Here is a 71,280-nt window from a genome sequence, read left to right as displayed (position 1 = left end):
AAGAGGGGAAAACTGTTTAAAAGGCTGGGTTCTGAACTGTGGAATCAAATTAAATCTTTAATTCTTATTCAGCTACTTAGTAACCTTGAATTGATTAGTTTATCTACTCATATGTTATTTTCCTACTATACTTTCCTGTGGTTTTGCTTCTACCTTGGCTTTGTCTTTGGAATTAAATGAGGCAAGCAAAGTAAGTAATTTCTTAGTACATTTTTAGGCTTGTGACAAGCATTTTAGGGTTAAAGTTGCTTTGTATTTAAGGAACAGAGACACCTCTAGCTTCCCCTTCTATCCCAAGGGAAGAGACTCTATCTTACAAGGTATGTATCTCTATATGTGGCTTTTTCTAGGCAATAGAAACTTAAAATTTCTATCATGGGTCTTGGAGTTGGATTATTACATTACTTATTTCCAGTGTACCTGCCACCCTCTGTGGGATCAGTCTGAGTGAAGGATACTTTTTCATAATACATTTTCACAGAAGTAAACATTTCGTGTGGAGATGACAGAGAATAATAGCAGAATCTCCATATTCTTACTCATTGTTCTACTCTTTTGTGAAAATCACTAAATGATAGTGACCATAGATCATTGTAAAATCTACTGAAGGGGTGAAGGGGATATCCCTCTCCCAAGAGGAAGTAAGTTAAATGCATTTTGTATCAGCATAAATACCTGCCCTTACCCTCCCTTGGATAGATTAATTGCTTTTGGTGACTTCCCTTTCTGGTGATCTTCAGTACAATGTCTGTGCTTAAAATATGCTGACAGGATTCAATTGCCAAAACATAACTACCATGTATTTGGCTGAGAACCAATGGTAACAACTTCTCAAATTTTTTTCCTCATTTAATCATACAAAATTATGTGAGATTTTTAAATTTACTTATTTTCCAGAAAAAGAAATTAAAACCCAGACGTTAGCTTACATTAATGCCTCTCAGAAAATATTTTCACTTCAAGTCTGGCTGATCTCAAAGTCAATGGTATTAATCAATACTCAGCTTTTGTTCCTCTCAACTAAATGTGACTGACTTCAATTTATGATAAGATATTCAAACTATAATTTTTATACTTTCAGATTTAGACCACATGAAGACTGCCACACTTTCCCTTCAGCCCAAAGATTGTCTTGCAAATAGTTACAGTTTATCTCTCAAATGTTCTTAGAGCTTATATCCAAAGTTTTGTTTCTCTTAGCACTTACCTTTGATAGCCAATGATTCCTGAGGACCCATCAGTAAAGCCATGATGAAAAATCCTAGCACTGGGACTCTACTTACGGCCATTTTCTTCTTTGGCGATTTTATAGGGGTCAGTAGAGCTTAAGAGTGGGGTAGAACTGACAAGAATAAAGGAAAAGAGAATGTAAGGTATGATAGAGTCTGACTGATTAAAATTCAAATAAATTGAGCTGAAGCCAATCAGAAAAACTTTTGAGATGACACATCTGTTGCTAAGGAAAGAGCTCTTGTAAAGGGTCAGGAAAGGAAACACTTCGTTCATTAGATAAAGAAGTAGAGTTTTAATCAATTAATCAAAACAAATAAACAAAAAGAGCAAAAACTCAAGTTTTTGAGAATGTTGTGCATTCAGCCATAGACTGTTTCATCCCAATATAAGTTCTAGAAACAGATGTACCTGAAGCACTGAGAATAAAATCTATGGAAACACCCTGTGTGACAATTAGTGACAGATTATGCCTCTGTGCTGTGATAGCTGGGGAGTTATTTAAGGGACAACAAATCATCTAAAGAGAAGGTAAATTGTCATGCTATGGAGAATACTTGATTCTTGACAGTACTGGGTGACATAGCTTCACTTAAAAAGCTCCTTATTGCTTCAGGATTCTTCTCCAGTTTCCTAGACTCCCAGATGGACAACTCAGCCCAAAAGCTGGGAATCCCTGGCACTGTACTATATTTACAGAACATCAGTGGGGAACTCTGGTGTCAACACTCCTCTAGCTGGAGAGGGATGGAAGAGATGTCATAGGTAATGGTTACTGGAAGCAGTGGACTGTAAGGGGGGGGTACCTTTTCCTAATCCCCACCATACTAAATATGACCTGAGACTGGAGTGGACCGCTGGGGATACACCTCATTTGAGGAATCAAGGTGATGCATAGGGTGGAGTAAATTGGGCAAAGCTTATTTTACTGGGGGCAATAGAGATAATAACCTGCAGGAGGGCTTTACCATAACTTTCCTCATGTCATAACATTATGAAAGTTCTCCTCATGACATAAATTATTGCAGTTCTGATTCTAAGAATTTATTTTGATGCTCACCATTGAGAAACTTGAAAGTTAACACACTCTGGCCCTCATGTTTCTGGACATACAGTGCCGTAGGAAGGAAAATTAAGCCATACATAGAAAGGGCTAGAATCTGAATACTTTCAATAAAGAGAGAACTGTCAGTGAGACAGACCACCAGATGGTGAGTTCACTGTTATTATCAGTCATGACACATATACTTTGGGCAGATTGTCTATACTGTTGTGCTAATGTCTTATCCGCTGCTGGATAAGATATCCACCCACTGCTGCCTTCACAAATCATGAGAGAAAAAACTCTGCACATTACTGATTACCTGATCATATACAAGGGCTTTGAACATCCTCTACCACTGACTTCTAGATCACTTAGAAGAGACCCACAGCAGTTTTGCCCTAAAATTGTTAAGAAATACACTTCCTGGAGGCAAAAGAATGGTCCAGATGAGAGTTCTACAGTATCAGTCTCTGCTGAGAGTCTGGTCCTATGATTTAGGCTTGTCATCTCCTCCTCAGAGGTCAAAACAAATATAATTTCTCTATGACTGCCCTTTGCTGGCTGTCATACTCTTTGGTTTTTATAAGTTGCTCAATGAATATATGGTAAACTCAAAGACAATTTACAGAAAAATATCTTAAATGTCATAACAGCACTTTCAAACTAAGGTGTTGCTCAGCAACTTATGATATTGCTTAGTTCTAGAATGCTGATTGGTTCTCCTCATGAGATTACCAAATTGGGAGACGTTAGAAAATACTTTCATTTCCCTTTCCCTGTGACAAGAGAGATGTTCCTATCCAGACACTACTCATGGTCTCCTGTTTTCTTCCTATACTCTAGCTTCCTTAGTCTGAGGGGATTTCTGAGGGCACCTGAGTGAGTTCTTTTCGGTGACATCAAATGGTGAGGAGCCACTGTACTAGTCAGAGTTCAGTCTGTAAATAGAAGTCCCTATAGACACTTTAAACAGAATCGTTTGTTACAATTCTCCTGTATTACAAGGACTTATACCTTTAAAGTGTTAGGAAGACTGGAGGAGCAAAAGTCAGTGTGTACCCCTAAATCCAGGAGGTCAGGAAACTGTCTCCTCTAGAGCCCCAAAGAAAGGACTGTCTTGGAAACACAAGGCTGTTGCCAAGACTCCTGTGTGTGAAACTCTTATGTCTACCACATGAGATAGCTTCAACCTACCTGCCACTTCCCAAATCTCATAATACTAACTTTTACTGGCAGCATGTAGACCATGTTCAGATCTTGGACAAAAAGAGCCTGTAATAATCTTACTTCTATTACCTGTGATACAGACAAGACATAGAAGTTAATGGGAATTTTTCCTTAAATTACTAAATGCAATATGTACACCTTATCTTTGGTTCCTTCACAATACCAAACCTATAACCAGAGGAGTATTTGGGGGTAATAGGTAAGTAAGGCCTGGAAATGAGATAAGTTCCATGGAACCCAAGGCCACAAGTGTGTGTATGTGTATGTGTATGTGTATGTGTATGTGTATGTGTATGTGTATGTGTTGGGGCAGGGGAGGTTGGTAATTTAGGACCCACATCTCAGAATATTTCCCTGCCATCCAACCACAGTTTCCATTGTTATGATTTGAACATCTGTAGTCAGGTTGTTTTATAGTACCCAAGTTCTGTTCTAAAAGGCACAAGCCGAACTCGATAACTAAGAAATTCTAAAGGAATAGATTCACCACAGAAGCCTAAGAGTGTTTGCCTTCAACAGCTGTCCCCACATGACCAATTAATGGTTTGACTCCTTACTCAGAACCTCCTCCTAATTTTAGACATTCTGCCACCTTGTTTTCAGAAGTCATTTCCAACTCCACATGCCATCTTTCCCACTCCATATCCAGCACAAATCCCAGAAATGTAGGACATTCCAATGCAAAGTTGTTTCCATCTTCTGAAAATGTGCCTGCCCTCACCCGTGAATCCTCCTTTCACCTCTTCTTCCAGGAATAGAAAGTGATTTTACTCCACAGTCCAGGTAAGAAAGTCAAGAAATGGCATTCTTAAATATTATTCTCTATTGCATGAGATCTAAAGTGTGGAATTTATCTAATTCCAAATGATCTTATAGAATACAGATGTGTTTGCATACATATACCTGTATTGTGTGTGTTTGGGGGAAGGAGAGCTGGAAAAGTCTTCATTTTTAATTGGTCACATTAATATATATTTTTGCTTAACAATTACCTGTTGAAGATGTTTTGTTTAAGGAATTTGGTCAGCAATTAGGGCCAGAAGTTGGCTGTAGGTCAGCCACTGCAAGGTAACAGACCCAGCATCATTTACTTGCAAGGCTCAGAGGTTTCTATGAATATATTTGTCAGGTTGGATGTGGCCCATTTGGTTGTAAGGCAGGGTTGTGTTGGACAATAGGGAGGGGTATATGGGTAAGATGTGGAGAGGAGTGCAGGTGGTAAATTCAAGCCTAGAGGAGGTGTCGGTAGTGGTGGTGGAAACAAAATGAGGAACAGAATATGTTGTGGAGGTGTTAGGTGGAAAGCAAAGCTGTAATCCAGTACATTTAGCAGTGAAAACAGCATGGAGAGGTCCCTGATCACGGAGTTGAGCAGGTCAAACTGGGGGTATTGTGAGGAAGTACTTATGTAACTAGGATGGTTTAGAATACATTGTTTGGCTTCATTGACATAAAGATAAAATGCTGTTTAGTCCTTCCAGGCAGATGGCAGGGGACTTATGGTTTACAAGCATTTTGCTAAAGGTTAGCTTTCTGAGGCAAGTGCTTAGCTCTTTCAGAAAAAAAAAAAAGTACTCTCTTGGGTCCTCATTGTCAATCATTTGGAGGTATGTTTGCAAATAAGCCTCCAGGTTGACAGTTAATATAATCATTTCCCTCCTTGTGTGGGAAAAAATGAGAGGAAAAAATTCCAATGTCCCACAAGTTTGGGGCACATTGTCTTCCTTGTTGCTCTCTTGGGTTGTGGTGTGGCCATCTGAGGTAAAATCATCTCCAACAGTAAGCTCTCAGGAAAGGGTGATGTTGTCTGTGGAGTTGGTGTGCTTGGGAGTGGTGGAGGCCAACCTGGCGGAGGGTGGCCTTTCCATGAAGAGATCAATGAAGGGTATAAGTGTCAGGCTGGTGCTGAATTCTGAGTATATGTGCTAGAGGCCTGGCCCAGGATGGAACCACAGGTATGGGCTCTACTTCTACTGCTACATGAGCAGTCTCAGTGAGCTCCATTGGATCAGGAGGGGTGTACCTTGCAAAGGAGAATGCAGTGTCCATGACCTCATATTGTGGGGACTCCATTAATAATATATATTCTCGAGGGGCACCTGGTTGGCTCAGTCAGTTAAGTGTTCAACTTCAGCTCAGGTCATTATCTCACAGTTTGTGGGTTTGAGCCCTGAATTGGGCTCTGGGATGACAGCTTAGAGCCTGGAGCCTGCTTCAGATTCTGTGTCTCCCTCTCTCTTAGCTCTTCCCCAGCTCGCTCTCTCTCTCTCTCTCTCTCAAAAATAAATAAACATTAAAGAAATTAAAAAATCCTCAACAAAATACTATCCAACTGGATCCAACAATACATTAAAATAATTATTCACCAAGACCAAGTGAGGTTTATACCTGGGATGTAGGGCTGGTTCAATACCCACAAAACAATCAATGTGATATATCATGTCAATAAAAGAAAGAACAATAACCACATGATCCTCTCAATAGATGCAGAGAAAGCATTTGACAAAATACAGCATCCTTTCTTCATAAAAATCCTCAAGAATGTAGGGATAGAAGGATCATACCTCAAGATCATATACGGAAGACCCACCACTAATATCATTCTCAATGGGGAGAAAATGAGAGCTTTCCTCCTAAGGTCAGGAACACGACAGGAATGTCCACTCTCACCACTGTTATTCAACATAGTACTGAAAGTCCTAGCTTCAGCAATCAGACAATACAAAGGAATAAAAGACATCCAAATTGACAAGGAGGAAGTCAAACTTTCACTCTTTGCAGATGCCATGATACTCTATATGGAACATCCAAAAGACTGCACCACAAAACTACTAGAACTGATCCATGAATAAAGCAAATGTGCAGGATATAAAATCAATGCACAGAAATCAGTTGCATTCCTATACAACAATAATGAAACAACAGAAAGAGAAATCAAGGAATCAATCCCATTTACAATTGCACCAAAAGCCATAAAATACCTAGGAATAACCCTAACCAAAAAGGTTAAAAAATATATATACACCAAAAACGATAGAAAGCTTATGAAAAAAAGTTGAAGATGACACATGCACACACACACACACACACACACACACACACACACACACAAATCGAAAATATTCCATGTTCATGGATTGGAAGAACAAACATTGTTAAAATGTTGATACTACCAAAGCAATCTACATATTCAATGCAATCCTTATCAAAATAACACCAACATTCTTCACAGAGCTAGAACAAATAATCCTAAAATTTGTATGGAACCAGAAAAGACCCCTAATAGCCAAAGCTATATTGAAAAAGAAAACTGAACCTGGAGGCATCACACTCCCAGACTTCAAGATGTATTACAAAGCTGTAATCATCAATACAGCATGGTACTGGCACAGAAACAGACATTCAGATCAATGAAACAGAATACAGAACCCAGAAATTGACCTACAAACATATGGCCAACTAATCTTTGAAAAAAGCAGGAAAGAATATCCAATGGAATAAGGACAGTCTCTTCAGTAAATGGTGCTGGAAAAACTGGACAGCAACATGCAGAAAAATGAACCTGGACCATTTTCTTACACCATACACAAAAATATACTCAAAATGGATGAACAACATAAACATAAGATAGGAAGCCATAAAAATCCTAGAGGAGAAAGCAGGCAAAAACCTCTTTGACCTCAGCCACAGCAAATTCTTACTCAATACGTCTCTGGAGGCAAGGGAAACAAAAGCAAAAATGAACTATTGGGACCCAATCAAAATAAAAAGCTTCTGCACAGCGACAGAAATAATCAGCAAAACTAAAAGGCAACCAATGGAATGGCAGAAAATATTTGCAAATGACATATCAGATAAAGCATTAGTATCCAAAATCTATAAAGAGCTTATCAAACCCAACACCCAAAAAACAAATAATCCAGTGAAGAAATGGTCAAAAGACATGAATAGCTACTTTTCCAAATAAGACATCCAGATAGTTAGCAAACATATGAAAAAATGCTCAACATCACTCATCATCAGGGAAATACAAATTAAAACCGCAATGAGATACCACCTAACACCAGCCGGAATGGCTAACATTGACAACTCAGGCAACAACAGATGTGGGCAATGATGCAGAGAAAGAGGCTCTCTTTTGCACTGCTGGTGGGAATGCAAATGGGTGCAGGCACTCCGGAAAACAGTGTGGAGGTTCCAAAAAAAATTAAAAATAGAACTACCCTATGACCCAGCAATTGCGCCATGAAGTATTTATCCAAGGGATCCAGGTGTGCTGTTTCAGAGGAGCACATGCCCCACAATGTTCATAGCAGCGCTGGCAACAATAGCCAAAGTATGGAAAGAGCCCAAATTCCCACCAACAGATGAATGGATAAAGAAGATGTAGTATATATACACAATGGAAAACTACTCAGCAATCAAAAAGAATGAAATCTTGTCATTTGCAACTACGTGGATGGAACTGGAAGATATTATGCTAAGTGAAATTAGCCAGAGAAAAACAAATATCATATGACTTCACTCATATGAGGAATTTAAGATACAAAACAGAAAAACATAAGGGGAGGGAAGCAAAAATAATATAAAAACAAGGAGAGGGACAAAACATAAGAAACAAACAGAGAACAAACAGGGTTCCTGGAGGGGTTGTGGGTGGGGGGGATGGGCTAAATGGGTAAGGGGCATTAAAGAAGACACTTGTTGGGATGAGCACTGGGTGTTATACACAGGAGATGAATCACTGGAATCTACTCTTGAAATAATTATTGCACTATATGCTAACTAACATGGATGTAAATTAAAAATAAATAAATAGGGGCGCCTGGGTGGCGCCGTCGGTTAAGCGTCCAACTTCAGCCAGGTCACGATCTCACAGTCCGTGAGTTCGAGCCCCGCATCGGGCTCTGGGCTGATGGCTCAGAGCCTGGAGCCTGTTTCCGATTCTGTGTCTCCCTCTCTCTCTGCCCCTCCCCCGTTCATGCTCTGTCTCTCTCTGTCCCAAAAATAATAAAAAACGTTGAAAAAAAAATTAAAAAAAAAAATAACCACTAATCCTAAAGAAAGTTTTTTAATAAAAAATAATATAGATTCTGAACACATTGATAAGCTAATTATAGGGACATTTATGGATGCCAGCTTTACAATCCAGGCCTCATCCATTAAACTTATAGTAAAAATATTAGAACACAAATTGACCAGCCAGATGAGTCTGATTTGGTCACGCTGGGAGAGCCTTTATGCTTGGGATATAATTTGAGAGTGGTATGAGGACAAACTGACTCATTTGGGCATCACTTCCATTGGTGCCATTTAATGCAGAAGAAAGTGAACTCTTGGTCAGAATCTATGGCCAGAATCCATGACACACAGGCTGAAATCCTTCCAACCAGGCAGGCAAGTGCTTGATGCTCAGCCATCCTGTAGTACAGTTGTGTCCCTGCTGAATGTGTTTCAGCACACTTCCTGAGAGAGTGTTAGACACACGGGGTCTAGTAGCAATCTTATTATCCTGCACTACATAGTAAGAGTAATAACTGCAACCAAAGAGTGTACTTGCATTTGAGTAGTTTGCGAGGCCTCCTTCAGGGTGTGCAATATGGATACTGAATGAGGGCAATGTATACTTCCTTTGGAGCAAAAGATCCTTTACTTCTTCCTCTAAGGAGCTGCAGGGACCTCGCCCACTTATGCTGAGAGCAGCTGCTAGATCCTGAGGTTCCTATATGAAGTTCATTTTCTAATGTGGCTGTGCACTAGGTGCTTCTTTTCCTATCTCTGAGATCCATACAGTTCCACTAGTGGTTCCTGGAGCTATAATTTCAATTTTCTGCAAAATTTTCAATGAGTTTTATTTAATTAACCAGGCTTTATAACCTGAGTTGTGACGCAAACCCAGTGGCTTTAGAGTCATGGCTGGTACCGGGCCATCATCTGGGCCAATAAATCTGTATAATCATGATCTCCAACAAATTTGGTAGGGGTTTGTACCCTTGGACTATGTATTAGAAGAGGATCATACTGCATAATTCACCCTTGATTGGCTTGCTGGGATGTAGAAGATGGTGAATGATCAGACAGCAAAAGGTGAAGGACACATTCATCTGGTGAGTACATATGAATGGCATTCTCTCTGACATCATAGGAGTAGGGGTTTACAGGGAATTGGTATATTTTTATATTGTGTATGAAAATAGGCACCCTTGTAAGAATTTTTTGGAAATTATTAAAAATTAGAATTGTTTTATTTTATCCCCCATTCCCTTTCTTTCTCCTTTGACCCCTTTTACTTTTCCTCCCTTTCTCTCCCCTTCCTTCCTCCCTTCCAAATCTTGCTTCCTTCCCTCGTTCCTTCCATCTTTTCCTCCTCCCTTCTTCCCTTCTTTCTTTCACTCCATACATTCTTTTTCTATACCTGCTTCATATTTTTTTACTTAAAGGTCTTGTCCAGATGAGCATTTCAGAAGGCAGGGGGAATGTACATGATGGGGGTTGAAACCAGTCAATGAACACAGTACTGAGACAGCTGCAATCACCCAACTCAGTGTGGGAAGGAAAAGAGAAACAGCCTAAGTCCAGAACAACTTGCTACAAAAAGTGATTATTCCCTCTAGAGGTTAGTGACCTCTTTAATCCATACCCTGCTTTTCCTAAAACCTCCATCTCTTTCATTCATTACCTATAAATAAATAGCAGGTAGAAAATATTATGGATGACACAATTCACACAGGATTAATCTTTTAAACTATAACTAAAACTCAACTATACAAATTCATTTGTCATTATGGAATGGAAACTTTGTCTACAGAAAAGTAAAGTTTACAGCTCACTTCCTAGGCAAGGCTCAGATCCAGCAGATGACTCTTGTAGACTTATGCAAAGCAGCCTGGAGATGGCACCAACTATGGGAACAGGCCACTGCCTGGGTCACATCTGGGGATATCCATAGGCTCCTCTTCCCTACCCCATCTTTATCCTGGCCACCAGAAAATTGAAATGGCCCAACAGTGGATAGTGCAGACTGAGAAGTAAAGCTCTTAGACCCATGGAAGACAGAACCATCCTTAAATTGCCTTGGAATCATAAGGAACAAGAAAGAGGGGAGGGAGTAGAGACATGCAATAGGGTATGGAATAAACAGAAAACTTCAGCTAAATGGGGTAAAAAGGCTGATTTTAAACAAGTTGCAAGTGTTTTGATTGAAGGGGAAATGGAGGAGGTCTCAGAAATGACAATGTTACGCTCACATTTCTAGAGTGAAAATACCTGATTTACTTCATGTCTTTTCAAAAATCTACGTGAATAATACACTAGAGTGTATTAATGCTAAGCAAAATAAGCCAATCAGAGAAAGATGACTATCGTATGATTTCACTCATATGTGGAATTTAAGAAAGGAAACAGATGAACGTAGGAGAAAAGAAGGATAAATAAAATAAGGTAAAAAAAGAGAAGGAGGCAAACCATAAGAGACTTAAATACAGAGAACAAACTGACAGTTGCTGGAGGGGTGGGGGTGGGGGATGGGCTAAATGGGTGATGGGCATTAAGGAGGGCACTTGTGATAAGCAGTGGGTGTTATATGTAAGTGATGAATCACTAAATTCTACTCCTGAAACCGATACTACAGTATATGTTAACTAACGTGAATTTAAATTTAAAAAAGAGAAAAGATCACATATTAATAATCTATGTTCCTACCTCAACAAACAGTCCATGTAATTTTCTATGTCACCCTCTATTCCTTTTGTTGTTGTTGTTGCAAATGGCAAGATTTTACTCTTTTTGATCCCTGAGTAACATTCCATTGTGTATGTATTTTCCATTCATTAGTTAATGGACATTTTAGCTCTTTCCATAATTTGGCTATTGTTAATAGCGTTGTTATAAACATTGGGGTGCATCTGCCCCTTATCCCTTTGGGCATGTATTGTCCATCATTCGGAAGATCTAGTCTTGGGTAGGAGCTTTAACAGCCCCTGGTGTGAGTCCTGATGGTGACCCCACATGCATGGTGGTGGCATGTTCCATTCATTTCTGCTTGCACCATGCCACACATGGATCATGCACAAGCATAATTATTAAACAACAGTGCATCATTAAACAATCAGGCACTGATTATACTGTCCTCGTGTGCACCAGGTTGGTTTCAATAGCACTCCTTTCCTATTGCAGCTTGGGAGAATTTCTGTCAAGCTTTTGTGAAATTGATGTCATGTGTGGGGAAAGAAGTCCACATATCCAGCTACAGCACCTGTCTTTGCCATGGACAAGATGGCAAAGCAATGGATGGTCATAGCCAGCAGCTAGAAACTCATACCTGCTTTTTTATGCAGAGCTTGGTATGTGTGTCTGGAGACCAAGAGGGAAAGTCAACGTGACAATCAGGTACTTAATCAAACTGCACAGACTCAGAACATCTGCTGTAAGCTGGCTCCCACCTAGCAAAGGTACAAAGATAAAGTTTCAAGCCAGGATGAATGTGCAACGGCTGGTGGTGAGATTAGAAGGAAGGGAGGTGATAGGGCTGCTGATGGCTCCCGTCCCCACCCAGCCTGCTCAGACCTCAAATCTGAAATTGTAAGAATAGATGTCACCAGGGATCCAGTACCACAAAGCAAGAGACACTGGAGAAGAGATGGGAGACTCAGACATACATTCTCTTTTTCTTTTGTGAAGGGTTTGGTACCTTGTTGTGAGTTTCCCTAGGAGAGAGGCCTGTTCTTTGGATAGTATTCAAGTTCTGGAGGCATCTTTCACCCCTGAAATCTAAGAAGGAAGGTGGCACTACCCACATGCTCAGCAAATGTTAAGGTAAGTGGCTTTGGCAAATTGGAGCAATATTGGTGCAGAAAGTCAGAGTCCATAGTCCATGAAAAAAACTGACTCTAAGATTGGCCCCAATGTGCCAGGGTGCATGCTAGGGTTTGAGGGAGCTCCACTATTCCTGACAAAGTTGTCTGCCATCTCTCTTACTTATTTTGTTTTATTGCTTCTCAGCCTACTACAGTGACAGCTGCCCAAGGTGCATGTGGAGCTTTTCATGCAAAATTATGTGCAACAGGAAAAGACTGAAAACAATCCAGGTACCCATTACAAGTGACTGGTTGAACAAATGGAGGACTGTCACACAATACAGCATAGTGCGGCTGTTAAAAGTAGCCAACGAGGGAAGGGACGTGAAGCAGAAGGTCTTCAGATAGAAGACTTTGGGCCATGCTCTGCAGCTACTGGTAATGGGAGCAGCAGGAGCTGCAACGGAAGTCAGAAGCTAGAACTGGTTCCAGAAAGAAAGTGCGGCAGTACTGGAGCAAAAGATAGAACTTACCATGGAAAGGTGCCTAATTTCTCCAACCACTGCTGAACCCCTCCCCCTCCCGCCCCCCCCCCCCCCCCGCATTGTTAATCTCCGCTTATTTAGATGTTTCTTCATGATCCCCATCTTCAGTCACCAATTCTGCTGAGGCCCTGAGGAGACTGAAGCATATTGGGCAGCAGCAAGTTTCCTACACTTGCCCCGTTCCACACAATTTATGAAAAGAAGAGGTTGGAAGTTAAAATCTGGGATGTTTTAGGACGCAACTCTGTACAGCCTCCCTCACTCCATAGTCGTTGAGCCTGCTGAAATCCCCGTTCTTGACAAACCTGCCATCTACCGGTGACATGAGGAACTACAGTAGCCTGCTTCAGAGTGGCATGGAGGGTGGAATACAAGAACCCGAGAAGTTTGGCAGGGCAAGAGGGTGCAAATGCGGGGGGGGGGGGGGGGGGGGTGAGTTGGTAGGTAGATAGCCATGCCTGGCTATCTCTGTGAGTGCACCCTCTGGGGTCCTGGGAGGAGTGGAAGTGCATTAACACACATTCGTGATTTTCCTGATTCCCCAAGTGCAGCATCGGCTCTGGTTTGCTAGTCAGCTGGTGTGAGTTTCACCCGTGCTTGTAGCTCTTCTTGGCACTTCACTCCTACGAGCTAACCCCCACAGTGGAATCAATTTATTGTAATTTTTATCATTTTCAAAAAATCATGGTTGCTATTAGTGATTGTTTCTACACTTATGTAACTTTTTGGTAAAATTAAATTTAAAAGTGCATTAAACTTTTTTAAATGTGAGAGGAATTGGTTTTTCAGACATGTTTTGGATTCAGAGACAGTTATTGGTCTGACAGTACTAACAGCTTTCAGACTGTAGGTCCGTCAGAGCTAGGAATTCCCCCAGTGCCCCATCCCTAAACGTTTGGGTATTTCAAGTACCACTCTGAAGAAGTTCTACTGCTTTTTAAAAAATTCTACTGACTTCTGGTAGCAAATCTATAATGTGAGGAGATTTTGCTAGGAAAGCTGCATCTGGACAAGAGTCCTTGAGGCAACTGCAGTTACTCTATTCTTGTGGCATGAACTTTAGGAATCACAATCTTCATTCCTCTCTCAATGACTATTCAATCCATAAGATCTCACTTTGCCACTGATTCTTTGCCTTCCTTGTCTAGATGACAATACTCTGCTCCCTATCATTTGATGGAACATTGTCACAGTCCTAAGCCCTAGAGGTCTCAGGAGAGCTTGCCACAATTCCATGTCCATTGTGTCCCCTGATGAGGCCAAAACGACACTGGATAAGGTAGGTAGGATGAGGAGAGTCATACATACCAAGGAGCCCTCCTAGCTGTTTCCTGACAGTTTATTCTCATACCACCTTCATCTTGATGGACCTGAGGTATCACAGAGGGACTCCAGTATAGTCATGAACACAGAAGAGCTTGTTTCTATTCCATCAGGGCTTGAGTTAATCCTCAGGCTATTTATACCTTGGAACACACCACTGTGGGGTGCAAGCTTCCCAGAGGTCAGGGTTGTTGACATGCTTCTATTTAGTCAGCTTCCTTCTGCACACATGGCCCCCTGTAGACCTCCATCCTTACTGATCCTGTAATGGGCAGCCTGAATTCATCATTTAAGCCTCAAATATTACTTTAAAGTGAGGGAACCATTCCTCCTCTCAAAGCCAATTATCTTCTATCTTGTGTCAGAAAAATACATTTTCAAGAGGAACAAATACAAGAAATATTACTGTAAAACATTATTTCAAAGCCTCAGGCTTCTTCTAAACAGCAATAATGACAGTCACACTTTCTTGTCTGTTGTTGTTCCCAAGTTTAAAGGGTGATGGAGGAGGGGGACAGAGAAGGACCACACCCCCCCTTCCCAAAGTGCCCATTGAACTTGTGAAGAGAGGCCACGCTCCGCTTCTGAGCAGCAGCTCCCCATCAGTGCTCTGGGGAAGCCATCTTCTGGGTGGGATCTTAGGGCTCTGCCAGTGCCGTCTCCCCTCCAATCGGAGAGAAGACCAAGAAGACTATGAAATGATATATTGGTATATCACCAGAATATAAGAATTGATTATTTTTCTTTCTTTTCCTGGAAAGAACTCTATATTTATAAGACCCATTGCTATGGGACTCCGTGAAATAAATTATCTTTCTGGTGAGTTGACCTGACAATTCTCAAAAAAGGTTTCCATTAGGAGCCCCAAGAATAGGAGCTGATGGTCATCACCTGAATGTCTCCAAATTCTTAACAAGGCTCCTGACTCCTCTTACATTACTCCTTTCTTGTCATTTCTCATCTCCTCTACTGTTGTAGTCTCCCTTTTTTCCACAACTCCACTCCCAATAATGAAACCTATACCGAAATAGGAATTGTATGTCATGATTATATTCTCACATTACCCTTTTAGGAATATTTTAACATGAGTAGTGCACGTATTATCCTTATCCTTATTTTAAAGCTAAGGAAATTGAAGCCCCCAAAAGAGACTTATCCAAAGTAAAGCTTATCCAAATTTATAGCAAAACCAGAGTTAAAATCTCAGACATCCTAAGCTCAGGGCTCCTTTTATCATACTGGCTGAGGGAGTCGTGAATGACAGCAGCATTTGGAGGAAGAAACAGCTGAGTGAATCATGTGTTGAAGAAAAGCCCTTGAAGGCCTAATAGTGAGTGTGTCTCTGCTGCCCTCTGGTGACCAGGTAGATGCATGACTCTCCTTTCCTTCTGTTCTCCCTCCCGCCCTCTCTGGGATCCTTGCTTGGTCCCAGATGCTTAGTCTCCTCAGTGCTTCCTGTTTCTCCCACATGTCAACATATCCCTACACAAAATGGACATCCATAGTTCACATAATAATTCAGGACACAGTTCTTACTTCCAAACTGGTAGGCCCTTGAGAAAGCATATGTAAGGGTTTTTTGAGAAGAAATGCACAAACATTTAAATAAGCTTCCTCAAGTTGGCAGTTACTACTACTGAGACTGACCATAAACAAAATGTATAAAATGGGTGCTAAAGACTCCTGGGAGAATCCCAACAATCTATATCGAGATGATACAGAATATGTGCAATGGGTAGAATATTTTCACACCGCAAATTTCGGTGTAAAAAATTTTCTGTTTACTTACTGATCCTAACCTTTATGTCAAGCACTATTATGTCTTATAGTAGAGGAATTAAGCTAATAATTGCAAGTGAAACTCAGTGGCATTCACAAGAATTAATCATTTAAAAACAGACATCTTCCCAGGGTTATTTCTAAGTCCTGAGGTAAGGATGATGCAGTGTTGGTATGGAAGGTTGTCCTCAAATTTCCACCATTGACTCCCACTATATGCCTTGATGATGACTATTCTTTTCACATCACTCTCCTCTTGCTATATCATTCCACGCCAGCATTTTAGGTAGCAAGATTCCTTCCAATATTTGAGCCTTACAAGGCCTACCTCTTCTTACCTTGGGTGACTTTCCTTTGCTGCTTCCGTGTTATTTTGGGAGAGGGAAGTCTGTGGCACAGCAGCCATTCTGGGAACCAGAGGTAAAGTGGGGCACTTGCCACATTTACCTAACAGATACATAGAAAGAGTAAAGAGATGCTTGGCAATGTTTAATTATTTTTCTCTCTTCTTCGAAGCTCTCATTCTCCACAGTGGAAAGACTCTTCATCTACACTGAAGGATGAAGGGTAAAAAATCTTATATTAGAGGTAACAACATCAAGTTAGGTGCCCAAATATGGGCTTATGATAACAGGGGAGGAGAAGACACTCCAGGGAAAAAAAAATCAGCTCAAATCTTGTTATATCATAATATCAGAAATGCTTATATTTTATACTGAAATGAACATCTAAAATTAAATTTTAAATTATTCTGGAGAATTCCTGAATCCCTGAGAATGTCTCTGCAGAACCCCAGGAGGACCTGTACTTTGATTAAAAAACTGACTTAGGAGAATTTAAAGGAAAATCTAACCTAAACAAGAATACACACCCCCCCCCCCCCAAATGTGCCTGTAGCCTTTATCGTTATAATTTTTGTGCCCAAGCATTTGGTTGAGAAGCTTATTAAATTTCCTTAGGATCTGAGAGTCAATATCTGACTCAGCAAAAAGGGACAAAGAACAAAGATGAAAAGAGCAGTAAACTTGCACATATGAGACCTTGGCTGGGTGCTGTGAAGCTGGGGAGGGTAATCCCTTTCTGGCCTCTGTTTTCTCCCCAGGAAAACGAAGGATGGGACATTTGCTATTCAGTCTTTCTTCTAACTCTAAGCCCTAGCAAACTGCATTTAGGTGCAAACTTGACACTAAGTGGGGGGGGGGGGGAGGGGGACCCCTGATATATGGGAGGTGGAAGGAAGGGTGAGGACAGACCACCAGTGCCAGGGGCTGTGTGAGGATCTGCCGGAGACAGCGCACACTTAGTGTGTCAAATGGGGCCCAGTAGTAGTGCCATGGCTTTCAGGGGTTGGTGGAGTGCTAATGTCACAGTTTTGGCTGCAACTAAACCCAGTCAAAGTCCACTTGTCTGAGTTTCACTTTTCCGGGGATTACAGCTGGTAGGAGGTGAAAATGCTATTCTGATTGCAATCCATTTTCAGGGTGGGCCTCCAGGACCCGGCTGTCCCTTGAGCTTGGGTGAAGTGGCACAAATCCCCCTTCACCCTAAGCCAGGGGTACCCGAGGCCACCTCCATGCCGTCTGGCTGTCCCTCAGTTCTCCCTCCGGTCAGCACCCCAGGACCCTGACCTGCCTTTGGACACCTGCACGTGGATGAAGGGTACACCTGAGACCAACTGAGAAGACCCAGCAGCCCCCAGTCTCACCCTGAAGGAGAAAAGAGACACGTGAGTGGCTTGCTGCGTCCCTGGCCAGGATGGCCAGGGGAAGTTGGGGAAGTCGACTAAGATGAGGAAATGGGATATGTGGACAGTCAGCGCCCACAGCGAAATTCTGCCGCTTGCCCTAATACCTTTCACTTGCATCTGACACTCATACCCAACTCCGTGCTTTTCAAAGTCCTGCTGTAGTTTATGTGATCCTCATAGTACTGCTGTGCCGCAGGCTGGGTGAGGGCACTAGATTAAACTCAGAACAGCAGGATCACGTTATTAACTTGTGCGTGATGTTGTGCTTGTGTCTCTGGGCCTCACTTGTCTGTCGTGGCGATGATACAGCTGAACAAATGTTAGGAATGAGTATCTCCATCAGAGAGGAGAGAATGGAGAAGTTCAAGACAATAGAGTGAGATTCTCAAGGTCATAGAAGTAAACACAAAGTCACTTTGTCTCCTAGAATTCTTATTTTACCTTGCTTTCCCTCTATAAAAATGTGTAACATATCATCAGTTATATCTATTTTTAAAACTTACATAGATATATAAACTTCAAACTTTGTGGACTGAATAAATTTATTCTCACCAGTTAATTACTGTAATTACTTGGCATTTTGCGAATTTAACATTTGAGGTCTTTTACTGAAAAAAACCAAACCAAAACAAAAAAAAAAACCCCTAATGATCCAAATATGTAGTAATTTGTCATTTTCTTTGGTGTGAATTTTAATAGTGCACACATAGGTCGCAGAATTCGGAATTGTTACTCACCAAATTCCTCAACACAAACCGCCACTTATCACTCATTTATCATTGCAGCTTAATACTTATACTTTATCCAGAAAATTAAATGAAACATAGGCTTTTAAGAATTCGATGATACATACACAAATTAGACCACATCTCTTGGGAATACCAAAGTTAACCATATTTAGTAGCAATGGCAATTTCAAAAGATTCCTGGCCTATGTTGGAATGGTAAAATTGAGATGTAAAAAACCTTGTAATAAAAATGTTTTAATTTAAAGTTTGCAATGTAAGTCCATGTATTTATATACAAAAAATCTGCCAGAGATTTTCCGCACACTGACAGCAGATGGTCCATGACAGTGTTTTCCCTCGGCACTGTTGACATTTTAAGTTGGATAATTCTTTCCTGTGAATTGTATGATGTTTAGCAGCTCATCGGGTGCCCCCTTCCCCAGTTGTGACCACGAAAAATTTCTGCAGACATTGCCAGACTCTCTAAGGGCGAGATTGTTACCTTTCCCATTCAGAACCCTGGTCTAAGGCAGTCATTCTCTCCATTTATACTCGCTCATGAATTTCTCTCTGAGCACCAGTGAAGGTTAAGACACATTTTCACCATTCTCTTCAAAAGTCTCAGGGGCATCAGGGTGTCTCAGTCAGTTAATCATCTGACTTCAGCTCCGGTCAGGATCTCGTGGTTCGTGATTTCCAGACCTGCGTTGGGCTCTGTGCTGACAGCTGGGAGTCTGGAGCCTGCTGGGGATTCTGTGTCTCCCTCTCTCTCTACCCCTCCCCCACTCACGGTCTGTCTCTCCCTCTCTCTCAGAAATAAATAAACGTTAAAAATTTTTTGAAAGCTTCATTAATTTGGGCAGTTTTTTTCAAGTTGCATTTGTAGGTTTCCCCCCTGCTTTAACGTGAAAGGCTAAAGGAACACAAATCTATAAACTGATTCGTAGCAAGTGCGGGTCCTTCTTAGTTCACATGACTGAGCCATGGTGCTTAGCATGAACTTGACAGGTTTTATTTGCTCTTTCTTGGCGGAACAAAATATATCTGCTTTTCACAAGAGGGGGCATAGGCAATCTCCTTCATTCAGAGGGGAAGTGACTGATAATGTTTCAAGCAGCGAGCAACAGATGGTCCATGCTGTCTTCTAACACCTGGCCCCATTTTCATATTGATACTTGAGTGCTCTTTTAGATCTTCATGTTGTGACTGGGCTTGTATCAGTTTCCCTAAAGGTATTTACATTTTTTTAATGTTTATTTATTTTTGAGAGAGATAGAGACAGAGTGTGATCGGGGGAGGGGCAGAGAGAGAGAAAGAGAGAAAGAGAGACACAGAGACACAGAATTTGAAGCAGGCTCCAGGCTCTGAGTTGTCAGCACAGAGCCCACATCGGGGCTTGAAGTCACAAGCCCGAAGAGCATGTTCTGGGCCAGAGTCTGACACTTTACTGACTGAGCCAGCCAGGCACCCCCTCCCTAAAGATGTTTTAGATGAAAGTGTGCATCATTTTAAACAACGAGCAGTCATAATAAAGTATAAATCATCTCCGGAAACACTTGGTTTATAATCTCTATTTGAGTGAATGTTGCTTTCCCTGCCCTGTAGAATCTTAACTGGCATTAAGAGAAAGAGAAGCAATAACTAGTTTATTGTTGCTCCTAAGCAGGTTCTTCCAGTTTGGTGTGAAGCAATAAGATATTTGATGTATCAGATGGAATGAGTCTTATGCTGCTTTCACCCTGAATTTTTCAGTTTTCAGAACTAAAGCTAGCCTTCTATTTTTGTCCTAGTAATTTTAAAGCTTTTTAGTTTGTGGAAGTATTTTTATAATGCTGGTATAATGGGCATGTTGGGTTCGCCAACCTCTGCAGTTGCGCTATTTCTTATACTTATTCCTGTGTATTTCAAGATGACACTGAAAGGCCATTTAGGGTGGTTTCCTTGGCGGTCTCCTTCTGTAGCCCTATTTCCACCACTCTGTCCTTCATTTTCCAAAGCATGTCCTGCCCCTGGGTTCTCCCAAGGCACTAGCAATGGCTTCCTGGCTGCAGAGTGAGGATGCGGAGCCCAAATGTCCATCGATGGATGAATGGATAAAGAAGCTGTGGTATATATATACAGTGGAGTATTACTTGGTAATCAAAAAGAATGAAATCTTGCCATTTGAAACTACTTGTATGGAACTGGAGGGTATTATGCTAAGTGAAATTAGTCAGTCAGAGAAAGACAAAAATCATATAACTTCACTCATATGAGGACTTTAAGAGACAAAATAGGTGAACATAAGGGAAGGGAAACAAAAATAATATAAAAACAGGGAGGGGGACAAAACATAAAAGACTCATAAGTATGGAGAAGAAACTGAGGGTTGCTGGAGGGGTGGTGGGAGGGCGGATGGACTAAATGGGTAAGGGGCATTAAGGAATCTACTCCTGAAATCATTGCTTCACTATATGCTAACTAATTTGAATGTAAATTTTAAAAAATTAAAATTAAAATTAAAAAAAATTTCTACATGCTCAGAATAAATGGACGTTAGGAGATTTTTTAAAACATGGAAATATTATTGTCCCTTTAGCTCAGGAGGGCTTTTCATTTCAATCAGAAATCTTCCCTCAGGCCTAAAAAAATTGATTAAAGTACCCCACCTGACGTAAGGGGTCAGAAATGAACGGTAACTGCAGAGAAATGGTGTCAAGTCCGTTTCCTTGTTTGATTGTGGAGGGGTTGATGTTGATTCCTTGTTGTGACTGTGTAATTATTGGAAACCACAGAGTGAGTTTGCTCCATGACAGTGTACTCATATTTTTCTCTTGTGTTTGCTCCAGGGAGAATGGTGGATTTTCCAGGATACAGTCTGTCTGGTGTGGTTGCCTCTTTCTTCTTCGTACTGTTCACCATGAGGCAGCCAGGTACAATGAATGCCCTTCTTCCTTTTACTGTATGCCCAAATGTCCCAGCGATACAGTCAACATGCAGAGTTCCAAGTCAAAAGGGCTAGGACAATATTAGGACTGGGGATCCAGGAACCAAAGCATCTATGTTCCAGAAAGGGTCCTCCACTTCCAGCTGTGCTATCTTTGGGAAGTTACTTGAGTACCTTCTCCCTTAGTTTCCTTGTCTCTATGATAAGAATAACAGTATATCTGTGTCTTATAGGCTAGGACAGACTTTAGGATTAAATGAGGCTTCACATAAAATACTACCAGGAATGCATTAAGATATTCATCCACCTTCCTACTTCCATGCAAGACAGCACTTTGGAGACAAGACAATCGACTGCTTCTTAGCATAAATTAAACAGCATGAAAATACTTGGAAACAAGAAATAGAAGAGATTTCCAAGAAATGGATTTTGAAATCTCAGTAGCTGAATTGTATCTTTAAAAAAGATTATGGGGGCGCCTGGGTGGCTCCGTCGGTTAAGCATCCGACTTCAGCTCAGGTCATGATCTCGCGGTCCGTGAGTTCGAGCCCCGCATCGGGCTCTGTGCTGACCGCTCAGAGCCTGGAGCCTGCTTTGGATTCTGTGTCTCCCTCTCTCTCTGACCCTCCCCTGTTCATGCTCTGTCTCTCCCTGTCTCAAAAATAAAATAAATATTTAAAAAAATTAAAAAATAAAAAAGATTATGAAAATTAGGTGTCAGAGGGAAATGTCAGAGGCCCAAGGAAAATGCAGCATGCAGAAGTGGAAAACATATTAGACAGGGCACCAGAAGGCACAGGCACCAGACTGATTGCTGCCAGAAACTATGTGATATGACGTGGGGATGCCCTGCCCTCTGTGTAATGCAATTTCTTAACCTGTAAAAGACGTCAGCTAGATGCAATGAGTTCAGATCTAGCTTCATATTTGGATTCCATAAATGAAGAATGCAAGCACATCTCTATTCAGTTCTATAGTGATTTTTGACTTGATATTGATCAGCAAGTGAGAGAGTTGAAGCTCCTTTTTAGGATGATTGGATGTGGCAGAGAAAGTGAAAATGGCCCCAGAGCATTTTAGGATAAGAAAGAATATAATAACATGACTTATGAGATTATTAAACTTAATAACAAATAGAATTATTAAATATCTCTTCAATTTGTAGATAACAACAAAGAGGTCAAACTTGACTCAAAATTTGATTAAAAGGCTCAGACTCTCTAGACAAAACACTGCCCTTACTCCACCACAAAATGTCCTTGAAAAAACTGAATTGTACATACATAGCTCCAGTAACTGGAATCTTGCCTACTCCAGACCAAAAATTGTTTAAAGTTAAAAAATAATCCCAGTTCCTTACCTAGGACCAGAGAAATCCTGAAAAGCTGAAAAATCTAATGAATGAATTTATTACCTAAATTTTAGGAAAAATGATTATGAAAGCAGTCATTAACAGTATAGAGTAAAATCACTAACTATAAAATAAATTACTATAAAATATAAAATAAATCACTGACAATGTTCCCAATGTGAAAAATCAATTTATACATTAACTTATTTGAGAATAAAACAACCCAGAAATTGTAGCTTTAGTATCTTAAAGGAGAAGAACTTGAGATTCCAAATCTCAAATCTCACTGGATATAATGGCTTCGCCCCCAAAATCACACAGCTGGTGACAGATATAGTACTGACACTCAATTTTTTTCAACTGCATGTTCTCCTCAATACACAAAATTGTCTTTTTAACAGCAAAATGTGCAAATATTATGCTAGATTTCTTTAAAACACTGAAAATAAAACCCTTCCTTCTCCAGGTGCCTCCATTTTGATAGGTTGGACATCCCAAAGCAAGCATATTAATCTTCCAACTGACATTTCCCAATTCCTCTTTTTCACTCTGTTTTGTAGATAGCTGGAGAGTGATTGGTCCTGCACATCCTATACTGGCTAGGATTGGGGAAGATGCTCTACTCACCTGTCAAATCCTTCCCAAGAGGGCCATGATGCCCACAAAGATGACATGGTACCGCTCAGATCCCAACGCAGTTGTGTTTGCACAGTGGGATGGAGCTGATGTGACTGAGATGCAAATGGAGGAGTACAGAGAAAGGGTAGAGTGGATAAAGGATGATGTTCCTGAGGGAAGTGTGACTCTGAAGATAAACAACATTCGACCATCTGATAATGGGCAATACTGGTGCTGCTTCCAAGAGAAGAACTATTATGAAGAAACAAGCTTGTTGCTTGAAGTAGCAGGTGAATATCTTGGAAAAGACAGAGTCTTGGAAGGAGAGCTTTATTAACTTGTGGTAAGCTTATTGCCAGTTGAAGAATTACCTTCTAATCATCAAGGCAATTCCTAATGCCCAGCCCTCTTCATTTGAAGAGGAATGCCTTCATTCGAAGGCAGATAGTTCTGAAGTCTTCAAAGCAAGCTCACCTAAAACAGTCTTCTCAAATTTAACTTACACAGTTTTGACTATTCTTGACAATGGAATGGCAATCTGTGACATCCGGTCATTAACAGTTTTTTCTGAGCCACAGATTTGTGGTATATCAGGCCAATGTGTTAGGGTAAGTCAATCACTGAGTGAGTGAGTCTAGCTGATTGCCCAGCAGTCATATCTCAATGGAATGGGTTGTTCTCTATCTGACCTCCAATATGCAGTAAATTAAATGTGAAAATTGTGTTTCATTGTGGAATGCCCCCCAGTTAGAAAACTAGTGCTGAGAACAAAGTGGTTAAGAACTTTGTGCTTTTATGGAGACTACCAAATATTAGTGTTCAATGAATTGAGGACTTCCAGACGCATTTGGACATACCCACTGTGATGCTCTTGTATTAGCAAAGTGAGAAACAGTTGAGAAAAAGGGGATGATTGACCAAACGATTTGTGCTAGGGAAAAAACCACGCATCTGAAAAGTAAATAATCATATGGTTCCCTGACAGGAATAACTCCCTCATATGCTAATGAGAAAATCAGGCAAATCCACTTATCTTCTCAGGGAAATAGTTCTCTGGAGATGTTACCATCTCTGACTCACGCTAAAAATGTTCCCTAACACTGTTTTTTCTTAATACCTACAACTACGATCATTATTTTTATGTTCTAGGTGATTGAAGATGGATGAAAGAGCATATTATTTCTGAGATGTGAAGAGAGGGAGGCAGCTGTTCACTATCAGGAACCTTTGAAAATAAGCCACACATTTCCTAGGGCTCTAGGTGAAGGGAGTGAGTCTCTTTCCCCCAGCAAGTGATAGAGTCAGAATTATCTATGGGGACCCCTTTGTTTGGGTTTGAGAGTGATGTTGGATAAAGAAAGAATTTCATGATTACATATAACTGGGATTTCTCAAAAACATTTTCCCATTTACTGGAAGGAAGATTTAGAAACAAGAGCTCCTCATGGGGCATCCCATTCTACATGTGCAGGTTATCTACTTGCTCCCCAAGGAGCAAGAATAGTCCCCATGTAGATGATTTCTGGCTTTATACTTATTAAACATTCTAATTAATCAGAGTCAAGGTATCATCTAAAATGTCGGACAGAGTTTGTGGCATTGGGAAGCTCAATGAATAAATTATGACACATCTTTCCTGGCAGTACTAGTGACATAAGCAAAATGTCGTTATGTCCCTTTCTCTATTCTCCTCTGTTTGGATCTGAAGAAAAATACGTATGCTAAAGTTTATACATCCAGACTGGAGAACAAAGTGAATATGAACTCCAGTTTGAATGCGAAGAAGATTTTGGACTACTTCTTGCTCCCCAGACCTATGAACTCTTGCCGCCTCCCTATAAGCCATGTCACTGGGATCTCAGTTTCTATGATTTGTGCCTCCCTGGGTTCCAGGCCTCAGGGCTGTGTCTTCCTTCCACAGGTGTGGGATCTTCCCCTTACATCCACATGGAGGGACCTATAGAAAGTGGAGTCCAGCTTGTGTGCACTGCAAAAGGCTGGTTCCCAGAGCCCCAGGTCTATTGGGAAGATGCCACAGGAAAGAAGTTGCTGTCTGTCTCCGAGCATTCCATCCAAGATGAGAACGGCCTGTTCTATGTGGAAGCCACTCTTGTGGTGAGGAATGCCTCTTTGGAGACCGTGTCCTGCTTCATCCACAACCCTATCCTCAATGAGGAGAAGAGCTCAGTCATCTCCATTCCAGGTCAGAGCTCTGCCTCTAGTACTAATGTGCTCAGATTAACAAGAAAGGTTCAAGGGACTGTTCCTTAGCACTGAATATTCTTTTTATCAAGGAAAATATCTAAAATTTAATAATATGTATTAAAAGGTATAAACTATTAATGGTTGGAATTTTGATTGAATATTTTGATTGAATAGCTATTGTGAATGATATTCCAGTTATTTTCAAGTTCTACCTTTTCTTTTTGAATTAATTTTCTTTACTCACAAGTATGCATCACGTGACAAAGAAAATAAAACTATATTCTTTCAATTAAAATGTTTTCCTATGCCACATTGTGCCAATTACTTCTGGAAACCTATCATGTGATGATTATCAGAGATGGAGACAACTATTTACATAATAGCATCTTATCTATAACCTTATTTATAAATAGCAACAAAAACAGCAAAAAAGGCACAATACAACAGTGGAGTGTTGTGTCTTATGTTATTATAAATTATAGTATTGATGCAAAATGATATTTTCAAATGATTTTAATGGTTGAAAAATCCTCATGATGGACTATTAATGATGAAGATTATACCTATCTACCTACTTACGTATCTATCTATCTATAAACATTTACAATCATGTGAAGAATAATGGCTTTTAAATAACTTAAAACAGCACTAAGACTTTGGGACACTTTCTTATATTTAGATATTAAGATATAGTTATTCTTACTCATATAAATGGATATGTGAAAGAATTTAAAGTAAACATTACATGTGAATTTTTTTTGTCTTTTTTAAAATGTTTATTTATTTTTGAGAATGAGAGACAGAGTGTGAGCAGGGGAGGGGCAGAGAGAGGGAGACACAGAATCCAAAGCAGGCTCCAGGCTCTGAGCTGTCAGCACAGAGCCTGACGTAGGCCTCGAACCCACAAACTGTGAGATCATAACCTGAGCTGAAGTCAGCCCCTTAACCGACTGAGCCACCCAGGGGCCCCCACATGTGAATGTTAAAAGGAGCTGAATATATATATTGCATGCTTTATATATATATAAATGCTTTATATATATGTTTAATCTGTCAGTTTGGAATTTGAGGTAATAATTGTGTATGCCCATATATTTTTATACTTTCCATGCACTTATAAGAAGAATATGTATTATTTTTATAAGATATTAAATTTCAATATGTTAAATATCAGGAAAAACAAACAATTTTTTGTGTGTGTGCAAAAAAAAGGAAACACAGCTGGGTCACAAAATGATCTATGGGAAAGAATATTTTTCTGCATTTAATTTCTTTTTTATAAATTCAGCTTTTCAATTCAAAGTATAACTTTTTTGTTTTCTTTTCCTTTTCTTTTCTTTTCTTTTCTTTTTTCTTTTCTTTTAATAGTTTCTCTCCTTTCCTTAGATCAAATTCTTTAATATATTATTTTCATTCTTTTTACAGAGAAACTCCAGAATGAGCTAGGTAAGTAGACATTGGATGCACAAATGTAGAAAAGACTTTGCCTCCCCAAAGGAAAGTGGTAATCCCTGGACAAAGCCAGCAGGAGCTACCATGACAGCTCGTGATCCAGATGAGAAACTGAGGCACGACTTTACCAAGTATCAAGTTCAGTTACTACCAAAGGTGACTAGCCAAATGCAGGCCTCCACAGCCTCCTTCAGGCACCATTGCACAGTGTAACCTTTGACTTTAAGTGTTCACAGGGACCCCAGTGAGCTTCAGATAGACACCCGTAATGGGCACAGACATAATCTCTGCTCTATTTGACTGGAGGAAAGGGTGGTGTCCTTAGACACCATTCCTTTGTGTCTAAGGAATGGTATAGGACAGGCGGTGGGGCTCTGGAGGTCCTTTTAAAATATTTTAGTGTGAAGGGGCAGTGTCATGGTAACTGGAAGTCACTACCCATCACCTTAACCCTCTGGCCTGCTATGGTTTCTGCACCTTCTCCTCACCCCAGTGGATGGGAGCCTCATCACTATTGGATGGGAGCCATTACTTTCCCAGATCAGGCTGGAACAATGTGCTGGGTCAATCAATCATTTCCTGTTTTTCTGTTTCTTTTTTTTACTTAGTAGTTGGACTGCAGTATTATTATTTTACTGTACCTAAGATAAAGATAAATGGTTTAAAAAGTAACCAACTGATATTTGAGTCTCTTTCAGTTTTTCCTTTACTTCCTTACCATCTTCCTCCTTTCTGTGATGTCTTCTCCCAAACCATGATAACCAGCCTGCTCCCTGCCCAGATGCATATGACCTTGTATCACTTATTTTCTCCATCAATATCCTGCTCTCTCTCAAATCACCAGTTACAGGAATGTATGTATGTGTGTGTGTGTGTGTGTGTGTGTGCCTATGTGCACATTAGATGAGCTTAAGCATACTTTTCAGTCTATGTAGGAATTTTTGAGGAAAATCATGGTGGCAAACACACCTCAATCTCTGCCAGAGTCTAGTGTGACACTTTCGACCCTATTGAGCCATAAAGATAAAGAGAAGGGCCTTGGGAAGGTCAAAGGTAATGCCACAATCTGAGGAGAACTTCACCCCTGTGAGTCTTACCTTCTAAGTTAGATCCCTTTCTGCCTGGGTGGTATCTGCTTATGAGCAGTCAGAAACCTTAACCAACAAAACTTGTTAGTTACAGATCAGAAAGTCAAGCCAGTGTTTGGGGCAGGTTGGCATATGTCTCTCTCTGTCCCCCAGGAAGACTTTAGGTAAAGAGTCACTCCTCCAAGTTATCTGAATCTATTTGACATGTCCATTGCAGACCCAGCACACAAAATGCAATCTGATGTTGTGCTGTTCCTAGTTGTGCTGACCTTCTGGGACCACAGTAAAACTTGAAGAAAATATGGAGCTCCCCTGGCTTCCTGTCAGGTGGGGATTACAGGGCTGCACCTCCAGGAGCTTTGAGGGTTGGTGATCATTGGTCTCTATTTTCCTCATCTTCAGAATGAACGTGTTGAATTTAATCTCTAATGTAGTGTCAGGCCCTAAGAGTCTGGATATGATATGATATAATTAACTTAATATTATATAATATCAATATATATATATATATTTCACTTAATTGAATATGCTGATTGAAAGAGGATTACATGACATATGATGGGATTATCAGGTTTTAAGGAATTGGTGTATTATGCAGTAAACTGCACTCTCCAGAGAATATTTAATTTTCAGTGAATATTCAGAGGGCATTTCAGTAACATACATACAATACCACCACATAAAACAAAACAACATATGTCATCACAAATTGTGTGGAAGGGTATGGACAAAACTATATAGAGAAAGGGAATTATGCAGAGCTTCTCACAAGGAACTTGTATTCTAGTAGAATATCAATTATTAACTGATTGCACTACATGATTTTTTTTCCTGCACTTTAAACTTTATTTTTTACTTGGATATTGGAAAAACAGGAGTTTCATATATGTATGATACACCTACTCATATGGGTAATAGAGATAAGGAAATCGTCTGTTTTATTAAGCAATTTACTGTAAAATACATGGATAGAGAAAGAGCAGCAGACTAACCCCTAGTTCATTTTTTCTGACTCCTACTTCTCCCTTAAGATTTTAAAAGATATATATGCAATGGAGATAATATTATTTTAGGTAAAATTGAAGGATAAAGAAAACAAAATGCTGGAAATAATTGGGAGTCAAATTTTAGCTAGAATAGAAAGGAATAATCTGAAAATTAGGATTGTGTTGACAGAAAGTTTCCTTTCTAAAGAAGTACCTGGCAGATTTTGGCTAATTACATAATGAGGACATTTTTGCCATTGACTCCCATCCAGACAATACACGAATTTATGCCTGTATTTCTATTATAAATGATCACAACCTATGTGAAAACATTTTTTACCACTTGATAGAAAAGGTTGACTCTCAATTTAGAACAAAGCAAAACTGGCATGGTCAGAGCCTGATGAACTGAAAGTGTAACATAGCTTGGGTCCGGGAAAGCCACCAGAGAATATCTCCCATTTTCACAATGGGAGGATTAGGACTCTTTTGTGTATTTGTTGTTGTTTTATGTTTTGTATTTTAACAACCTCCCCAATTCTTGATCTTATAATGCTTCGCAAAATAATCTGATGACATTGAACCTGATGTGTGTTTAGAATTCCACATATGTGGGACCTCAGGGAACTAAAATATAACACCTTATAAGGTGTTATAAAAATCAAACCAGGGGAAGGTTTCTTGATATTTCATTACTAAAAATCCACCTGACACTCATTCTTATCCCTTCTCATTATCAAGACAGAAAGAATGGTTACGGTGCCCTTGAGTCTCATGGTCTGCATGCCTCCACTCACATTGTTTGATCATCCAAGAGGTTTATATAGATTTTTGTGTATAACTCCAGAACAATCTTATTATTTTGATAGTGATATACTTATTTTACAGTTTAAGAAACTGAGGCATACACAGATTGAGTAGTTTAAAGAGGTCATATAGATGTGAAGTGATAAAATACTAATTTTATTCTAGAAGTAGTAATTGCAAAATTATTTTATTGGGGTGTAATCTGAATAAAATTATAAGTAAGGGCAGGTGTGGGTTCCATTAGTAGTTCTTTTTTTTTTTTTTCAGACTGACACACATCATGGGATGGTTCTACCTTGGACAGGGACAGCCTCTATCCTGATTCCACCAAACTTCCCCCTCTCTAAAGGATGACCTTGTGCCTCACAGCTTCCCTGGGATGCCCATGGGTTCTAAACACCACTGGAGATGTTCTTACTGATGGCACTATTTGTTTCATTTTGTTTCTTTCATTGTGTTTTGTCTGCTGTATTTCATAGCTTCCTTAAAAGTGATTGGACCTTCCCAGCCCATCCTTGTCAGAGTGGGAGAAGACATACAACTAACCTGTTGTCTGTCCCCCAAGACTAATGCACAAAGCATGGAGGTGAGGTGGCTCCAATCACACCATTATCCTGCTGTTTATGTGTATGCGGATGGGGAACATGTGACTGAAGAGCAGATGACAGAATATAGAGGGAGGACAGCCTTGGTGAGTGATGCCATCAATGAGGGGAGACTGACCCTGCAGATACACAATGCCACAACGTCAGATAATGGGCAGTACCGGTGCCGTTTTGAAAAAGATGGTGTCTACCAGGAGGCCAGTTTGGATCTGAAGATAGTAGGTAAGGATTCCAGATGTTTTGGTTTCAACCTCTGTTCCTACTGCTTTAACATGCTAGTTCCTGGAAATTTCCCTGGTACCTGAAATTTTCTGAATGACCAGTCATTTGTCAAATTTATATTGAACACTCTGATGCACAGGAACTGTAGTACATACTTATAAGTTCACAAACTCAAATGAACCAGATTTAATTCTCTGGGTATAAAATCTGTGCACTTACCAGGATCTCCATAAAATGACCACATGTTTACTAAAATTGGAGAATTTTACTCCATAACTTTACACAAAACTAATTATTTCACAGAGTGTTATTAAAATTCTGGAAAAATGTGTAGTTACTAGGAAGTATAACTATGCGAAGATTAAACTAGATCCACGTATCAGTTAAAATAATAAGTATCAACAGAATTGGCAGGATGGAAGAGGAAAGACAAAATCACTCCCTGAATGATAATTTCCCACTGCTTATATTGTGAGTTAGAATTGATTTTTCAAGGTTAGCAAATGCCATTGAAGACACAGGTCGACATCTTAGATAAGTGATTTGTTTCCCTCATTGATTTTGTGTCCCCGTTCATAAACATATTCATGACATATCCATAGGGGCACACGTTGAGAAGTTAAATGGACTCCATCATTTTCTGCCACTGGACACACATATTTCTAAAATCTTGATCTTTAAGAATATTCTCTTAATCATTTTCTTTTATCCTGTCCATGAGATTTGTGTCATGGTCAAACTTATTTTGTTCACAGATACAGAAAAGATTGGATTTAAAATTTATTGTTCCTCTGACTCTCCCTGAGGATTGAATTTAGGAAGACAAAAAATAAAAAACAAAACAATAAACCACTCCAGCCAATGTCATCTCTCAGTGGAATATAATTCCACTATAAGCTTTGTTCTCTTCCCAAACCTTTGACTTGCCAAGCTCTTTCTTCTCAGTGAAGTTACTGGCCATATAACCACTTGGCAGATACTTGAGGTTTTGTTCCTTGATCTTTATTCCCCAGGTCTAGGTTCTTCCCCGCTGATTACCATAATAGGACAGAAGGATGGAGAAATAGAGTTGATGTGCAGTTCAGAAGGGTGGTTCCCAAAGCCCCATGTGCAGTGGAAGGACATGGAAGCAAAGATAATACCATCATTTTCAGAGGTTCTGACTCAGGGAAGTCATGGGCTTTTCCATGTGAAGACATCTCTATTGGTCACAAACAGCTTTATTGTGAATGTAACCTGCTCCATTAGCAACCCCCTTCTTGGTGAGGAGAAAATGGCAACTTTTTCTCTCTCAGGTTGGTGACTCCATGTGTTCCTCTCAACTGTGGAAAATAAATATGAAGACAAATGCAGACTTACTTATTTTATTGCTCTACCATATTTTAATTTTTATTTTATTCTCTCTGATAAAATCTCCACTATCTCTTGCAAAACTGGTCTTCAGGACACCTGGAGATCCTATAGATATCCCTTGACTAAAGTCCTAAGGTTATATTGTTGTGTATACACTAACTTTTAAGAATTGACTCTACTGTTACTCTAAGGACAAAGTCTTTTCTTCTGATGTAAAAACAATATCACTCTTGGTGTTCTTTTTTCTTTATTGTGGATTGTCTTCAGAATTAGAAACTAGTTTTCCTTAACATCATCTTCATGCCTGTGGATTAAATAATTTTATCCTTTTGTTACCCTCATTACTCCAGCGATGGTGATATAATTGGAAAAGAGAAGGGAAAGAAATGTGTGCGTGTGTGTGTGTGTGTGTGTGTGTGTGTATTTCTGACAGGAGCAAACAATAAAGCTAGCATAAACTTTGGGTCTCTCCTCAGCTTCTGCAGAGCAGGGAGGAACTGACCAGCTATCTCCTTGAGAGACCCACTTCTCATCCTCCTTTCTAGCCCAGGAGTTGTTCAGATAAAAAGAACAATCTTTGAATTTTCCCGGGTTCATGACTTAATGAGCTTATGGGTTTTCCATTTTAGAGTCTATGATGACTTATTCATGGAAGACAGTGCTTATTTGTGGATTGCTTCTTGCTGCAGCTGTAGGCCTGGTCATGAGGAAGAGCTATAAAAAAGGTAAGTCAGGTAAATAGAAATGGTATGGAGCATACTTTGTAATGGGAACCTTGCTGTGCACTTTCCCTAGCCTCTCTTTTCAGCAACCGCATAGGGGAGGCTTTCAGTGAACATTCAGTAATTAATGAAACATAAGGTCCATGGTTTTACGTTCATGTAATGGAGGATTGGTATTGACTGATATCAGAGTTTACAAGTAGCAAAAGAATTAAAAGACAATAATTGGATCCCACTATGAACATTCCCAAGTGATCTAGTTAAGGAGAGGATGAAAAAAGTAGCATAGTCATCTATGCTTTCAAGACTGATAGCTGAGACTTGACTGAGGTTCTGTTGGCATGAACATTTCACTAAGATCTTTAAAAATATGGTGACTCACTTATTGGTGGTTCTTGTTCTGTGGATAAAGGGCCCTTATGTGTTGACATAGAGATTGTTTTTTGTGCCCTATAAAGTTTCTTCACTTCAAATTTCTTATGTCACTGTAACTTTGGTTTGCCTGTTTGGATGTTAATGTAATGAAATTTATATTTTAAAATACTCCACATTGATTATTATCATAATGGATTTTCTTTCTCTATAATGAACATGACATTGGATCCAAATAGAGCTCACCCAGAATGATACTTTCTGAGGAGAACAAGCATGTGACCCCTGAACACTCATGCAGCCATACATCCTATGGAGATTTGACAACTTGCTCAATGTGCCAAGCCAGGAGGGGCTCATGTGAGGGAAGTGGTACTGTGAGGTGGAGGTTGGGGACAAGACAGTATGGGTCTCAGGTGTTGCCAAGGATAATGTAGCAAAGGAGTCATCCCTGTGTTACCTGAGAATGTGTTCAGGCAATGAGTCACTATAGAAACCAGTACGGGGCCCTTACCTTTCTTCCAAGCGTCCTCTCCATGGCTCAAGGATGGGTCAGAATCTCCCTTGAAGAGCCTCTGGATACCTTTCCTTTTATAATATGACCAACAAGTGCTCTATCTACACTTTTTCCCAAGTTTTCTTCTCTGAAACTACACTCCTTCATTTTCATTCTTTGATCCTTTAATGTGGGTTCTCCTGACATCTTTCCTGCACCCATGAAATTTTGCAACATCTCCAAGGGAAATAACAACCTTGGATTCTGGAAACAAGGATTATATTCTAAGTCCCAGCTCTTCTCCTTTTACCAGCTGCTTGAAAGGTTTCACACCATCGTCAAGCTACCAAATCAAGATGCTTTAATGTCAGTCTGGCTTCAAATCTGATCTGGAGACTGATCCTTCAGAGAACTATCCTCTCCCAAGCTGTCTGATATCCTGCCACTCATCACAACCTGATATGTGATGACCAAAGATTCTTAGAAAATCCAATGGGAAATGCAATTAGGGCAAAGGAGGAAATGCAAGGAATTGTTATTTGATATGTTTCTTTACGAAGGTGACAATTTTCCAAGTGGGGCTAAGTAAATGAAAAATACTGTTGAAAAGAGTAAGAGAAAATACAGCTAAATGGAAAGAGAACAATATGATAACTGAGATATAATCTTGAATATCATATGAAATGTGGAATTCCTGTTCCAGACTTTTTCAAAAAGTTAATAGAGAACTTGGAGTGAAAAAATTTTTCAGAAATTCTAGTCCAAGACAAATGCCATATGATTTAATTTATGTGTGGAATCCAAAAGCAAAACAAATGAATAAATAAACAAAAAGCAGAATCAGATCTATGAATACAGAGAACAAACTGATGGTTACCATAGAGAAGGGGTAGGGGTATGAGCAAAATGGGTGAAGGGGAGTGGGAGACATAGGCTTCCAGCTATGGAATGAATAAGTACAAAAATTAAAGGTACAGCATAGGTAATACAGTCAATAATATTACAATAGTATTGTATGGTGACATATGGTGAGCATAGCATAATATACAGACTTGTTGAATCACTATGTTGTAAACCTGAAATTAATGTAACATTGTGTGTCAACTTTCCTCCAATAAAAAAAATTTTAAGTAAAAGAAATTCTAGTCCAAGAAAAAAATTAATTTCTTTTCATTGTATCTATATGAGATGATAGATGTTAACTAAACCTAGTGTGGTAAACATTTCCACAATATATACAAAATGAATCATCATGCCGTGGACCTTACTCTTATATAGTGATATATGTCAATTATTTAACAATAAAAGGAAAAAAAAAAAGAAAAATTCATTGTGCCATGTATATGAAGATATAAGTTTTATTTTTAGAGTAAAAAAAGTGCACAATTAAAATTTATAATTCCAAGATAAATATACATAAGCGATAAATGCAACACATAGCAAAAATTTTTTTTCAACGTTTATTTATTTTTGGGACAGAGAGAGACAGAGCATGAACGGGGGAGGGGCAGAGAGAGAGGGACACACAGAATCGGAAACAGGCTCCAGGCTCTGAGCCATCAGCCCAGAGCCTGACGCGGGGCTCGAACTCCCGGACCGCGAGATCGTGACCTGGCTGAAGTCGGACGCTTAACCGACTGCGCCACCCAGGCGCCCCGCAAAATTTTTTTTAAAGTCATAATGAACTAAAGAAGAGAAGCTACATGTGGAAGAGGAAAGACTCTGGAAAAGGGAAGACTTGGAAAAAGTCTTAAAGTCTTCTGAAGTGACAATGAGGAATACCTACTAATGACACTCTGCTGTTTTTTAGGATGACAGCCATCACAGTAATCACTGTTCTTTGAAAATCATTCATTTGTTGCATCCTGGAGAGTCTCTTTTGGCTCATAGTATTTTTTTCTCTGTTTTTTTTTTAAGTCATACATTTATGTTTGAAACTATGTATTATTCTCCCACTGGTATTTACACATTTATATTACTTAGTTTTAAATTTTTCAGTTGTGAAATACACATAACACAAAACTTATTCTTTTAGCCATTTTAAAGTATACAATTCAGTGGTATTTATGCCTTCATAATTTTGTGCAGTCATCTTCAGCATCCAGTTCCAGAATATTGTTCCAGAAGAAAACTCTATAACGATTAAGCAGTCACTATCCATATTCTCCTCTCCCCAGCCTTTGGAAACCACTAATCTCATGAATCTACTTTCTGTCCCTATGAATTTGCCTATACTAGATATTTCATATAAATGGAATTGTAAAATATATGGATTTTGTTTTTAGTGTCTGGCTTTTTTTTCTTTCTTTCTTTTTTTTTTTTTTTTTACTTAGCATAGTGTTTTTAAGGTTCATCCATGTTGTATCATGTACCAGTACTTCATTCCTTTTTACTGTTAAAAAATTTTATTTTTTTAAGAGCTGTTTTAGTTTTACTACAAAATTGAATGGAAAATTCAGAGCATTCTCATATCCCTCCTCTCTTTCCTCACAATTTCCTCTACTATTAATACCTTGCACTGGTGTAGTACATTTGTTACAACAGATGAATTGATATTGATGCATTATTTCCAACTACAGTTCATAGGTAGGGTTCACATCAGGGTTCACTTTTTGTGTTGTACATTCTGTAGGGTTTGGCCAATGACTTACCATTTTTGGTACATTAATATACCCTGATATACTCTATATTTTGAAGACAAACTTATTAGTAGATATGTTAGTTTTGCCTTAAAATATTTTTAATGTTACTCTATTGTGATCTAATATAATTTAAAATGTTTTGTCTAATAAAGTCTGAAAGTTAACTATCCCTTTATTTATTTATTTTTTGTCTTCCTTCCTGATCAGTCTTTTTGCTTGTTAGTTTTATGTACTTGTGCCAGCCCTATATATAAACATATAGGTTTTCCCTAGGAAGGTCTCAAGAAAATGTGTTTTTTATCAGTCACATTCTTTCACTATGTATTAAGAAACCTGTTTTTCTTTAGCTCACCAAATTGGGGATTAATTTATTTTCTCAGTTCCAATGCCACTTGGGAAAATCATGGGGAAGGAGAATGATTGGTGGCTTGACTAAAACACCCCAATCATTGAGCCATCACTGTGGCTGATGGATGGGTTGGCCATCAAGGATCATGTTCCCTGACACTCCTGATGCATAGGTAGCTGGTCGTAGTCATGAAAAGCATGGGGACTCTCAGAAGAGATGTACAGATTGGATGGATCTCAATTTAAAGGAGAGGACTGGAGGAAACTAGAGACTTTCAGTTCCATTAGGGCAGTGATTGTGTGTGTGTGTGTGTGTGTGTGTGTGTCCTCACAAAAAGTGACATATATTAGTTGATCAATAAACATTTATGAAATAGAGGAATAGATTCATAAACAGGATATTTATAAGATATTTTATCTGTATAATGCACTGCGGTCAGCTGTAGAGATAAAGTGATTAGTAAGGCTAATTCCTGCCCTAAGGTATTTTTTTATTCTAGTAAGGTGTCTCTTTGTTTTTTGAATGTTTTATCATTCCTTTCTAGGCTCTATTCAGAATGGGATTGCCAGAGTGGTCCAGCAATAAATAATTAATTGATGGAGTCAGATGGTGAATTCAAGGTCACTACTTTGTCAGGAACTATGGGCTACTTGGAGATCCTTCATTGCTCGTTGATTTACTCATAGCAGAAATGAGGATATGATGGAGGATGCTACCCCTCACATTTCTACAACTGTGATCCCAGCAGAAAATTAGCCTTCATATTTTCTTTCATTGCCACCTCTAGCCTATGTTCTTTAAGATCTAAGCTTAGAAGGACAAAACCCATTAAAATGAGTGGAGGAATAGGGGCGCCTGGCTGGCTCAGTGGTGAAGCATATGACTCTTAATCTCAGAGTCCTGACTTCATTAGAGCTTACTTAACAACACCACCACAACAATGAAAACAACATTTCAGAGCCAGGTCCACAGTGGGTCTGCCTGTCTGCCCAGCCTCTGCTGCAGCCATGGGAGTGCAGGAGGAGACCATCTCCCCTGGAGGTGGGTGAACCTTGTCCAAGCATGGTCAGACGTATGTGGTGTACTACCCAGTGATACTTGAAGATGGAAAAAAATTGTATTCTTCCCAGGATAGAAACAATCCCTTTACATTTATGCTAGGCATGTAGGAGGTGATCCAAGGTTGGGAAGAAAGGATTGCCCAGGTGAGTGTGGGTCAGAGAGTAAAATTGTCTCCCTAGACTACATCTACAGTGTGGTGCCACTGGGAACCCAGGCATCATCCCACCAAATGCTACTGTCCTCTTTGGCATGGAGCTTCTGAAACTGGAATGACAGGAATGACAGGGCCTCCTCCCCATTCTTAGATGTGTCTTGGAGGGATCCAGTGCCTCCAGAAGCACATGTGAATCATATGGAGCTTTTCCTGACATTCCACAACACTCTGTATAAACATGACCCTGACTGAATATGTTCTGGCACCCAGCTCTTTGCTCTTTCCCTTTCTTCCCCGAAGTGTGTTGAACTAAACTATATGCCATAAATGTCGTTACTCATTTTATTTAGTTTTTGCTTTTGGGGTGAAGGTTCAGTTTCAGTCTTTTGGATCTAAGTTTCCATATAAGTATTAGTCAAGTATTAACAGCACAGGTAATGGGTTAACTTTAGAATAGGAATTGGTGTGGGTTGGGTGGGGGAGAATGCAAGAATCTTTATTATTTTGGATGAAATTTTTATCTGTCATATATTAAACATTCTTGCTGCTGCACTGCTAAGTCATAGCAGATTTGAGGTGTTATTGAGGGCCTGCTCTCCAAGTTGAGACATGTCCTTGGGTCAAATTAAAAGTCCTACCTAGGGGCGCCTGGGTGGCGCAGTCGGTTAAGCGTCCGACTTCAGCCAGGTCACGATCTCGCGGTCCGTGAGTTCGAGCCCCGCGTCAGGCTCTTGGCTGATGGCTCGGAGCCTGGAGCCTGTTTCCGATTCTGTGTCTCCCTCTCTCTCTGCCCCTTGCCCGTTCGTGCTCTGTCTCTCTCTGTCCCCAAAATAAATAAACGTTGAAAAAAAAAATTAAAAAAAAAAAAAAAAGTCCTACCTAAAACTAAAGTGGGGAGTGGGAGATCCTTGCCTCCAATATACCATGCCAGTCTCCCGTTAAACCCTCTGCCTTTTTGTTTGTTTGTTTGGTTTTGGTTTCTTTTAATATAATTTATTGTCAAGTTGGCTTACATATAACACCCAGTGCTCATCCCAACAAGTGCTCTCCTCAATGCCCATCACCCATTGTCCCCTCTCTCCCATCCCCCATCCACTCTCAGTTTGTTATCTGTATTCAAGAGTCTCTTGTGGTTTGCCTCCCTCCCTCTCAGTTTGTAATTAATTTTTTCCCCTTCCCTTCCCCCATGGTCTTCTGTTAAGTTTCTCAAGATCCACATATGAGTGAAAACATATGATATCTGTCCTTCTCTGACTGACTTATCTCACTCAGCATAATACCTTCCAGTTCCATCCATGTTGCTGCAAATGGCATGATTTCATTCTTTCTCATTGCCAAGTAGTATTCCATTGTATATATAAACCACATCTTCTTCATTCATTCATCATTCATCCATTCATCAGTTGATGGACATTTAGGCTCTTTCCATAACTTGGCTATTGTTGAATGCGCTGCTATAAACATTCGGGTACATGTGGCCCTATGCATCAGCACTCCTGTATCCCTTGGGTAAATTCCTAGCAGCGCTATTGCTGGACCATAGGCAGATCATTCTCACTGAGTTGCTGGACACTACAGGTATCTGTGCCCAGGCTAGGAGGGACCTCTGAAACCTTCTTTGTGGCCTGGCTTATTATTACTATTTTTTTTCCATCCTGTGGTTTTTTTAATGGATATTCAGGACTTTTGTAATTTCATAGCTATCCAAGCTCTACTTCCCCAATTGTAAGAACTTTAATCAAAAGTTTAAAATGAAAGGACACCTGGGTGGCCCAGTTGGCTGAGTGTCTGACTCTTGATTTTGGCTCAGGTCACCATGCTTCATGAGATTGAGCCCTGTGTCAGGCTCTGTGTTGATAACATGGAACCTGTTTGGGATGTTCTCTCTCCATCTCTCCTTGGCCCTCCCCCACTCTCTGTCTCTCAAAATAAACATTTTACTAAAATTTTTTTAACATTTTTATTTATTTTTGAGAGATAGAGAGAGACAGAGTGCAAGCGGAGGAGGAGCAGAGAGAGAGGGAGACACACAATCCGAAGCAGGTTCCAGGCTCCAAGCTGTCAGCACAGAACCCCACATAGAGATCAAACCCACAACCATGAGATCATGACCTGAGCCAAAGTCAGATGCTTAACCGATGGAGCCACTCAGGCATCCCAATAAACATTTTTTTTTTTAAGTTTAAAGTGATGGGGCATCTGGGTGGCTCAGTCAGTTAATTAGGTATCTGACTTCGACTCAGGTCATGATCTCATGGTCCGTCCATGGATTTTAGCCCCGTGTCGGGCTCTGTGCTAACAGTTGAGAGCCTGGAGATTGCTTTGGATTCTGTGTCTCCCTCTCTCTCTGCCCCTACCCTGTTTGCCCCTCCCCCCCTCAAAAACAAATAAATGTTAAAAATTTTTTTTAGAGTTTAAATTGAAGGTGCTGGTTATAGTCATCCAATGAAAGTCCAGACATCATGACAAACCCTTGAGTGTTATCTTGAGAAAAGCTTCAGTGTCTCCTGGTTTTGGATGTTCAGCTACCCCTGCTCATCTGTTTCCTTGCTTTTCTTCCCCCCTCTCACCCTTTGCTGTCCTGTATAATGATTTGGTGAGAGAAATTATTGCTGTCTACCCACTCCCACCTCCCCACACTACATATGCATGTCAAGTTTTATTGCAATAAAAGTGCTTTTATGCTGGCCTTTCTAAAACAAAAAAATGAGTGGAGGAGTAACAGGTGGAAGCATTCTGTAGTTTCTTCAGTTGAGATACTTAAAAACACATCTGGAAACCTTATGCTGATTGTCCAGGGTATATAACAAATGTAAAATATCCAAAACTCAACCTGTTATCCTTCCTGTTCTATATCACAATTTCAATCCCATTTGTTCCTATTTTGTGGTTATCTCCATGTAAAGGGTTCTTATGTCCAGAAATCCCTTCTCATCCACCATGTCCATTTGATTATGGCTATTAATGCTTGTCCACCATTCATTTGCCTCTCTCCTGCCTCTATTTTTGCTTGCTTATTATATAAGCCCTCCGTTTACTGTCAGTAAATTTAATATTCTGGGCTCTGGTTTCATTCTTCCTGGGTTTCAATACTGGCTATAATGCATCAGCAGAATGTTGCTAAGGAGATACATCTTCCAAGAGAGGTTGATAATGAGACGTATGGTTTAAAGATCTGTTAATAGTGTATACAAATCTAAGTGGATCTCTTCTATCTCCAGGAAGAGGGAGCTTGTTTAACAGGAGAAGCTCATATTTTATATCTTTGAAGACATAGGCTTAGTTGCATTAAAGGGAAAGAAACCCTGAAGAGTGGGAAGAAGATGGTCAGAAAGAAAAAAAAATTATATATACATACATATATATATATATATATATATACATATCAGCATTCTCAATGACTTTTTCTCCATGAAGCCTGTAGATGTTTCTTCATTCTTATTTGACTATTTTTCTCTAAAAACATAAACTGCAACATCAATTCCTTTTTCATTCACATACTCACATAGGGCACAATTCAGGACCTGCTAACCAGTGAGAATTTGGTAAAAAACAACAACAAAAAGGGTGTGTGTGTGTGGGGGGGGGGGTGGGTAGGTTTCTCTCACAGAAGTCTTGGGCTCCTGCTCAAATGGTTTATAGTTTTATATTAGTCCTCCCTACCCCATGGCAGACTCCAAGTTTAGAGGTCAATGGCTGAAGAAAGGACAAGCTGAGCTATTAACTTTCACAAAACTTGGACAGTTTTGTGTATCTCTAACACTAGTAACAAGTATCAAGAATTTACTCAACTGTGATTCTTCCCTTCAAACACCACCCCCTCCTTCATATTTGATAACAAAACTAGTAAGAAGAGAGATTTTTCTCTTTAAATGCAGTTTCTTTAAATGTTTATTTATTTTTTAGACAAAGAGAGTGTGACCAGGAAGGGACAGAGAAAGGGGGGACAGAGGATTGAAATCAGGCTCTGCGCTGACAGTAGAGAGCCCAGTGCAGGCCTCGAAGTTATGAACCAAACTGTGAGATCATGACCTGAGCTGAAGTCAGATGCTTAACTGACTGAGCCACCCAGGCACCCCTCTTTAAATGTAGTTTTAAAAATACTACTTCAACACACACAACAGAAGAGAGGCCATGCACTTGTTTGGGATTTTCTTGCTGCTGCTCAAAAAAGACACTGAATTTCCCCAAAACCAATGCGAGAGGAAACTCCCCCATTTTGTAGTTGTCCCATTTCTCTTTCTGCCTCTCTTTTTGAAAGGGGCTGAAAATGTACCTAGTGAAGCTGACCTACTCTCCACGCAGGGACAGCTTTCTTTTTTTTTTCTTTTAATGTTTATTTATTTTTGAGAGAGAGAACAGTGTGCAAGTGGGGGAAGGGCAGAGAGAGAGGGAGACACAGAATCTGAAACAGGCTCCAGGCTCTGAGCTGTCTGCATAGAGCCCAGCGTGGGGCTTGAACTCAAGAACTGTGAGATCATGACCTGAGCCAAAGTCAGACACTTAACTGGCTGAGCCACCCAGGCGCCCGGGGCAGTTTTCTTTGAGAATATACTTATAAGAAGCCTGGGCAGAGACAGCAGAAGTGCTGACATTTCACCTCTTATGAAGGTAATAGAGGATTAGCTTCTTGGGCAACACCCATATCACGACTCTTTAAATGAGTCTTTGGAGAAGACTCAGGGTAATTTTCAGTGTCATCTGAAGCTGAGCAGATGGTCACATATGTGCCAGCACTCTGAAGGCTTAAATAAGGACGGAGGGTCCCATAGAAGGTGATTCCAGTAAAGGAATAGATGTGGGATCCATCAACCATGTTGTAAAAGGACACATCCTTATCCTCCAAGTCCAGGAAAACTCCTATCCTTTGAGGATGCTGTCTCAGTGACAGAGACTCTGGGCGGGAGATGAGAACTCCTTTGTTATATGCTATCACCCAGAAATTCTTCTCTGGACTTTCTACAAACCACCCATCTCTCTCCGCTGTATCTGAGCAAACACCCACAGCCCATCTAGGTTCAAGTCCAACTTCTGTGCCTATATTGACTTCTATCTCCCAGTAATGTCTCCCTGTGGTGAAGCAATTCTGACCCAGAACACTGAAGATGGTTTCAGATTCCCCTTGTCCTTGGCGTACTGAAGCATCACAATTCTGAGGAGCATTTCCCATTAGAGAAACTTGTTTTCTATTCTCAGATAGGATGAGGTTGTGATGAGCTGTGTCTGGATCCAGAGTAACAGCAACTGCAAAGGGGGGGGGGGGGGGGGGGGAATAGGTCATTCCACAGTGGAAAGTGGTTGTCCTTAGGAAAGATGCTGTCACTTTATGCTTGCTCTGAGTAATTAGGCCCTGTCATATTCCAGTCACAGTGTATCTACTTTCATTTAAGCTTCTTTGGTATAATTTTAATTTGGAATCATTTATTATGTAATAATTAAGTCACCCACTTCTCATGCACTCTTATTAGATTTCTAATGGCTGAAATCTTAGGCTCTGTAGTCAGAAAGATCTGAATTTTGATAATCACTCTGTCTTTAGTAAGTGTGATCTTGAAATTACTTTGTTTCTCTCAGCTTCACTTTACCCTCATAATCATGGACACAATTATGATACCCCAGCATAGGACTGTTGTGAGAAATAAACAAGATAATGTGTAGAGAACTCAGAACTAGGTCTTGCCCATGATGAACACTTGGTAAATTTTTTAGCTTCCAATATTTATAGTAACACTAATACCAGTAGTAACAGCAGACTCCAGTACTGATACCAGCAATAATTAATCTGTTCTTCTGAAATCAAACATCGTCAATAGTCAGAATTTTTCTCATAAGAATTTGTATGTGGGAATACTAGAATGTGCTTTAATTTGGGGAGGATTGAATTAACTAGGAAACATTTGTGGATGCAGGGATATTCAGAGTAAAGCAACATGTACTAGAAACTGATAATCAACTCCTAATTCTGGAAAGACTCTAAGATAGTTTTCCACTTACACTGAGATACAATGAGCTAGTCCCTGTCTCAGGCTGATGTAATAGACTTCCTTCTTACTGAACTGCTCTTGCAGTGTTATTCACGCGAATAAATCCACCGTATCACTAAGTCCCAGATTGAGAAGTCAATTCCTCAGGGAAACTCTTTTAATCCACCATATTTTTCTCATGGAAATCTCTTGTTCTTTCATAACCTTCATTACAACTTGTACATGTATTTTTCCATGAAATCAGAGATCAGATATCCTTTATTTATTTGACCCTGAATAAACAGTTCTATAAATTAATTGTAAATGAATGAATGATATCAGAAAAGTAAGAAATCTGTTCACATTTCAGCATGAGATTGAGACTGAACTGAAAGCCATGAAATGAAAAACCAACCAGGTTTTATTGAGAGTTTATATAAATATAAGAGTTTCTAATTTGTGATAGAAGAGATTGTGCGGGTCAAAATAATAAGGTCACTCACCTGCTTCAAACTGTTCTTTTCTCCAGTCTAAAACGAAAAAAAAATTCATATAAGAAAATACATCAAGAACATGTCTTCTCACCTGGGTGACTCAGTTGGCAAAGCGTGGGACTTTGGCTCAGTTCATGATCTCACAGCTCGTGAGTTCGAGCCCCGCGTCAGGCTCCGTGCTGACAGCTCAGAGCTTGGAGCCTGCTTCCAATTCTGTATTTCTCTCTTGCTCTGCCTCTCCCCTGCTTATGCTCTGTCTCTCTCTCTCTCTCTCTCTCTCTCTCTCAAGAACAAATAAAACATTAAAAAGTTTTTGAAGGGGCGCCTGGGTGGCGCAGTCGGTTAAGCGTCCGACTTCAGCCAGGTCACGATCTCACGGTCCATGAGTTCAAGCCCCGCGTCAGGCTCTGGGCGGATGGCTCGGAGCCTGGAGCCTGTTTCTGATTCTGTGTCTCCCTCTCTCTCTGCCCCTCCCCCATTCATGCTCTGTCTCTCTCTGTCCCAAAAATAAATAAACGTTGAAAAAAAAATTTTTTTTTAAATAAAAAAATAAAAAATAAATAAAAAAAAAAGTTTTTGAAAAAAAAGAACATGTCTTCTCAACTAGGAGAGAGAATCCCCTGTATTTTTTTGAAGTCCCACATTCAAAATCAATTTTCCAGAATATAGCATGTCTTTGAAAAATGCCCTAGAATTGCCTCATGAAATCCTGGGGTGCCTGAAGTCCCAAGACATCTGTTACTCACCAGCATATAACTTTGCTTTTCTCCAGTCTGAAATAAAACAAAGGAATTAGATTCTCTCATCCTTAGGACCTTCACTCCAGACTATTAAATTGTTACAACCACATGAGATATGAAGATTTATAATAGTACTATATTTCTGTATTCATCACCTCAATGACAGCTCTGGGGTATTTGTCTCCTTCAGTCTCCTGTTCTATTTCTCACATTTTCCACATTCCGCCAACATATCTGTGATAGAATAGGAGGTTCTGATTCTTTTGGGAGAAGGATAAGATAAACTTGAATTGTGAGAGTGTATTGTAAAGCCTAAAACTTCATGTGCTGCCTTGACATCTTTGGATCTCACAGGGCTCTAAACGCCATAAGCTCCCCTTCTCTCACCAGACATGCCTCCACTCAGCAGGAAAATCTCCACATTCAACTAATTTCCCTACCAGTCAAGCCAGCTGAACCCCACCTGGTCCTCAACCTAATGGCTTTCACATTCCTATCAGCCTGAAAAGTTACTCAGACAAGCCAATCATATACTTCCAAGGAGACTAGTAGAATTTCATCTTATCATTACTAAAAAGCCTGCTTCCCTCAGGCCCTGCTGGTTCAATCTGTTCCCAAGTGAAAACCCATGTGGTCTGCATGACTTGTGGTGTCCTCCTCCCCCAGGATAGGAGTATGGGTGATTAATAAACTGCTGTCAAGCTCATATGTCCAGTGTTGGATGTCATGTGTCTAACCATCTTATCCTAATTAGGGTGGGGGATCCCTTCCTCACTAGCAAGGTGAATAGGGTATGATAAGAACAGAGGGACAGATGAGATGACTGGTCCAACCACAACACTGATATAACTTACCTTGTTGATATAATTGCTTTCTTCTCCCTGAAAAGGAATAACAACCTGTGAGATGCAAAGTACCAGCATGGAGTAAGGACTCTATTTCTTGTACTAGAGCAAAGAAAAATGGAAAACTTACCAAGCTCTTTCTCAAGTGATTCTAAAAAGGAAAGAAAATAACAAAACATTTTATGGAAAAAAAGTCCAGACTACATTTCCTAAGCTCAGGTCCTGAACACTACTTTTCCATATACCTAGATCAAGAAATTCACCTTAATTGAGAATTACTGTGACCATTTTTTTTTCTAACTCCATGTTTATAGCAGTGAGTTTTCTCTCTCCATTGGAGAGAAGATACTAGGCTCTATGTCTTACTGGAGGTCTTGGGACTCTAAGTACACTCCTATCTCTATGTTCCTATAGATGCCATCTATATATACAGCCAACAGGGGAAGATGGCAGTGTAGGAGGACGCTCGGCTCACCGCGTCCTGCTGATCACTTAGATTCCACCTACACCTGCCTAAATAACCCAGAAAACCACCAGAAGACTTGCAGAACGGAGTCTCTGGAGCCAAGCACAGGTGAGAGGCCCACGGAAGAGGGTAGGAAGGGCGGCGAGGTGGTGCACACTCCACAGATTGGTGGGAGAGAGCCAGGGTGGAGGGGCGGCCCGCCGGCCAAGCAGAGTCTGGCTTGCAAAAGCGGAGGGGCCAGACGGAGTGTGTTCTGACAGCAAGCGGGACTTAACATCTGGAAGGTTATAAGCTAACAGCTCTGCTTGGAGAATGGGAGGGCTGGAAGACAACGGGAGGGAGAGTTGTTGAGCCCCGGACAACAGAGCTCAGCTTGGCGGGGAACAAAGGCACTCCCCAGCGCCATCTCCCTTGCCCATCTCCCAGCCAAAATCCCAAAGGGAACCAGTTCCTGCCAGGGAACTTGCTTGCACCACCCAACGCTGTGCTTCTGCGGATCCATCCCTCCAGTGGTGGGTCTGACTCCCTCCCGGTGTTGCAGGGCCCCTCCCGAAGTGGATCTCCGAAGGAAAAGCGAGCTGAGCCTGCCCCTCCCACCCCTGTGCACCTTGCCGATCCACCCCAGCTAATATGCCAGATCCCCAGCACCACAAGCCTGGCAGTGTCCAAGTAGCCCAGATGGGCCATGCCACCCCACAGTGAATCCCGTCCCTAGGAGAGGGGAAGAGAAGGTACACACCAGTCTGACTGTGGCCCCAGCAGTGGGCTGGGGGCAGACATCAGGTCTGACTGCAGCCCTGCCCACCAACACAAGGTATTCAAGACAGCACAGGGGAAGTGCCCTGCAGTTCCACACCACTCCAGGGACTATCCAAAATGATGAAATGGAAGAATTCCCCTCAAAAAAACGTCCCAGAAATAACAACAGCTAATGAACTAATCAAAAACGGTTTAAACAATATAACAGAAAGTGAATTTAGAAAAATAGTCATAAAATTAATCGCTGGGCTTGAAAACAGTATAAAGGACAGCAGAGAATCTATTGCTACAGAGATCAAGGGACTAAGGAACAGTCACGAGGAGCTTAAAAATGCTATAAACGAGCTGCAAAATAAAATGGAAACGACCACAGCTCGGATTGAAGAGGCAGAGGAGAGAATAGGTGAACTAGAAGATAAAATTATGGAAAAAGAGGAAGCTGAGAAATAGAGAGATAAAAAAATCCAGGAGTATGGGGGAAAATTAGAGAACTAAGTGATGCACTAAAGAGAAATAATCTACTCATAATTGGTATCCCAGAGGAGGAAGAGAGAGGGAAAGGTGCTGAAGGTATACTTGAAGAAATCATAGCTGAGAACTTCCCTGATCTGGGGAAGGAAAAAGGCATTGAAATCCAAGAGGCACAGAGAACTCCCTTCAGATGTAACTTGAATCGATCTTCTGCACGACATATCATAGTGAAACTGGCAAAATACAAGGATAAAGAGAAAATTCTGAAAGCAGCTAGGGATAAACACGCTCTAACATATAAAGGGAGACCTATAAGACTCATGACTGAACTCTCTACTGAAACTTGGCAGGCCAGAAAGGAATGGCAGGAGATCTTCAATGTGATGAACAGAAAAAATATGCAGCCAAAAATCCTTTTTCCAGCAAGTCTGTCAGTTAGAATAGAAGGAGAGATAAAGGTCTTCCCAAACAAACAAAAACTGAAGGAATTTGTCACCACTAAACCAGCCCTACAAGAGATCCTAAGGGGGACCCTGTGAGACAAAGTACCAGAGACATCGCTACAAGCATGAAACCTACGGACATCACAATGACTCTAAACCCATATCTTTCTATAATAACACTGAATGTAAATGGATTAAATGCACCAACCAAAAGACATAGGGTATCAGAATGGATAAAAAAACAAGACCCATCTATTTGCTGTCTACAAGAGACTCATTTTAGACCTGAGGACACCTTCAGATTGAGAGTGAGGGGATGGAGAACTATTTATCATGCCACTGGAAGTCACAAGAAAGCTGGCATAGTCATACTTCTATCAGACAAACTAGACTTTAAATTAAAGGCTGTCACAAGAGATGAAGAAGGGCATTATATAATAATTACAGGGTCTATCCATCAGGAAGAGCTAACAATTATACATGTCTATGCGCCGAATACGAGAGCCCCCAAATATATAAAACAATTACTCACAAACACAAGCAACCTTATTGATAAGAATGTGGTAATTGCAGGGGACTTTAACACTCCACTTACAGAAATGGATAGATCATCTAGACACATGGTCAATAAAGAAACAAGGGCCCTGAATGATACATTAGATCAGATGGACTTGACAGATATATTTAGAACTCTGCATCCCAAAGCAACAGAATAGACTTTCTTCTCGAGTGCACATGGAACATTCTCCAAGATAGATCACATACTGGGTCACAAAACAGCCCTTCATAAGTATACAAGAATTGAGATCATACCATGCATACTTTTATATATACAGCCAACAAACCCATAAATTCACAGATCCCACCAAGTCTGATTCGCAGTTTTACCTTTGTCTTTACTTTCTTTCTCTTTTTCTGTCTGGGCTTCCTGTGTTCTCTTCTTCTCCTGTCGTTCTTTCCAGGCCAAAAACACAACAGCACCCAGGAATATCCCAAGTATGATAAAAGTCACAGCAAATGCCGTCATCCAAGGAGAGGTCCTAGGGAAGAAGGATTCTGATACAGAGGTCCCAAAGACTTGATTAAAAACATACACCAAGCAATCCTACTCCATCATAGTTCTTAAATGTCCCCTCCTTACCCTTATCCTGTCCCCCAAATGAGCAACACTGACCTGGGATAGAAATGGTTTCCACCTGCTCTTGTCCAAAGAAGGGGTTCTTCATGGAGCAGGACACTTCTCTCTTTGAACTGTCTCTTACAATGAGGGATGCCTCTATTTGAAATAACCCATCGTCATCCTGGGTCTCAACCTCAGAAAGAGATGGTATCTTCTCTCCCATTGCATCTTTCCATTGCACCTCAGGCTGGGGAAACCACCTCTTGCCTGTGCATGTCAGTCTTATTCCTGTACCTTCTGGACCTACCATGAAAACATGAGGACCAGAACCCAGACCTGGAGAGGAGAAAGTCATTCATTTGAGACCTGGACACTTTTGTCCCAGAAGTCCCTAATTTATACAGTAACACCAGAGTGGGGATATGGACAAAGCACCATCATTCTTGGTGGGAGGAGAGGGTTTGTTTTATTCTCTTATGAGATAAACGGGTAATTGTAGTAAAATCTCAAGAGATTTGAAGCTGACACTAGGTCTTCATACTGATGCCTATCACATTTTCTCTACCCAGGCATATCTGCAATTGGCCATAGAAGGAAAAAAGCAGAGCAAATTTTACCAATGTTAATTTCTTTCAGTAACACACCAATATATCTATATCTATCCATTCCACTTACTGAAGTCTCTAGGACCACTACCTTTCTGTGATTAAACTGAGTCTTGTAGTCACTTCCTTAAACAATCTCATTTTGTAATGTTTTCCAAATTTTCTTTCTTCCTCTGAGTACAGAATAACAAAAAGATGAAGATAGCCAGGTGAAATGATTCCATGAAGGAGTCAATATGTTTTTCACTTTTACACTCTCATTTATTTTCCCTCCACAACCTCTCCTTTTCAACTTTTCACAGGTTGGGTCTACTAATGGATCCAGCACCCATATTAAAACATTACACTACTAGAATGTTAGAAGAATCCACTGTCTCTGAGAATAATGGCTATCCTGGCTTCTAAGGCTATATATTATTTTGTACTTTTTAAACTTATCTCTTGACATGGTTCCTCTTAGTTCTGGCTCAGTCCTACTCCAATTCCTCAGATGTAGGAAATATATTATAAACCTCAGAGACATTGTCTTTTTTGGCTAAAAATTATAATGAAACTATTAATTTTTACTGTCAGATACTGACTTGCCTGGGAAGGACACACTTGTAAAAAATAGAAAGCAACTGAAAGAAAATCTTCAGAATTACTTGAGGGAGGTGCCAACTCTCTTGAACAAAGGAAATGAATAGAAGTGAGTAAAACAGTTCATGAGCAAAACAGATTCTTAACTATAGAGAATAAACTAATGGTTATGAGAGAGGAAGTGGGGTGGATGGGTGAAAAAGATGAAGGAGATTAAAGAGTATACTTATCATGATGAGCACTGAGTAATGTATAGAGTTGTTGAATCACTATATTGTACACCTGAAACTAATATTACATTGTATGTTAACTACCTGGAATTTAAATAAAAACTTTAAAAAAATAAATTAAGCAAGTTTATGTGAATGAAAAGAAAAGAAAAAAAGAAATATAATATTCAATGTCATCAAAAGTATAGATAAATACTGTTAAGAATAAAAACTGGAACAATTATTAGACTGTCAGGGTGACATTATGGTTATCTTGAAACCGGAATTATTAAAGTATAGGATAAAAAAGTTATAAGTTATAGGGGAGCCTGGGTGGCTCAATTGGCTAAGCGTATGGCTTCAGGTTGTGTCATGATCTCATGGTTTGTGAATTCAAGCCCCGCATTGGGCTCTGTGCTGACCCCTGAGCCTGGAGCCTGCTTTGGATTCTGTGTCTCCTTCTCTCTCTGCCCCTCCCCCACTCACGCTGTCTCTCAAAAATAAATAAACATTAAAAAATTATGTTATAAAGTTAATTGTTTGAGAAGTTTATATTATATCAATTTATATTGCCGCATATTTTCATGCAAATATATGTATTTTATGATTTTTGCGATAATATAAAATTGAAAATTGTCAATGTTCATTAAAAAGTAAATATTAACATAAATTATGGAATTTCTATATAATGAAAATATGTTTAGACGTTAAAAAGCATAATTTTTTATAATCTGTCTCATATATTATAAAGGAGAAAAAGGCAAGTTATAGAAAAATATATCATGAAATATTATAAATAATATTAGTGTGTGTATTTGGAGCAGAAAATTACTTGACACTTTAATGTGTTAACTGTGCTAAATTAACTTAAGTTTTCCTCTAAACTTTCCCCTCTCCTGATTCCAACTGTAATATTTCAGATTCAGGAATATTTTTTTTTTGCTTAAAGCATAACTGAATGGAGAAGACGACTCTCTTGCTGTATTGCTGAGTGTACAAATTAGTGAAAGTAATTGTGCAGTATGGGTGGAAAGAAGAATGTTGATGAGCTAGTGTCCATACGGGGAACAGAAGGAAGCTTTGGTAGATTGAATGGGAGGTTTCTCAAAACCTAACAAAGAGACAGAGATCTTCAGGGCTTCTAGAAGGGTAGCATCAAAAGTTTTTAATAATATCCGTAACTTAATCTTTGCAGTTAATGGAAGAGATTAACAAAGTCTGGGATGATGATCATCCTAGCACTAACCAGTGAGGGCCCAAGACTGGAGCTGAATCCTGAATGCTTTGGGCTGCATAGGACCTTTGCACAATGATTACTCAAGAGAAAGAGGGGCAGGAAGCCCCAGTAAGAATTAAGACAAAGCTTCACACTAGCCTGATTGGCTGGGGGCTCAAAGATTCAATTTTGTATTTAAACAAGCTACAATAAACATTTTAAAGGTTAGTTTATGAACAGAGATTAAGGTCTGCTACATAAATATATTATAATAATTATATAATATATAACATATATTATAATATATAATATATAATAAAATAATATAATCATATATTGTTCTATTATATAATATATACTATATTATTGTACTATTATTTTATTATATATAATTATATATTACTATATATAATTATATATTATTATATATAGTAATATATTACTATATATAATTATATATTATTATATATAATAATATATTACTATATATAATTATATATTATTATATATAATATTATATGTAATTAGTGATATCTTTATATAAATATATAACTGGAAGGACATAGAACAATCTGGTATTGATAGTTACTTTGGAGGAGAAAAAGGAATATTGAAAGGACAGAAGGATTATCAACTTATATTTTATATATTTTTTGAATTATTGGAGTTTGATACAATGAGTTATAATTTTATTGTAATTAAAAATAAAACAGCACCAATGGTGCCAAAATTGACAGTGGCCAATTCAACGTCCTATGGACCAAGGCTCAGTCATTCCAGCTTTTCACACTGGTCTCTCTCTTCAGGGCCTTTTTATTTCCCAAAAGCTACGCAGTTGATGGTTTTCTGTACTTCTGCTTCACTTAGTCACTGAGCGTCAGTTATTTTCTGGCCTCAATCCTCTAGTGACAACTTTTGTTCTCTGCAATACCTGTCCACCCTGCCCAACCCCCATAGTCACTTCCTCCAAACAGTTCATTCAAGACTCAACCACTGACATTCCCAGCTGAGCCTCTGCCCAACACAGCAGCCAACTAGGACTCTGGTCTCTGATGGTAATTTTATTTTATTTTATTTTATTTTTTATTTTTTTTTATTTTTTATGAAATTTATTGACAAATTGGTTTCCATACAACACCCAGTGCTCATCCCAAAAGGTGCCCTCCTCAATACCCATCACCCACCCTCTCCTCCCTCCCACCCCCCATCAACCCTCAGTTTGTTCTCAGTTTTTAACAGTCTCTTATGCTTTGGCTCTCTCCCATTCTAACCTCTTTTTTTTTTTTTCCTTCCCCTCCCCCATGGGTTCCTGGTAAGTTTCTCAGGATCCACATAAGAGTGAAACCATATGGTATCTGTCTTTCTCTGTATGGCTTATTTCACTTAGCATCACACTCTCCAGTTCCATCCACGTTGCTACAAAAGGCCATATTTCATTTTTTCTCATTGCCACGTAATATTCCATTGTGTATATAAACCACAATTTCTTTATCCATTCATCTGATGGTAATTTTAGGGAATCATGGCGTCTTCCTTCAAAATGTGTGAGGAGAGACATATCAGAGAAATAAATGATCTATTTTTTATGGCAGATACTTATGGAAGTCATTGAATATTAAAGTACAGCACAATAAATGTATAAATAGATTAAGAGAATTTCGGATTAAACCCAGGGTCAAGGACGTTGACCAGCTCCGAGAATATGTACCATTTTGTCTCTGTTCTGTTCACCATCCTCCCCAGAAATCAAATGCAGAGCACTTCCATTCCCTTAGAACGATCTGTGTTCTCAGATAATTACTCACCGATCACCTTCAGCTCCAAAGTGGCTTCTTGAAATTCACTGCCTTTTTTAAAAAAACACTTGTATATTCCACTGTCCGAGATCCGGAGACTGTAGATTCTCACAGATACTCTTCCCTCAGTGATGTAATCTTTCACCAACTCTGCTCTCCCTTTGAAATCTACCAGCTGTTCTCCCACCTGCTCCATTCCATCCTGATATACATACACAGCCTCTGAGAATTCAGAACGGAACCACCGCAGCTCCATATTCTCTGCACTCATGGCCGGGGACACGAGACAGGGCAGCACTGTGTCCATGCCCAGCATGGCTATAATTGGCTCTGAGGGGCTGATAACCAAGAATGAATCTGTGGAATAGAGCCATAGTGAAAAGAATATCAATGACCTGTCTGGACATTTTGGAAAAAGCATCATTATTGGCCCAGTAGAAGCCGGTAGACATTGTCATTCATACACTAGTTTCTGTAGCAAACATTCAGACTGAAGATGGTGGTACACAAGACAAAGAGTATCTCTACCCAATCAATAGGGTAATCTCTTATTGAACAAATAATTTTTTAATTGCAATGGTGAGAAAGTCTATGAAGAAGTAGGGAAGAGTGTTGGGAAATCATGAAACCAGGGTTTTTAATTAGGTCTTGGACTCAGAAAAATGTGTTCTTCATGAAGCAGAGACCTGAGTGAATTAGAAGGCATTAGTGAAATAATTCCAGCTGGTCTTTCTCTCTAAACTAATCATATAATGGCCTATTTGCCCTCATGTATGGGCAGATAAATCATTATATCAAAATGAAGGATTTGTAATTAACCCAGGCATATAGTGATAGGGTAATTTACTCCTTCTGTTCAGAGAATAAAAGAATCCAAGAATATAAAGTATAAAATATAAAATATTCTTACCTGAGCCCCACATGGACACCTGGAGAAGTAGGAGAGAGAAGAAGTCTCTTAGCAGAGAGAAGTCCAGGAAACCCACCATCTTTCCCAGAGCAGACAACAGTATGACACAGAGTAAGGTCCTGAAAATAGCTAGGGTAAAGACAAAAATGGGATCCATAAGGTAAAAAAAAAAAAAAAAAAAGTCATAGTTAAGACAATTTGCAGTGATTTTAAGAAATGGCCTCCAGAAGCTCTCAAACAACTGTAGTGTGTCTCTCAGAGAACATCAGAGAAGCCTTTAACACTCCCAAAAAAAGAAATTTTGTTTCCCTTTTCAAGGGAACAGTCTGTTTTAAAGTTTATTTATTTATTTTGAGAGAGAGAGCAGGGGGAGGAGCAGAGAGAGAAAATCCCAAGCAGGCTCCATGCTGAGCCCCGACACGGGGCTTGATCCCACAAACGATGAGACCATGACCTGAGCCGAAATCAAGAGTTGGATGCTTAACTAACTGAACCACCCAGTGAACAGTCCCTCCAAGTGAACAGTCTTCATCTCAACAGCCAAGTTCTCCAATGACAAATCTGTCCACAATCTCTCTAAATTCTTCTCTAACTCAATATTTTTTCCAATGGACAAAGAGACAGAAGGGAGGCAATGAGCAACCACAGAAAGAGATGGCTTTAGTACAAACATTAATTTGGCTTCAACAAATTCTACTTCCCCTCACCGCCCACCCCCCACCACATTCCTATCTGATGGAGGAGCACATATAACTTGGTTTGTCCTCTGTCAGCCCTTAGGATCCTTGCCCAAATGCTCTCACTTCCCTCTCTCTTGCCCATCACCCACAAAAATGCAACACTCACATCTTTTACATTCTTCTTACAGAAGTGAAGACATTCTGAAACTTCTCAGACTCAGGCCACAGGCACCATGGATAAATACTCTCATCCATTCCTTCCAGTTACCTGCTCTTGGCTGCCAACAGGTATCTCCAAGATGCCAAGAGGATATCAGACTTTGCAAAACATGGGGTCTAGGAGGAAGCCTGGGGTGGTTTTTTAAGGGGTTTGAGACAACTGGAAGAAAGACGGCCCCTACATAGGAATCTCTCAGCAGTATACTTCTCTTTGACGATACTGACACACTCAAAACCGAAAGTAAAATAATATAAGGAAAGAAAACTTTGACCTGTCATGTATAGTAAATCTATCTAATGATTACTTATAAAATATAGACAGGATCAAAAGCAAGTCATTTCTTTCTTTCTGAGAAGTATATTGTCTAGGTTAATAGCATAGATATTAGAACTTGACTACCTGAGTTAAGACTACCTGGTGAGGCTATTTACAACTTATGATTTTAAGCAAGTTACAAACCTATCTGTGCCTCAGTTTCCTCATGTGACAATGGGTTGGATAATAGTATGTACCCCATTTTGGGTGAGGAGTACACAAGTGTATGTAAAGCACTTAGAAGAGTGTCAATAACTTATAGATTATGTGTAAGTTGTTAGCAATTTTTATTTTAATGTCTTGCTCATTCACCACAATATGTCTGCCATTCTGATGAGAATTTTGGACTCCCTCATTTCATTAGGCAGGGAACTGAGAAGACATGGGCACATTCATACTCTCTAACTCATCTCCCAGACAGAAATTTTCTCCACTAACATCCAGATTTTATCCATCTCAACAAGGATAAAAGAAAAACAGTATTAAAATTTCCCAAATGATCCTCTTAGATTTTCATCTTCATTCAATGCTATAAATAATGGGAGAGGTAAGGATGAGATTACTGTCCCCTGTCTACATAAATCATTTTTGTTTTGAAGATCCTTTAAGGTCTATGAATTCTAGAATAATTGTTTCTTGCTTAGAATGACAGAAATTCTGAGTTAGAGACTAAAAATGTTTTTAAAACTCTAATTTACATTTTTGAAACTCTGTGTCTAAGATTAAATATCTATAAATGGTTTATAAGAGACATAGAGAACAAGAAATAAATACAAACCAGACACATTCTAATACAGTTGTATTAGAATTTTTTCTATTAATTTTTTAAAAATTAACATTCAGAGAAATTCAAAGAAACAAAATTGTCTTTTCAAATAGATACATTTAGTAACAACAAAGACTTTTGGATGGTGCTAATAGCATACAGTTGAATTAAAAAATGCAAAATCAGGGGCACCTGGGGAACTCAAAAAGGAATTTTAGGGGGCGCCTGGGTGGCTCAGTCAGTTGAGCGTCCGACTTCAGCCCGGGTCACGATCTCGCGGTCTGTGAGTTCGAGCCCCGCGTCAGGCTCTGGGCTGATGGCTCAGAGCCTGGAGCCTGCTTCTGATTCTGTGTCTCCCTCTCTTTCTGCCCCTCCCCCATTCATGCTCTGTCTCTCTCTGTCTCAAGAATAAATAAACGTTAAAAAAAATTTTTTTAATAAAAAAAAAGGAATTTTAGTTATAATTTAGTCAGAAATTAACAGAACTATTATAGAAACATATAAATGAAGTTATAGAAGTTATGTTATATAAACCATGCTATATCAAACCTTTATGACTTTGTGAGATCCAACAATTTCTCTTAATTTTTGATTAATATAAATCCACTGCAGACAATTAACATGGATTAGTAGAAATGACCCAGTGTGACACTTATCTAACTCCTTCCTCCACTGTGCTGGGAGTTCCAGATCTTTTCCAGCTGTTCTTATATAAACAAATACCAAAATATCTGCTTATTTCAAGCATTCTTTTTGAAACTTGCTTAAGTATGTAATCTCAATAGGGATTTGGATTTACATTTTCTAAACAGTCAGGGATTCAACATGAATGTGAATGATACTTGAATTTAAATTTATGAAATAAGTCACTACCACAGAAAAGCCACACAGTTTCTCTTGGAGGCAACTGCTCTTTTGGGAGAGGCTACCAGAAAAACAAAAACACAAAGTCAGCATGTGGCTCCTCCATTCCTAGGTAGCTAACTTCAGTAGACAACATCTACCAAATCTCCTATCTTTCCACCTTACTCCAACCCAAGTGGAGTAAACAGAGCAGGAGATGTATCTCCAAACCTCCCTGCTCCAAGCCCCTGTGGTCAAAACCTCCAACTCTTCACTCTTTACATAAGAGAAGTTTTGTGAGGGGGAAACTTCTGATTCCTTACTTGTCCAGAAATGTCTTTTGCCCTTACATTTAGATGTTCATTTCGTCACTTAGATAATTCTAGTTTCTACTCAGGGATGTAAAGACTACTTTGAATTGTTTTCTAGCAAATAATTTAACATTCAACATGGCAGATGTATGATGGAATCTGATTCTTCTCTTGTACATGAGGGATTTTTTTGGACTTTGGAAGCTTTGAGGTTCTTTTTTATTTGTTTGGGATTCTAAAACTTTTTAAAAATTCATGCATAAGTGACATCTTTTTTCCCTCCAATAATCTAACTCTTTACGAAGTACTCTTTCTTCTGATTCTGGGCCCTAATCTGCTTCCCAGTTTGGAAAACCTATTAGATGAATGTTGAAGTTCTGGATCTAATGCACTTAATTTAACTTATGTTTCTTAGATTTTATCTCTTTGATTTAAAATATCAGATTCTGGAAGAATCCAGTAACCCGTTTTTCTAGCCCAATATATTCTTTTAAGTTTTAATTTAAATTCCTGTTAGTTAACATACAGTGTAAGTTTCAGGTGTGCAGTTTAGTGATGCAACATTCCATGTTACACCAAGTGCTCTCGCCCAATATTTTGACCTTCAGCAGTGTCTACTCCCATATCTGAGCCTTTCACTTGGTTTCTACTTTAAGCCAGTTTTTCACTCCCAGGAATGTTGACTGTTTCTTCAGTCCTGCGTTTCCTACAAATGAATCCTTCCTATTGTACTTCACATTTGTATTTTTAAAAATCTTTATATACATATTATTCTTCACTTTTTTATGTGAGAGAAATTTGAAAATTCAAGATAAGCAAAAATAACAGATAGAAACACCCATATGTGAGAGTCTCTTATAGTTTGGCTCTCTCCCTAACTCTTTTTTTCCTTCCCCTCGCCCATGGTCTTCTGTTAAGTTTCTCAGGATCCACATAAGAGTGAAATGTATGGTATCTGTCTTTCTCTGTATGACTTATTTCACTTAGCATAACACTCTCCAGTTCCATCCACGTTGCTACAAAAGGCCATATTTCATTCTTTCTCATTGCCAAGTAGTATCCCATTGTGTATATAAACCACAATTTCTTTATCCATGATGGGAGGGTGGGGAGGATGAATGATGGGCATAGAGGAAGGCACCTGTTGAGATGAGCACTGGGTGTTGTATGGAAACCAATTTGACAATAAATTTCATATTAAAAAAAACACCCATTTTTGGGGCGCCTGGATGGCTCAGTAAGTTAAGCGGCCAACTTCGGCTCAGGTCATGATCTCACAGTTTGTGGGTTTAAGCCCTGCATGGGACTTAAGCTCAGAGCTTGGAAACTGCTTCAAATTCTATGTCTCCCTCTCTCTCTCTCTCCCCCTCCCCTGTTCACACTCTGTCTCCCTCTGTCTCTCAAAAATGAATAAACATTTAAATATATATATAAAAAAGAAACACCCATATTTGTATCACTCAAAAATAAATACCACAGGATACCTTTTTTTGTGATTTCGATGTCTATCCTTTCATATTTCTTAAGCAAATAAGACCATACTGTTCACACTGTCTTAAAACTGCTTTTCGAAATGAATAATATCTTGTAGTGCTCACTTATCCTCCCTCCTCACCTTTCCCCTTAAAAACATGAACACTGCTATAGACATGATGTAATTCCCTTAAAATATTCTCCACAGATTGACTTTCCTCAAACAATTCTCTATTATTAGGAAAAATGTCTTAATATATATATGAATTTTTCACATTTATTTTCTAGCTTTGTTGGAAATGTATATTGATCTATTTACATTTGGGAACAGAATACACACACAAGCATATTCAGAAATCACAAAGTAAACAAGAGGTAAGTAGTATCTTTAACCCTCACTTTTTTTCTGTCAGTGTTCCCTTCTCATTCCCAAATACTTCAGACTTAACGTATTAGGTGGATGTCAGAGCTCAGTGCTCAGTGGGGAGGGCTGCCCTACATGATGGGAGAGGGCTTGAGTGGACGAGTAGGGAGTGAGAGAGGTGGGAAAGCAACCCTGAAAAGAACTGTAGAAAAATATATTGTAGGGGCACCTGGTGGCTCAGTCAGTTGAGCATCTGACTTCGGCTCAGGTCATGATCTCATGAGTTCAAGCCCAGCATCAGGCTTTGTGCTGACAGCTCAGAGCCTGGAGCTTGCTTCAGATTCTATGTCTCCATCTCTCTCTGACCCTCCTCTGCTCACACTCTTGTCTCTCGCTCTCAAAAATAAATAAACATTAAAAAAAAATTTTTTTTAAAAAGAACATATTGTACTATAATCAATGCCATATTATGCAGCAATAAAAAAAAATTTTAAATGTGCTGATACAACATGGTTGAATCTCCAAAAAAAAACCATTTTGCTTATACAAAGAAGCCAAATGCTAAAGCAGACATGCTGTATGATTTTTTTTTATTGTTTTTGAAGTTTTAGGAAAGGCAATATTAAGCTATGATGATTCATATCAAAATACTGTTTGTTTTTCCTGGAATGAATTGGCTGACAGTAAAGATGAGGGAAATTTTCAGGAGACAAACATGTTCCATATTTTGAGGGAAGTGGTAGTTCTATGAGTGTAAGCATTTGTAAGACTTCATTGGCATGTACATTTCAAATCCATACATTCCATTGCATGCAAATTATATCTCCATAAATTTTATTTTTAAAGAGTCAAATGTACCTCACTGTCTCTAGAGAATATTTATTTAGAATCTTGGTATCCCTTTCACCAGACTGCTAGTGGCTTACATACTAATATTTACACAATTGCTATTTGTGTCCCTAATTATCTGTCAACTTTGTGTGATATGAAAAAAACAAGACTTGGACTTGGAAAGAATGTGAAATGGAAAGAAACGCCTTTTGAGCACATCCTATGTCTGGGACTGTACAATTGTGTTATTATTTCCATGTTACTTTAGGGAGCCCTAAAGTTTTTGGATGTACAGCCCTAAGTTCCTCAGAGTACAGAGCCCTCCATTTCCGACCTCTTGTTTTCCCCTGCACAGCACAGCATGTGGCTTCCAGTGTCATTTGGGGTGTGATAGGAGGAAGCCTGTATCTGTGGTTCTTATTCTCTTAATCAGTTAACTTTGTGAGTTAAACATTGGGATGACCAACACAGGAAAGGGATTCTCCCTCCCTGAATAATGTGATTTCAGCCCTTTGCAGGTAGGAAGACGTGAGCATTTTTTTACCAAAGCACACCTTAGACTTCCTATCATTTTATATCTTAGCCCAGTCCAAAGTCCCCTAGGATTAATTCTATTACCTCTACTTTTCAAAGCAACAGGAAGAGCTGCAGGCAGGCTGTGACTTCCTCATTTGACTCCTTCTAGGGGAGGCATTCACCTGTCAGCGCCTCTTGGCAGATCCATTTGCCCCCCTTCCTAAGTACATTTTCCAATCCAGGGATGGGTTAGAAACCTGCTGCTCCCAGCACCTACAGCCACACCTTTGGATGCTGACCACAAGAACAACCAGGTACCAATTGTCTCTGGAGCTGGGCCTTGTAGTTGCACTGAGGAGATCAGGAGTTTCCAGGAAGCCCCTGGCTCAATCTGGATGTGAGAAAGAAACGTGTGGTGATGTGGAGGTGAGTTTGTGGGAAATATGGATCCCAAAAACAAAAGGGCTTGAGCTCCAGGTCACATGGAGAGAAAACTCCTTTCTCTTTCTGGAGTTAAGCCACAAGTGTATTTGTAGTCAAACAAATAAATAAATGTATGAATGAATCAGTGAATAAATGCAAGAAGGAGGAAGTTAGATCAGCTAAAAGGAGTGGACTAATTTTGTGTCTGCTTTCATTTCTCAAAATGAACTCAAGGTTTTCAATTTCAAGAGAGCTTTGGTGAGAGGATGAGTCCATAGATAAACAAGAGAACCCCCAGGGCACAAGACAATGGTTTATAGTTTCTCTGCTGGAGAAACAGTTAGTTTTCAGAAAGAAGAGAGGGAAGGAAAGCCCATCGGGGAGGGGTTGGAATTGGTAGTGGTCTGTCAGGAATAACAGCCAAAAAACTGTGTATGAAAGTAAATCTTTGAACAGGGGATTTTTTTTCCCCTAAAAGCCTTCTTCCTGCTAACTTACTCACAAGCTTCTCCTACAGAGTGCTTCTTCCTTGTCAGAGTGAATATTTTGTGCTTTTACTTTCTGTTCTGAAGAAGATGGTGGGCCCTCCTGGCTATTATGCTGGCTTCCTCCTTCCTGTCCTCCTTCTCCAGGTGTCTACATGGTACTCAACAGGTCAGTGTTCTCCCTCAGGCTTTTTATTTATTGGCTTGTTTTCAATGGCTCTTCTCAGATGATGAAAATACTTGGTCATTCATCAGTCGCCAGTGTATCTCTTCTCAAGGGCAGTCAATACTGGGGGAAAACCATGACTATGTTCACACTAGCAGAATGCTGGAAAGTTCTGGCCAAGAATGGGAGTGATCTTTGTATCAACACACCTTATTACTTTGGGTAGACCTTAAAAAACTCATAGCTATGTTTATCTAAATCTTTATTGAGTATGGGTGATTTTAGCCTGCTTAATTTTGATGTAATTATCAGTTAAAAACATAATTTATAATGTTCACACTGCCAAGAAAACCCAAGTCTGAGCATAAAGAATTTGGACTCAGGATCTCTGGGCTCTATCTGGTTATGACGCTTGACAAAAAAATTTTTTTCTGGGACTTGAGTCCTTCCATAAATACGAAGGTCCCTCAGGAAGTTTTCAGACTCGAGGTTTATAGACAAACCAGGCATGAGTTTACAATAATGATATTTTTTTGTTAACATCTCTTTAATTTGATGTCAGTTAGGCAGGGAATATTAAAATATTTCATTTATATACATGTTGATTCAGCAATTCTACAAGAATTTATCATAAAGAAAAGCTCTTCCTTGTGTGTACGTATATATGTATTAAATGGAGGAACCTGGGTGGCTCAATGGGTTAAGCAACTGACTCTTGATTTCTTCTCAGGTCATGATCTCACAGTGTGGAAATGGAGCCCCAAGTCAGGCTCCATGCTGAATGTGAAGCTGCTTGGGATTCTTTCTCTCCCTCTCTCTTTGCCCTTCCTCTTGTGTGTGCACATGTGTGCATGGGCACACGTGCTCTCTCTCAAAAAAAAAAAATCTTAAAAAAAAGAAAAATGCAGTTGGGGCTTTTGTCTCCCCCTCCCTCATTCCCCCAATCTGTCTGATTTTCATGCAGTGTCCGGGTTTTCTGTAAATGGACCGGTTGAGCCAACCGTGGTTCTGCTAGGGACAGATGCCACTCTGCCTTGCCAGCTGTCCCCTGAGCAGAGTGCAACCCACATGGACATCCGGTGGTACCGAGCCCAACTCTCCCCTGCTGTGCTTGTGTACCAGAATGGACAGGAACAAAGTGGGGAGCAAATGCTGGAATACCGTGGCAGGACAGAGTTGGTGAGGGACTCCATCAGCAAAGGGGGTGTGGCCCTGCTGATCCAACATGTCCGTGCTTCTGATCATGGCCAGTACCGGTGTCATTTTAAGGATGGTCACAGTTCCCAAGAAGCCGTTGTGGAGCTGCATGTTATAGGTATGTCAACTTGGCATAGAAGTGTGCTTCATGGTGTAAAGCAAAGAGAAAAATGAGGACATTTGGATTCCTAACGTGGCATTTCTTATGATCTTCCATATATCGATATTGATATGCTAATTTACCTTGCAGGATATCAGTTTCCTAAACTATACAGTGAGGATATGACTACATACTCTATTCACTTTTAAACGCCAAAAAGGGCAATATTTTTAGGGTTGTTTTGGTATCCTAAAAGACTCCAGAAAATAAACTAATATTAATTCAGATTGGTACTGACACCCTCAGACATTAGTAGAATTTTATACATTCAGTAGGAAAAGACAATTTATAGAATTAAACTCCTTCTATAGCTTTAATTGTACCTGTTTTTTCCTATCCGTGAAATGACCCCAAAGCTTTCTTAGTCCAAATATAGTGCAAAGGCATCAAGTTGATTTCAAAAAGGAATCACAGTTTGGCCTAACACTCACTACGAGAGGTTTCTTGACCTCTGAGCTTCAGTTTGCTCATCAGTCTAGTGAGGGCACTTTGGCCTTCAGCCTTAGGGGCTTCTAAACCCCAAGGACCACAGGCCTTAGGAACATGCCTTCTCTCCTCAGGGTTGGGCTCTGTGCCTCATGTTCACATGATGGGGCCTGAGGATGGTGGGATACGAGTACTGTGCTCTGCAGAAGGCTGGTTCCCAAAACCCAGGGTACAGTGGAGTGACATGATGGGTGTGAAGTTACAGTCTCTCACTGAGTCTCACACCCAAGATGAAGATGGGCTCTTCCATGTGGAAGCATCTCTTGTGGTCACAGACAGCTCTCTGGGCAATGTGACCTGTTCCATCCAGAATCCCCTCTCTGGTCAGGAGAAAGTGTCAGCCATCTTCCTCCCAGGTGAGTGAGGCACAAACCCCAAGGCAGAGCTGGGGTGTGGGGAGGGGAGGGAGGGGGGAAACAGAGTTGAGGGAGCCCTGGAGAGAGGGCAGGATAGCCTCTAGGCTAGTCTCACTGTGTCTTCACATGCCTGTGTCAGAGCCCTTCTTCCCCAGGATGTCTCCATGGAAGGCAGCCCTGGTTGGGACAGTCCCTACACTGGTGCTCCTCCTCACTGGGATCAGCTACATTGGCTGGAGAGAACACCAAGCCAAAGAAAGAGAAGTAAAGAAAAGGAAGAAAGAATCTCAGGAAAGAGATCAGATGGAGAATGAAAAGGAATTGGCACTTAAGGCAAAAGGTAAATTGGAACAGCAGGACAAATCAGATGTTCATGGAACAGCTGGGGGTATAGGATGTATAATGTACATGGGAAAATATAAGGTTGCCAAGGGACCCCAGGGAAAATAGAGGGTACCAAGAATTCCATAAAGCTGGGAATCCTATGGAAAGGAGAAAACCATGTGGGAAGCTTGGAGATTTGTGGGCAGTGATCATCAGGCCTCTAAGGTGGGGCTCCTCAAACCACACCATGCCCTTCATGCATCTGTACCCAACCTATGCTGCTGTTTCTCCTTGTGTAAATGTCTTCCCCCATCTTCTCCTCCTATTCTTCCTTCGAGAATAAGCTTCTGAAGAACCTAAAAATTCCTACCTTCTCATGAAGCATAGGCCCTCCTTCCTCAGTGACCCCATGACATTTCCCATGTAACTTTTCTTAGCACTTGTCATTTTTAGATTGTCATTTCCTAGCACTTGTCAAGATTAGATTGCTAATCTTTCTCACCTACTTAACTATGGACCTTTAAGGGAAAGCCACATGGAATTGATTCAGCTACTCCATGAACTCAAGAGCAGCTAAAACCCAGTTTGATGGATTTTTTATCTCTTCTTTCAGAGAACCTCAAGAAAGAACTTGGTGAGTCTTGCTTCTTCTCATGCCCTGTATAGAATTTGCTCCCCTGTCGACATCTGTTCTGGGTCTCTCACTGAATGTCATTTCTTTCAGAACAGCGAAAGGCACTATACCATAAAGGTAAGCAACTGGGTTTCCCACACCACTCAATGTTTTGATGTCCAACACTTTCTCAGCTCCCTCTCCTCAGAGGGAAAGACTGAAAGATTTAATAGTGATTGGTGGAAAAAATTAAGGGGGAAGGAGAAGAATGTGAGGCTCCGGATGTCTTGGCTTGCCTTAACTGGATTTGTTCTGTTTTAGTTTGGAAGAAGGCCCTGCTGTATCCTGGTAAGTAACTCTCTGACTTAGCTCTTTCCATGAGCCTCTGATATTATGAGTATAATAAGCAGAGACATAAACACACACAAGCACACATCCACTTGCAAGATGTGAAGATTTATTTGGTACCAATCTATAGTATTTTGTATTTGGGAGCTCAAATATTCAATTATTTTTCAGAGCTAAAAAGAAATAACTGTTGACTGGTAAATTCCACATGAATAGAGTAGGACTTGACATAAATTGTTAACCTATCCACAATGGAGAAGGAAGAGAAAGAATTCAGAGCGATTTTGATGAGACTTAAGAAGAATAAAGAATATCCTATATGATATCAACACTCCTATACTGTGAATAAAGCTCAAAAGAGAAGATAATGTTACATTTCACATTTGGAGAAAAAGATATTATGATTTTATTTATTTTACCTATAAATAAAGAAAGTAAAGTTCAGTACACAAGAACAAGGTTTAAGTTTGAAAACGATCTCTCAAAATATTTTAATATTATTTGTAAAAATATGTTTATCTGGTAGTAGAGGGAATTGGCTATTTTATATCTTCTAATACCTGTGCCCATGTACTGTATGTGTTTAAGACAGTGTATGTGCATATGTAATACAGAGTTAGACCTCAAAAGCATACTAGGTCACTCCTTAAACATACAGTTGTGCAATTTTTATATGCCAGATATTGTGTTAGATGTTGGTGCATAGCCATGATCTCTGACCATTTAGAACTTGAGTGGTCTTAAACTTGGGGTGGGAGGGATGAGTAAGCTAAGAATCAGGCAAATGCACACAGTCTGGTAAATGCTTTGGTAAGAGAGGATCAAGAAGCCCCTCTCAAAGGCTAAAGTCAGGTAAGCAGTTTCTATTAAAAGCTTTCTTTCCGGAGCTGCTTTAACATGTTCCATGATTCTACAAGAGAGAGCAAAGTATAGTATAGTAGGGATGAGGATATGTGGGTTTTAGTTCCAAATCTATCAGTTAATTACAGCTGAGGAATTCAGTCATTTTTGCTTTCTTTACCTCAGCCTCCTTATTTCTAAGATGAAGAGATTGGAATACATGATCACAGATGTCCTTCTTGACTCACATATTCATTGATTCTGTATATAGAGTACTACCCTTCTTAGAAGAAGGCAGGTCTTGGGGCGCCTGGGTGGCGCAGTCGGTTAAGCGTCCGACATCAGCCAGGTCATGATCTCGCGGTCCGTGAGTTCGAGCCCCGCGTCAGGCTCTGGGCTGATGGCTCAGAGCCTGGAGCCTGTTTCCGATTCTGTGTCTCCCTCTCTCTCTGCCCCTCCCCCGTTCATGCTCTGCCTCTGTCTGTCCCAAAAATAAATTTTAAAAAATGTTGAAAAAAAAAATTAAAAAAAAATAATAAAAAAGAAGAGGGCAGGTCAGTGAGAGACCATCAAGAATTATGGATAAGTTCTTATCTGCCTATTGCCCCAAGACACTAAGAGAATATCCAATCTTTAAATAAAATCATAAATCTTATCATAAGAGAAGTGGCCCCAGGCAGAAGCAGATGTAGTTCTATCCCCCATGAGAAGTCTGTCTCTGGAGAAAAATATTAAAAAATCTGATTACAAGTATCCAAATAAAAGAGCTTAGTTTAAAAACCTTGGTCATAAATTTAACTCTACTCTGAAGTGGTCATAGGCTGGGAAAACCCTAAAACAAACAAAACAAAACAAAACAAAACAAAACAAAACAAAACAAAATAAAATATACAATGACATTTTATAACTTTCATCCTCAGTGAGGAGTGCCACAAAAGTCTTAGGTGCCTAGGACACTAGACCCTGCTCCAAGTGTTCTCCAGACTTATTTCTGCAGCATCAGCTCAATTGAGGGGATTGTTTCTAATCTGAGACAGCAGGCAGGAAGTACATCCTTTGTCTTATAGTTTCTGGACACTGCCGTTGTTCAAGGGGCTCAGCAGAGGACGGAAAGAGAGCTGAGAAGAGACAGCAATGATCCAGGAGAGGAAGTGTGTATCTCATCTTCATTCTGTGGGTATGCTTCTATCAGAGTCTCAATTTGTATTGCTCTTTTACAGACTGGAGGAAGGAACAGTTCCAGCCTGGTGAGTGGCTCTTTGTTTATTTTTCTGACTCCTTTCCAACCTACCTGAGGGTACCCTGTTTTTCCCTCCTAACATTACCTCCTAGTTGAAAAGACAGAAGTACGATTGTTCTGGTAAAGAGAAGCAAGAACATGAAGATCATTAACTGTTGGCCTGAACTGAAAATTGCTGCTGGGATTAGCTACTCTGGTTGCATTTCTGCTTTCATATAATGGCCACGCTTTCTCATCTCTGTGTGTGTATGTGCATGTGGTGGGGGTTCCACTTGGTTCTGAACAGAAATTGTAGCCCCTGTTGAGGAGATCCCCAACTGAGTAACAAGTGCTCAAAATGGTGAGAGTAACTCAACTCTTCTTTTTAAAGAGGTCAGCTGACATGGAGTCTGTTACTAATTGAAGAACATGGTTCTAATTTGAAAAGAACATGGAAAAACACTATTCTCAAGTAAACACTACAAGTCTCAGCTCATTCTGGCACTCTGCCAAGACATTGATAATAACATAGGTAATATAAGAAGAGATAAGTAAATTGCACCCAAGGTGAGAGCACTCCACAGCTCTACCTCCCCCAGTACACACACATTCAGGGGATAGGTGTTCTTTCACTACTTGATCCTGTTTTTCCAAGGTTTCGCTTGCACAACAACTTTCTGAAATATATAATGTTGGCCCTTCCCTTCCCTTTTCTTTACCCTCAGCCACTGTGACTGTAAATCAGGAAATCTTTCATCAGAATAATTCTGACCCAGAGAGAAAAGAGAACTTCAAAGAGGAAACACACGATCTATCTCTCAGGGATAAGCAAGGAGACTGCAACCTTATCACACTGAATCAGGAAGACTTCACCTCAGGAAAACATTACTGGGAAGTGGATGTTAAGGACGCTGATGAGTGGACTCTAGGCATTTATGAGAATCCCACAGACAGCAGGGAGTTATCCAAAGATCTACAAAACAAGAAATTCAGAGTCTTAGAGAAGAAAGGATGTGAATACAGGGCTCTCACCTATTGCCTCCAAAACATTTCTCTGCAAGAGTGTCTCTTGATAAAAAAGTGTCCACAAAAGATTGTGATTTTTTTGGATTATGAGGATAATGACATTTCTTTCTATGACATGATTGAGGGTACCCACATCTTCTCCTTCACCCAGGCAAGTTTCTCTGGGTCACTCTATCCTTACTTCAACCTTAAATCCATGAAGCTCTCCTTATAGGTGTAATATTAAGTGACTTAAAGGAAGAACCCATACTGTGAGGATAATAGCCCATTCTCTGTAAACTCTAGATTGCTAGGGTGTTTTTTTTTTAAGTTTGTTTATGTATTTTGAGAGAGAGAGAGAGAGTGGGGGAGGAGGATAGAGGGAGGGAGAGAGAGAGAGAGAGAGAGAGAGAGAATTTCAAGCAGGCTCCACACTGTCAATGCAGAGCCGATGCAGGGCTTGACCTCACGAAGCATGTGAGTGCCAGAAGACCATGACCTGAGCCAAAGTGAGATGCTTAATCGACTGAGCCACCCAGATTACAGTTCTGATGGGTGACCTCAGGCTCACTGATTATGAGGCCTCTTGGCCTGAAGGTCCATGAGTCCCTGTGACCAGAGTTTCTGACTATATCCAGCAGTGTTTCTGAATTGCAGAGAAGAATCTTTTTGTTGTAGTTATTGTTATAAGTGCTGTTTATTGCTTTATATTTAATATATCACAGACTGATAATTTTCTAAAACAAATTATTGTAAAAATGAAGTCAATAAAAAACAAATGCATACAATTACAAGTTGTAATTATTGTTAGAGTCAACATTCTTAAAATTTCTCTGTCAATTTACTCTAAATGTTAGAAATACTCTATTTCTATATTTATCTTGTAAAGAAGTGGTAAGAAACAGTTAATATAGTTCACTGGTGTGTGAACCATACTTTAAGTAACACTTCTAAAGCAGTATTCAAAGGAGTGAAAGTTAGATAAACCTCTTCACATTTCCCATTGCAACACTGAATAAAAGTGACAAAATAGTGCTATTTTCAAATGCTGAAGGAGAAAAGTTAAATTATAATTTGATGCAAGCTAAGCTATATCTTAAATGCAAGGATAATTTGAGGAAAGAAAAAATAAATATCAATCACAATCCAATTCTAACAAATGTGATGATGTCAACATGATAGCAGTCTGGGAAAACTAATGCAGTGAGAGCATATTGAAGTATTTATCTTATTAAAGAAAGAGAGAGACATTTTATTACTGCTTTGCCCAAGATATTAATAAGGGAAATAACTATATATTTTGGGGAATTCTAAGTATAGACACCAGCAGAGGTAAGGAAAGGGCCTTCTTCTCCTTCCAATCAAAACTGTCATATTAAAATGAAATGACTAGAGGAAACAATAATTAGTGTTTAAATAGGGGTAAGAAGAGAATGTGCTCCTGTGAACTATACTGAAAAACCTGGTAAATTCTGTGGATATGGAGTAGAGTACCCAGAAGAGTCTTGCCCCAGTGGCAGGGAATAATTAGACCTAAACTGATCCAATACTGATGAACAAACCTTAAAAGCAAAGCTCAAGAGGATCAAATTATTTATAAGTATCTAACTTTATTCCAGAGCAGAGTTCAAGTTAAAATTCACAGCCAATCGAAAATTACGAGGCTTGGAAAGAAGCAGGAAATCCAACTCATAATGAACAGAAAATCAATAAATTAAAAGTGACATGGAACTGATGAAAGTGTTAGAGATTTAACAGACAAGGAGAGGGGCGCCTGGGTGGCTCAGTCGGCTAAGTGGCCGACTTCAGCTCAGGTCACGATCTTGCAGTTTGTGGGTTCGAGCCCCGCGTCCGGCTCTGTGCTGACAGCTCAGAGCCAGGAGCCTGTTTCAGATTCTGTGTCTCCCTCTCTCTCTGACCCACCCCGTTCATACTCTATCTCTCTCTGTCTTAAAAATAAATAAACGTTTAAAAAAATAAAAAAAAATAGACAAGGAGATTAAAACAGATGTTGTAACTATATTCCAGATATTTAAAAAGTTCACTGTATTCTAGATATTCAAAAAGTTCACTAGAAATATGCATTTATTTTATTTTTTTTTTTTTTAGAAATATGCATTTAAAAGAAAGACCCAAATTCAAATTCTTTAGTTGGAAAAGACCATGAATGAGATGAAAATTACATTGGCTATGACTGGCAGCAGATTAAGGTTACAGAAATAAATGATTAGTAAACTTGAATAAATAAAAATGGAAACGATCCAAAATAAACCGCACATTTTTTTAAAGTATTTTTTAAATAGTATCCGTGAGTTGTGGGAAAACTTTAAAGGACCGAATACAAAGGTAATTGAAGTTTTTGAAAAGAAGAGAAGGGAGGACAGAAAAAGAATTTGAGAAAATAAGAGCCAAATATATATTCTAAATTTGATCATTATAAACTCCAGATCCAAAAAGCTGTCCTAGTCTGTTTGGGCTGCTATAACAAAAATACCACAGACTCAGTGACATACAAACTACAGAAATTCATTTTTCATGATTCTGGAGGCTGAGAATTCCAAGATCAAGGTGCCTTTAGATTTGGTGTCTAGTGAGAGCTAGTTGCCTGGTTTGTAGATGGTTGTCTTCTCACTGTGTCTTCACATGGTTGAAGGGATTATGGAGCTTTGTGGGGTCTCCTTTTTAAGGACACTAATGCCATTCATAAAGGCTCCACTCTCATGTTTTAATTGCTTTCCAAAGGTGGAAATACTAAACACCATCATCACTTTGGGGATTAGGCTTCAACCTATTGTATTTTGGGAGAACATAAACATTCATTCCATAGCAAAGTTCAATGAACTCAAAGAACAAAAATACAGAGAATACATAGCATATGCAAATCAAATTGCTTA

General features: G+C 39.7%; 4 protein-coding genes and 1 pseudogene across 5 annotated transcripts in view; 3 read left to right on the top strand and 2 right to left on the bottom strand.

The window, feature by feature from the left end:
- The window catches only part of LOC125166290 (HLA class II histocompatibility antigen, DR alpha chain-like), a 4,866-nt gene extending 3,499 nt beyond the window's left edge, over nucleotides 1-1,367 (bottom strand). Inside the window, exon 1 of the mRNA XM_047860136.1 lies at nucleotides 1,208-1,367. Coding sequence (XP_047716092.1) covers nucleotides 1,208-1,289 — 82 coding nt within the window. The 5' untranslated portion in view covers nucleotides 1,290-1,367. The remainder of the gene's footprint in view (nucleotides 1-1,207) is intronic.
- A 19,885-nt stretch (nucleotides 1,368-21,252) lies between these two features.
- Nucleotides 21,253-37,198, top strand: BTNL2 (butyrophilin like 2). Its single transcript, XM_047860351.1, has 8 exons — nucleotides 21,253-21,331; nucleotides 23,257-23,604; nucleotides 25,236-25,517; nucleotides 26,945-26,965; nucleotides 30,332-30,679; nucleotides 31,693-31,974; nucleotides 32,662-32,757; nucleotides 37,158-37,198. Exons 1-8 carry the CDS (start codon nucleotides 21,253-21,255, stop codon nucleotides 37,196-37,198), a joined length of 1,497 nt encoding a protein of 498 aa, XP_047716307.1.
- A 422-nt stretch (nucleotides 37,199-37,620) lies between these two features.
- LOC125166391 (peptidyl-prolyl cis-trans isomerase FKBP1A-like) lies at nucleotides 37,621-37,948 on the top strand (annotated as a pseudogene).
- A 4,454-nt stretch (nucleotides 37,949-42,402) lies between these two features.
- Nucleotides 42,403-55,371, bottom strand: LOC125166552 (butyrophilin subfamily 1 member A1-like). The gene is made up of 10 exons (XM_047860441.1): nucleotides 55,292-55,371; nucleotides 54,446-54,574; nucleotides 53,545-53,892; nucleotides 49,185-49,466; nucleotides 48,899-49,066; nucleotides 46,002-46,022; nucleotides 45,881-45,907; nucleotides 45,033-45,059; nucleotides 44,296-44,322; nucleotides 42,403-43,073 (listed from the first exon to the last, which is right to left on the bottom strand). The coding sequence occupies exons 2-10, from the start codon at nucleotides 54,522-54,524 to the stop codon at nucleotides 42,433-42,435; spliced, it is 1,620 nt and encodes a 539-aa protein (XP_047716397.1). The 5' UTR covers nucleotides 54,525-54,574; nucleotides 55,292-55,371; the 3' UTR covers nucleotides 42,403-42,432.
- A 5,588-nt stretch (nucleotides 55,372-60,959) lies between these two features.
- Nucleotides 60,960-69,157, top strand: LOC125165169 (butyrophilin-like protein 1). Of its 2 annotated transcripts, none has more exons than XM_047857723.1 (10): nucleotides 60,960-61,190; nucleotides 61,760-61,841; nucleotides 62,803-63,153; nucleotides 63,756-64,037; nucleotides 64,177-64,377; nucleotides 64,975-64,995; nucleotides 65,086-65,112; nucleotides 65,296-65,322; nucleotides 67,383-67,409; nucleotides 68,107-69,157. In XM_047857723.1, the coding sequence occupies exons 1-10, from the start codon at nucleotides 61,056-61,058 to the stop codon at nucleotides 68,619-68,621; spliced, it is 1,668 nt and encodes a 555-aa protein (XP_047713679.1). In that variant the 5' UTR covers nucleotides 60,960-61,055; the 3' UTR covers nucleotides 68,622-69,157. The 2 variants fall into 2 exon arrangements, with proteins under 2 accessions (XP_047713679.1, XP_047713680.1); XM_047857724.1 differs by having other exon boundaries at nucleotides 61,073-61,190; nucleotides 61,705-61,841.
- Nucleotides 69,158-71,280: the final 2,123 nt, after the last annotated feature.

This window comes from Prionailurus viverrinus, chromosome B2 (genome assembly GCF_022837055.1).
Source record: "Prionailurus viverrinus isolate Anna chromosome B2, UM_Priviv_1.0, whole genome shotgun sequence".
Taxonomy (NCBI): Eukaryota; Metazoa; Chordata; class Mammalia; order Carnivora; family Felidae; genus Prionailurus; species Prionailurus viverrinus.
Note: the sequence above shows the minus strand (reverse complement) of the source record. Positions and strands in the feature narration are given on the sequence as shown.

What these genes read in the sequence shown, in the direction of transcription:
- BTNL2 (XM_047860351.1), top strand. Translation starts at nt 21,253, where the DNA reads ATGGTGGATTTTCCAGGATACAGTCTGTCTGGTGTGGTTGCCTCTTTC. An exon ending in GTTCACCATGAGGCAGCCAG is followed by an intron (nt 21,332 to 23,256) that starts GTACAATGAATG and finishes TCTGTTTTGTAG; the next exon opens with ATAGCTGGAGAGTGATTGGT. An exon ending in CTCAGTCATCTCCATTCCAG is followed by an intron (nt 25,518 to 26,944) that starts GTCAGAGCTCTG and finishes TTCTTTTTACAG; the next exon opens with AGAAACTCCAGAATGAGCTA.
- LOC125165169 (XM_047857723.1), top strand. Translation starts at nt 61,056, where the DNA reads ATGCTGACCACAAGAACAACCAGGTACCAATTGTCTCTGGAGCTGGGC. An exon ending in TGTGGAGCTGCATGTTATAG is followed by an intron (nt 63,154 to 63,755) that starts GTATGTCAACTT and finishes TTCTCTCCTCAG; the next exon opens with GGTTGGGCTCTGTGCCTCAT. An exon ending in GTCAGCCATCTTCCTCCCAG is followed by an intron (nt 64,038 to 64,176) that starts GTGAGTGAGGCA and finishes TGCCTGTGTCAG; the next exon opens with AGCCCTTCTTCCCCAGGATG.
- LOC125166552 (XM_047860441.1), bottom strand. Translation starts at nt 54,524, where the DNA reads ATGGTGGGTTTCCTGGACTTCTCTCTGCTAAGAGACTTCTTCTCTCTC. An exon ending in ATCACTTGAGAAAGAGCTTG is followed by an intron (nt 45,908 to 46,001) that starts GTAAGTTTTCCA and finishes ATTCCTTTTCAG; the next exon opens with GGAGAAGAAAGCAATTATAT. An exon ending in AAAAGCAAAGTTATATGCTG is followed by an intron (nt 44,323 to 45,032) that starts GTGAGTAACAGA and finishes TTTTCGTTTTAG; the next exon opens with ACTGGAGAAAAGAACAGTTT.